Genomic DNA, 72,089 nt, shown 5'->3' on the forward strand with positions numbered 1-72,089 from the left:
TAATGCGCGGTCATGCCAAAGCTTGAAGCGTTCAGTGCATTGCAGAAACCAGCTGTGACCCATCACTAAAGCAGAAGCTTTGGCTCAGATGGCTGACGGCATGGAGCAAGTGCCTCGTTGCTTTTTCAGGTTTGTCAGGACAGTAAAAGGGGGGGGTTGTTTTTTAAATTCCTTTTTACTTTAAGTTAGACAGTTTTAAAAGCAGCTTCCTGGAAGCTGTCTAATCACACAGTCCTCAGTCTTCTTTACACAGTGGGAGGGTGATAATTTTTCCCACTTTCAGTCAGTGTTTGGTTTCTCTCTTTCCCTTCTTTGTAATGACTGAGGTCAAGAGGCCAGATGCCTTGTTCAGCGGTTAAAGCTCACCCTCTATAACAGGCTGATTTAAAAAAAAAAATGTTTGCCTTGAGTCACGGTCTCTGGCCAACTCCCCTTGGAGAGAATGCTTCAGGGATAAGTTTCTGTTTAATCTCCTAGGCCCAAATGCTCAACGGTATTTACATGCCCCATTGAAAGCAATGGGAGCTGGGTGCCTAAGTACTTTTGAGGATCTGGTCCCTGTCCCCGAAGCCATGCACCCCAGATGGGAAACTATTCCTTGCATTCCAACTACAGGTTTAGGCTCAATCTCCTGTGCTTTTTCTGGGGGTATTGTGACTTTGCATCAACACTTACCCCAAGCAGTGGCATGAATGCCTGGAACCAGCCCTAACCATGCTACCTTAATGTTCTTTGAAGGTACTTTTCTGTGAAATACATACATGGCATGAGTTCAGGATGGCCACGTTACACTTCTATAGCAGACCCAGGATTATAAAGCATATCTCAGATAGGTGCTAGCAAAATTCTGTCTGCCACATACTAAATACTCCCTGTGCATTCTAGACATAGAATCATAGGACTTGAAGGGACCTCGAGAGATCATCTAGTCCAGTCCCCTGCACTTATGGCAGAACTAAGTATTATCTAGACCATCCTTGACAGGTGTTTTTCTAACCTGCTCATAAAAATCTTCAATGATGGAGATTGCACAACCTCCCTAGGGAATGTATTCCAGTATTTAACCACCCTGACAGTTAGAAAGTTTTCCTAATGTCCAACCATAACTCCCTTTGCTGCAGTTTAAGCCCATTGCTTCTTGTCCTATCCTCAGAGGTTAAGGAGAACAATTTTCTCCCTCCATCTTGTAACAACATTTTTTTGTACTTGAAAACTATTATCATGTCCTCCCTCAGTCTTCTCTTCTCCAGACAAAACAAACCCAATTTACTCAATCTTCCCTCGTGTGTTCTAGACCTCTAATCGATTTTGTTGCTCTTCTCTGGACTCTTTCCAATTTGTCCACATCTTTCCTCAAATGTGGCACCCATAACTGGACACAATACTCTAGTTGAGGCCTCATCAGCATGGAGTAGAGCGGAAGGATTACTACCCGTGTCTTGCTTACAACATTTCTGCTAATACATCTCGGAATGATGGGTTGGGGTTTTTTTTAACAACAGTGTTACACAGTTTAACTTGTGTAATATTTAGCTTGTGATGCATTACGACCCCCATATCCCTTTCTGCAGTACTCCTGCTTAGACAGTCATTTCCCATTTTTTATATGCGCAATTGAGCATTCATAACTGCTGCACAGTTTAGGAAAAAGTCAATTTGGTGAGTTTATGCATATTTGGTGCCATTTGGTCTGCCTTCTTGGTCTGTTTGGTGGCATTTGGTCTCCTCCTGCTTTTCAGGGTATGTCTACACTGATGGTGGCAAAATTGCCACTGTCAGATCAACCTATCTGGATCGACCTATCTGGATCTGGATTGACTATCTGGATTGGTCAGTGAATACCTTCTCAGTCGATCCAGAATTCAATGCAATAAAACCACCCCCTCAAGTGGCGTAGTGCTGCGTCGACAGGAACGCAGTTCCCGTCAGCGCAGTACAGTGAAGATGCTGGGCAGAAGTGAAGCACAGCAGTTGACGGGAGTTATGCAAGCTACTCCCGTCAATTGCTCCCGAATCGCCCAGTAAGTGTAGACCAGGGCTAAAGCCAGACCATTGTAGGGACTGTGGATTTTCAAAAAGGGGCATTGAATTTAGGTGCTGCAGCTTTTGGGTGTCGAATGCGAGGCACCCAGATTGCCTAAAAACAGTGCCCCTTTTCGAAAGCTTGGCTGCAAAAGTTCAATTTGTCAGAACCCACCCAAAAATGATAGTTTTTGCACTTGCCCACTTGCTGGCCGTCTGATTCACAGTGCTTGGAGAGTGCTAAACTCTATGTATTGTAGGTCCTAAACTCTGCTGGGCTTCCAGCCTTGACCTGGATGGAAGGGTGCAAGCGGATGAGTTCTGAAGACACCACATTGTCCCCTCCTGCAGGCAGCCCTGCTGCTCTGGTGCATGCTTTATTTAACTATAGCCACTTGGAAAAAAAGATCTGTTTGCTAAAAACCCAGTACTGAGAGACTAATAGACCTTTCCATGGGACCAGGCATCAAAGTAAAGAAACACGGTGCATCTTCCTTGCTGTATCAGCTCCATCACAGTAGCAAAGCGGGGCCTGGTGTGCACTCTAAACCCACCTGAAGGAGCCCAGCACTACTGCTGCTGCAGAATAGAGTTTAGCAATGTCACTTTAAGGTAGCTGGAATGTCTGAGGCTTTAGTATCCTAGAGATTCGCTGCAGGATGCAGATTTCTTCATAAGTTAGATCTGACTTTAGCTGTTGTCAATGGCAAATTAGGAATGACAATTAGGAATGGAGGGTTTCTTTGGAATGGAGATTTCTTCAGTAGGAAGGACTTATATTGTCATAACCCCATTTTTCCTTCTCCCCCTAGACAACTGAAAATCAGTCTTGGCCGATCATCTCTGTAGGTGCATGCCAGTATGTAGCTGGATGATAAGAAAATCAACTGGGAATACAATGCAGCCATGATAATACACCCAGACAGTTTCTCAGTCTGGAGATTTTGCTGGTTTTGCCTATCAGATCCAACCAGGGCCCTCTTTTTTTGTTTTGTGTTTATCTATTGTATCATTGACAATAATAAACAATCTATGGCTAGAATTTAAGATTGAATTCAACTGACAACAAATGAGGCAGAATAGAATCCAGCTTGCTCTAACTTGATCTGTACCTCTTGTATAGTGCTGAGTCTGTGTCATCCGTAGAGTAAGGTGGGCCTGAATCCCCCTGTCCCTCTGCTGCCAAACCCACCTGAAGGTGAACGGCCTGTGTTTGTTACTGCTCTGCTTGAGGCCCAGAGCCCCATAGACTGCTTATAGCTCTGTTCTGCCTGAGGATCAGAGCCCCCCCCAGACTCGTTAGTGCTCTGTTCTGCCTGAGGTCCAGAACGGCCAAAAGGGTCAGGGCCCTAACCCTTTATTTGCTAATTTCCCAACTACCAGATGGTGATCATGGTGCTGTACTATTTGTGGTCTGGAAAGTGGGCGGGCGCAAGCCTGCCCACTGCTAAAGGCCCCACCCCCTTAAGGGGAGGAGTCTACTGGACCCAGGACACAACTAAGTTCATGGGACAACTAATGAATAAAGGAGCGGGTGTGGGGGTCACAGTTTTAAACGAAGGGAACCTCGTGAAGCAGAATGGCCTCCCTCTACGCCAGAGGGGAAAGGATGACTGCCAACCCACTACAGACAGGCAGGGACAGGCTCAAGAGGGGTTAATTTATCCCTGTACGGAGGAGTAAGCACCAAGCCTATGCACATATGATGACAAAGCAGGGTTTGAACTGGGGATCACCAGAATGAAAAAAACATAACACTATAAGGTAAACAACCAACCTTTGTTAGATGACAATAGAAACGAGGGCCTGTGTGATATTGACTTCCAGGGGAGCCATGCTGAGATAGCTTAAACAGGGTAAACTGCAAAAAATGGGGCAGGGAAAGCCTTAAATACTGGCGGTTTCTCTTCCATAAGATGTACCAAGCCAGCAACAAGTAGCTTCTGATGACCTCACTGGTCATTCAGTAGACAAAAACAAAGTTCCTTAAAACTATCCATCCCTTTGGCTAGCACCCAGACAGCCAAGTCAAATATGATGGGGATTACTGGAAATCTTTGTCCATCATATGTAAAAAAGTTCTACCAATCCCAAAGTATTGGACGCATTAGCAAACCGGTCAATGAATAGTTCAGATCTTACCCAAATACATGCTTAAAGCCAATGCTTCTTAACTAAACTAATATTTATTTTTTAAAAATGAAAGAGTAATGGTTAAAAGGTCAGTATACATACACAGATGAAAAATAAAGCTCTTAGGTCAGTTTCAAAGTAGAGATGTTAACTGAGTTGCAAAGTTCTTAAATTGTCAAGTCTCTGAAGTTACCCAAACAGCTTGGGGGTCATCAGAGCTTCTTTGTTAGAAATCCAGTCCAGAAAAATGAAGACTGAATAGTCCATGTGCAGAGTAAATTCAAATTCTCCCATGAGAATTAACAGGGTGATTCCAGCCTGGTGCTGGGATCCCAATCTTGCGATCCAAACTTTCCCTGATGAGCTTGGACAGATTTGACAAAAAAAGGATCAGTCTGCTAGAGTCTTTTATAGATCCGTACAGGCTGACCGGTATCTTTTTGACAGCATGTACCTCCTTGAACAATTAATAGATGATTGCTTGTGGCTTTGAAGTACCAGCTCTTATGTCCTCTGCACACTGGTAACTAGTTACATTAGCACTAGGTAATTGGCCATCTACAACCATTCACAGATATTTCCTACTTAAACTTCAAAGAGAAATAAAAACAATGGTATTGTTGCATTCAGGTTCCATCTAATGTGTATAGGTTCCTTCTGAACTCTTGATCAATATAACAGTGATAGACAGGAAAGCAGTTTATCTACATTGCTTACCTCTAACAAGATATATGTAAACAACATCAAATAACTAACCAACATAGACTTGCATAGTCTAGTCTACTTATAAGGAATGACCCTCACTACCATTGTAGTTTCCAACAATATGCCTCTAAAGGTCAGATTTGGGCTATGCACTTCCAAAGCTGCTTAGTTTTTTTCTGACCTAGCCTCACAGCCTGATTCTCATTTACTGTAAGGCTCCTTTACACTATTCTGGAAGGGGTTTCAAGTTGGTGTAACTTACTTAAGGCCAATTTCAGAGTATTGCAACTGTATAATTTACATTTCCAGAGCACTGCAAAAAGACTGTATTGTGAATGAGAGCGAGGTCCATGTCTGATATTTCTCTGTATGACAGCAACTATTTGCTGGTGTTAGCGTTAACATGACAAACTCTGATCTGTTAGAAAGCTGTTGTCACTTATAAAACACCTGGCACGTGGCCTGTTTTTGAGAAAAAAAAAAATGATTCTAAAGTAGCTGACTGACAGCTGTTTTCTGGAACTACTAATGATTTTGTCTATCTTTCCAAAAAGCACAGGTAGAACAATAGGCAACTTATTTACAAGTCATTTTGATTCACTATAAACAAACTGACAGAAGTGGGTCCTTAAGATCCTGAACCGGATCCTTAGCTAGTGTAAATCAGTGTAACTCCATTGAAACCAGCAAAGCTGCACTGAGTTATATCTACTGATGATCTAATCCCCTAAATAGATCCTCTTCTATTGCCTTAGATCCCTGGTAAAAAAAATCTCATGTAATATGGCTTATACCCCTAAAGCTTCTACTGGAAACCACCATAAGAGTGAGGAAAGAATTTCTCTTTTCTTTCCCACAATTACTTAGGTCCATTAGGGAAGAGTTCTGATCTATTCGGAAACATCAAGTATTGAACACTGCTGGGGCACAGGTGAAATGATCCCTGTTCCCTGCTTTGGTCCTTCTAGATGCTACTGTTTTATTAATAACCCTACCCCTATTGAGATCTTTGCAAAATCCCAGTCTAATTCATCATGACATTCATCTTATGTGCCCTAGAGCAGTGTTTTAGTTGGAATTCTCTTATTTACTCTGTGCAGGCTATTTTTCCTTTTGAATGAGATGTGGTCAGTGCATTGACTGGGATTCAGCTGTATTCCCAACAACTGTCTCCTAATATCACACTTTTAAAATGGCAAATGCCAACTGTCCATCTACCTTTCTATCTGTCCTGGAAAGTCTCTGAGTTGAAGGGCTCCCAAAGAATAAGCCACAAATGAAAAGGATACTTCTGAAGAGGGCTGCATTTACCTTATTTGCCATCAAACAGTCTCCAAAATCAGGATTCTCCTTGTTTTATCTCTAAGGGTTCTTTGTTTTTTTATCGAGGAAAACACTTGAATTTGACGGTTGGTGATTTACCTTCAACTAAGGTTTTCTTTAAACTTCCTTTAAACTCCAGTGAAGAGTTGGGGTGGGGTCAGAAAGATAAGAGACAAAAGACTCAGATATGGGTATTTCAAAGCCAGCATGGTTCTGTTCTGAAGTGACTTTTTAACAGCATGTTAGTTCATTCAGCAGTTTTTTAATGTATGCCATCACTCTGGTTTCTGTCAGACTTCACTGGGTAATGAAGAGCTGTATGTTTTAATATGCATAGGAAGTGTATCATTGCTTTGGGACATAGCAGGGTCATTTTTGTATTGTTGTTTGTAGCGAGGGGGCGTGGCCTCCCTCCAAAAATGACAAGGAGGGGCAACCACCCACCCCCTGGTGGGCGGAGCCATGAAATCCATGCCCACCATGCTGGCAGCAGAAGGATGGGACAGGAACAGGAGGTAGAAAGGGGAAGCCCTACAGCTCAGTTGAGAGAGAGCTGCCAGCAAAGAAGGACGTCTCCTGCCTTCTTAACCCTGCAGTCCCTCTCTTGGCTCTAATGAGTGATAAGTCTGGCAGGGTTAAGGAGTGGGAACCCAAAAAGGAGTTTGGCTGCATCAAAGACCTGCCCAATCCACCTGAGCTGCCTGACAACCCAGACGCTGAGGAGCTACTGGGACTACAGAGAAGGCAGATGACGATCCTTGGACTCAGGTATGCCCCAAGGGGAGGGGAGGAATATCTGACTACAGTCCAGCTCTGCTCCTGCCCAAGCACCATTGGCGCATTTTGGCCAGAGGTCTGCCAACCCAGTGGTAGAACGCTTCACCACTGTTAGGGACCTGGGGTCGGACTTGGCGGAGTAGGGTGGAGCCAGGTCCCTCTACCCCTTTACCAACCCACCCGTGGTGTGGCAGGCTCACCCCTGCCTGGGTGCACCTAGACTAGGTTTGGCACTCACCCCTTCCCTATCTGAGGGTCTGGGACCAAACACTACTTATTTTCCTAGCCCAACCCGAAGTCCTGGGACCCTAGACTGCTTAGGCGCCCAGCCCTCCATGAGGGCCCAAGCAGCCAAAAGAACTAATTCCCTACTTTGTGCCTTCCTACACAGGGCGACAGCAAAGGGGCATGGCCTCCCTCACAGACTGACAAGGAGGAATGACCCTGCACTTTCTCACCATTCCTTTTCATTGCTGTCCCTACCAATTCCAGGCAATAAATTTCATGTTCCTCAATGCATAGTGTTTTGTCTATAGTTTCTCATAGAAAGAAGTGTGTTGAAAACCAAAACTGTGCACCCCTTGAAAATTCACCTCCAGTTTTCCATGCAGAGACAGATTTTGATATAGTGACACATACAAAGTAGCACCTTCCTTCACAAGTACTGCCATTAATGCCAAGGAGGCCACTTATGGTCTAAGGTGCTATTGAATGTGAACAAGCGTAGGAGAAGCTGGCCCTAGTGTTTGTATGTTAAAACTGTCTGTTTTAGAATGGGACAAGAACCATGTCTTCCTCTGTGTTCTGTGCAGCTCTACCACTGGAAACAGCCTTTCTCACCGGACCAGATCCTTGGCTGGTATAAACTGGTCCTGCTCCACTGACCTGAATGGAGTTGTGCCCTTATACTCTAGCTGAGAACCTGCTCCATATTTTTAAATTTTAGGCCCTGGAATGTGGTGTACTCCCCACTTGGTCTGAAAGAGCTAACTGATATTGGAGAGGTCAATTATAGCACACGGTTGCACCTGGTGCGGGGGCCAGGCCCAATTAAAGATGAGTCCTGAGTGGGAGAGGAGCTTGGTGGTTACTGTAAATAGAGGAAAATCTGAGAGCAGAAGGAGACTTCAAGGAGAGTGGGAAATAACTCTACAGTCCCTCTCTTGGTACCAGCAAGTGATAATACTGGTGGGGTTAAGGAGGAAGCCCAGGATGAAAGTTGGTGTTAGCATCCACTCCTGGGAAGAGAAGTCCGGCAAGAGGCCAAGAGAGACATGGGAGCAACCATTAGGGGGAAGCAAGTTCTGGTGGTGAATCCTGATGAAAGGGAGGGAGCCCTGGAAGTCATTCAGCTGAGGAACAGAGCAGGGAACATTTAAGAGGGATGAAAGGCGAAAGCCCCAGGAGGGCAGAAGTTGGTTGAAGTTTGTACTTTAGGTTTGTGATTCCAAGGGAGAGCCCAGTAAGCCCTGGCCCTGAAAGAAGGATGAACCTTCAGAGGTTATGAGGAAAAAGCCTGAGAAAAGATTTACAGTAGGAAGAAGTCCAGGGAGGCACCTACAAGGAGTTGGACAGAGCTGACCTTGGCTGCTGATTTATAATATTCTGGGATTGGAACCCACTGTAGTGGGAAGGCCTGAGTTCCTTAATCAGGCTTGAAGCCTCCTGACATAGAATCATAGAAGATTAGGATTGGAAGGGACCTCGGGAGGTCATCTAGTTCAACCCTGGGCTCAAAGCAGGACTAAATCATCTCAGCCAGGGCTTTGTCAAGTCGGGCCTTAAAAATCTCTAAGGAAGGAGATTCCGCCACCTCCCTAGGTAATCCATTCCAGTGCTTTGCCACCCTCTTAGAGAAAAAATTTTTCCTAGTATCCAACCTGGACCATGCCCAGTGCACCTTGAGACCATTGCTCCTCGTTCTGTCATCTGCCACCACTGAGAACACCTTAGCTCCATCCTCCCTGGGACCCCTCTTCAGGTAGACAAAGGCCACTAGCAAATCCCTCTCACTCTTTTCTTCTGCAGACTAAACAAGTCTTGTTCCCTTCGCCTCTTCTCAGAAGTCATGTGCTCCAGCCCCTTAATCATTTTTTGTTGCCGTTCTCTGGATTCTCTCCAATTTGTCCACGTCCTTTCTGTAATGGTTGGCCCAAAACTGGACACAGTGCTCCAGATGTGGCCTCACCAATGCTGAATAGAAGGCATTAATTACTTCCCTCAATCTGCTAGTAATGCTCCTACTAATGCAGCCCAGTATGCCATTAACCTTCTTGGTAACAAGGGCATGCTGTTGACTCATATCCAGCTTCTTGTCCACTGTAACCCCCAGGTCCTTTTCTACAGAACTGTCGACTAGCCAGTCGATCCCCAGTCAGTAGAAGTGCATGGGATTCATCCGTCCTAGGTGCAGGACTCTGCACTTGTCCTTGTTGAACCTCATCAGATTTCTTTTGGCCCAATCCTCCAATTTGTCTAGGTCACGCTGTATCCTGTCCCTACCCTCCATCTCATCTACCACCATCCGACAGCTTAGTGTCATCTGCAAACATACTGAGAATGCCTTCCATGTAAGGTGGCTTGAAGCCCCTTTACAGAAGGGTGATTTAAAGACCTAGTAGAAGAGTGTAATGACTCAGAGTCGAGGGCCAAATATCAGATGTAAGGATTGGGACTTATTTGTTTCCACAGAAAGGGTGCAACTAAACCATGATCTGTCTGGAAAGCTGAGTTTTAAGAAGAAAGACCATCACAGGACTGGACCACAACCATCAGCATAGGGTGCTAGGGAGCAAAGAGCTGCTATGCCACTCTTAGCCAAGAGGGGGTGCACCAGCAGCGTGTCCATTCTTGTACAGGCCCAACCATGCATACATGGTGCAGAAGCAGGTATGGAAATTCAAAATAATAGCTTGCAAATAGTTACTTGAGCTTTTATAAACCTTCACAGAGGATTGTGTTAGCTTCAGTTCTTGAAATGAAGAAAGGATTGTCTGGATTTGGACAGGGCATCTTATTTTTTAAAGACACAAATGCCCTACCTTGATTCAGGCAAAACTCCCCATTGACACTCAGATTCTAGGGAGCTGAGGGCCATACAAGATGCAATAGATAGATAAATTGACTTCCTGGGGAGTCTTGCCTGCTTGGGGACTACAGAATCAGAACCTATATTTTAAGTTCAGATTCCCATTTATTGCTGAAATCTGTTTCCCTTCAGTATATCATCAGAGATTGGGAATGCATTGGGTAGTGCAGTTGACTACTTTTAATTGGCAAACAAATTAATAATTTACAGTTGCACAGCATTCTGATACACTGGGACATACTGTAAAAGCAGATAACCCAACGGTTCAAGTGGAATCTTGAAAATAATCAGAGTTGCTTACAAATGTGTGGTCGCTTTCCATATCCCTGGATGTCTGATGGGAAACTTGCTAAAAGATCTAATAGCATGAGTGTGCTTACGACTTCTTCAGCTTGAACATTATTATTTTTCCCCTTTAAATTGAATTTGTGAATTTCTCAGTGTTCAGCAACTATGATTGCGCATCAGAATGAGAAGTCTGACACTTCTTTTTCATGAAGTTCACATTGTACCTCATTATTTTAAAGTGTAGTTTCTTAATAGGAGAGATCTGCAGGGGATATAGTGGCCATTGCTTGTGTCTACTTGATTATTTAATTCACTTTTAACTTACCAAGATTAAATGTCTTCGCCAGATCAGAATGATTTTCAAAAGCAATACACTGGGGTCAAACAAGTCTAAATTTTACTAATCAACCTTTTGTCTTAAAATACTATTCCAAAGTGCTGCCAAACAGATAGACTCAGCCAAAGCTAAACATGGAATTCAAATCCACATCAGTTTCTGCTGTTGTTACTTGAATTCTTCCAAAGATCCAGGAGTATATTGACCGATGATTTTGCTTAAACTCATGATGGAGATGTGGGGACAGCTGCAAAATTCAGATGTCAACAAATACTAATTTTCCCAAAGTCTAGGAGAATTGAGAAACACAACTGAGTGTGTTTTCTTGTTTGAGAGAACATCTCAGGCTAAAATGTAACTTATTTAATGCGCGGTCTGCATAGGGGTCTCAGAAATGTCAATGACGATACCACAGAGTATGCTCCAAGGAGAAAGTCCAGGATATACACCTTAACTTACTTAAAACTACCTTCACCAAACAAGGACACTCCACCAGAGAAGTAACTGCATCACAGAATGGGCCACCCAAATACTTGAGAGAACCTACTTCAATACAGAAATAAAGCTTCCTCTGACTGCACAGCCCTAGATGTCACCTACCACCCCACAGTCGCACCTATAAGGGATATCATCAAACAACTACAACCCATGCTCAATGGAGACTCCTTCCTGCAATAAATTTTTCTCCCACTTCAGCCTTCAAACAACACCCAACCTCTCCAGGCTCATCATCTGAAGCAATTTCCCCATAGACCAGCAGACACCAACTCAAAGTAGCAACAGACCCTGCCAGAACAACAGACGCAAAACTTATAGTAATACCTTCACTGCTGCTATGATCAACAGTCCCCACAACACAGCATTCAAGATCCATGGATCCTACACATGCTTATCACAACATGTGGTGTACCTCATCTAGTGCACTAAATACCCCTATAACAACTATGTGGATGAAACCAGACATTCAGTACACTCTCAAAGGAACTGACACAGGAAAATGATACAAGACAGAAATGCCCTATCGTCTCTGGGTGAACACTTTTCACAAAGCAATCACTCTATATCTGACCTATCAGTCCTCATCCTCAAAGGAAACCTGCACAACATTTTTAAAAGATGAGCCTGGGAGTTTAAATTCATAACTCTGCTAGACACTAAAAATCATGAATTGAACAAAAACACTGGATTTGTGGCATATTATAGCAATCTGTGGAACACTAATCCCCACTTTTTGTCCTATGACTGAAGAGATCTTAACCAGCCTCTCTAATTTGAATGGTCTCTTAGAATATGTGTTAACTACTATTCTAAACAATTTGTTCCACCTTGCATATAGCTGTGACACTCGGAGAACCTTTCTCAGACTTGAAGAAGAGCTGTGTCTGGCTCGAAAGCTTGTCTCTCTCACCAAGAGAAGGTGGTCCAATAAAAGATATTACCTGGTTTGTCTAATATCCTGAGATTGATACTGCTACAACTTCACTGTGTGTGACAACGAGAATGAGACATTTCCATAACTGTGACTCAGCATCATGGGAAGTATGGTAAGGTGAGGGATTGGCTATTATTGTCAAGGAAATCCATGACCTATATTTATCATAGTGCATGCTTCCTTCTCTCTTAATTTGTAAAGATCCAAGGAAACAGACTGTTCCTCTTAGGTCCCTGTTATAAAAATGTTGTGTGAGCTAGGCTGTGCCAGTCTTACATCAGAGGAAGCATTACAACAGATATATTTAAGTAAGAGTTCACCGCATAATCAAACAGAAGTGGTTTATTGCTATTGCTATGAGTCTCCAAATCCTGACTCAGGAATTTGACTAATATAAGTCTGATTCCAATGGGGAAAATATAAAGCCCCTATTTCCTTTGCGGGGGTACAACTGAATTTCTGATCTGTGACTGGATTGCTAAGTGAAATTGATCTGTAAAATCAGATGTGACCTTTTGATTCTCCTTAAGCTACTTTTCAGCATAGGATAAAGGGGAAACCAATGAGAAGTGACATAGAAAGTGGGGGCTTGGTTGCATGCACTCACCACCCTTTTGATAAAAGCTAACATCGCCTTTTTATTTAAAGGGGTGGGGGAGTGAGTTGAGTCCTAATGAAAGACGCTATCCTCTCAGCCCGGGAGACTGAAGCGCTCTATATATTCACAGAACAGGTACAGCATGAAGAAGGGGTGTGCAAATTCCTTTACACACTGGCTGTTGCCATAATCTTTTAGAAACATTTGTTCACCAGCTATATGGCAGGTATAGCAGCCTGTGCAGTCTTTCTTAAGCTCTTATGTCTATCCAGAGGGACCTGTTCTAGAAATGAGAAGGGTGCATTGGTTTATTGATATTTTTACAATTTTTAAGCAAATTCAAAGCTACCAGTGCCATCAATCATGATAATACAATAAAATTAATAGAATTACAATTTGTATTTACAAATTAACAAATACTGACATATAACAAAGACTTCTATGTCTGACAGCAGGACCCCCATCACCCAGGGCGTGGGCTATCAGGCCTTGTTCGGTTAATACAGAGAGCTGGATAATGGAGGATCGGATAAACGGAGTTCTACTGTTTATGTTTTTATTTTTTCACACAATATAAAAATTAAAGTTTCCCTGTAAAAACACAAATTCTGTATTTTTCCATGGAAAATGAATTTCTAATAAATGTATTAATTTATTGCTAATAAAGCTTGTGGAGGTTTGGGACCAGGAGCTAGACTGAGACCAAAGTCTTTCAATGAATTTAGGATGAAAGGTTTTTGAAGTCCAGACAAATATTTAGAAACTGAATAGTTCCATTTTTTCATGTTGGCCTTAACCATGAATGTGTGGCATGGTAGAAATATTTATTGGAGGATCGTAGAATCATAGAATCATGGCGTTAGAAGGGACCACAAAGGTCATCCGGTCTAATCCTCTTCAAAGATGCAGGATTCTTTGTGTCTAAATCATCCAAGACAGATATCTGTCTAGTTTCTTTTTGATAACCTCCAATGAAGGAGCTTCCTAGGCTGTCTGTTCCAGTGTCCTATTGTCCTTACAGGTAGGAGGTTTTTTTCTGAGATTTAATCTAAATCTGCTATGCTGTAGTTTGAATCTTGCCCCGTGTCCTATTCTCCATGACAAGAGAGAACAACTTTTCTCCCTCTTTTTTTATGGCAGCCTTTCAAGTATTTGAAGACTGCTATCATGTCCCCCCTTAATCTCTTTTCAGTACTAATTGTACATAGTCCCTTCAGTCTTTACTCACATGGCTTGAATTCCATCTCTTTGGTCCTCTTTGTTGCTCACCTCTGGATCCTTTCCAGTTTCTCTACATCCTTTCTATACATTGGTGACCAAAATTGTACACAGTACTTCAGCTAAGGTATAACCAGTATCAAGTAGTGTGGTTCTATCACCTTTGGTGACTTGATAATATGTCTCTGTTAATGCAACATAAAATTGCATTTGTTTTTTTTGGCAACAGTATCACATTATTGACTCGCGTTGAGGTTGTGATCCTCTACAACTCCCAGATCCTTCTCAGCAGTACTGCTGCCTGGCCATTCTGTATTTGTGCAATGGTTTTTCTTCCTGAAGTGTAGCACTTTACATTTGTCTTGGCTGAATTTAATTTTGTTGTCTGCAGTCCAGTTCTCCAAATTATCAAGAACCCTTGAATTTTAGCTCTATCCTTCTAAGTGTTGGCAACCCCCTCCACCCCCCAGTTTTGCATCATCTAAAATGTGATCAGTATGCTCTCTATTCCTACATCTAGGTCATTAATAAAGATGTTCAATAACACCAGATCCAGAGCAGATTCCTATCTAATCTAATCTAAGACCTCCTTCCAATCTGACAGTCTGATTCCATTAATAGTTACTCTTTGTTTGCAGTTGTTTAACCAAGTATGTACCCACGTAGTTCTACCGAGCCCTCATTTCTCCATCTTACTTAGAATGTCATGTGGGACTGTGTCAAAATCCTTGTTGAAATCCAGGTATATTATGTCTATCACATTTCCCTTATCCACCAAACCAGTTATCCTTTCAAAGAAGGCAATCAAGCTGGTTTGGCATGTTTTGTTCTTATTAACTCCATCCTGACTGCTAGTGATTACTCCTTCATCCTCCAGGTACTTGCAAATTGAATGTTTAATACACTGGTCTCGTATCTTCCCAGGTATCGAAGTCAGGCTGACTGGTCTATAGTTCCCCAGCTCCTCCTTTCCCCCTTTTTAAAGATGGGCACTATGCTAGCCCTTCCCCAGACTTTCAGGACCTCTCTTGTCATCCATGAATTTGCAAATATTATTTTCAGTGGCTCTGAGTTTTCTTCAGCTAATTCTTTAAGTAGCCTAGGATGAATAGCATCCGGCCCCGCCGACTTGAATTCATTTAAATTGGTCTGAAGATCCCTGACTTGTTCTTCACTTATCTTAATCTGCATCCCTTCCCCTTTAAAGCAGGCATTGAGCAACTCTGCCTTCCTATCAACTCTTCTGTTACCAGCTCACCTTCTCTACTGAGCAATGGGCCCACACCATCCCTGATCTTTCTTTTTTGTTTGACATATTTGAAGAACCGTTTCTTGTTGTCATTAACAACCCTTGCCAACTGTAACTCATTCTATGCCATGGCTTTCCTGAGTTTGTCCTTACACACTTGCACTATTCTCATGTACGCTTCCTTGGCGACATGCCCCTCCTTCCATTCCCTATATGTATCCCCTTTGGTTTTTAAATAGCTAAAGAGCTCCTTGTGCAGCTGTATTGGCCTCCTGTGGTTCTTCTTATCTTTCCTCTGTATCAGAATAGCTTGATGTTTAGACTCTAGTATTACATCTTTTAAAAATTGCCAGTCCCCTTCAACTCCTTTTCTTCCTAATTGGTCTTTCCATGGGACCTTGTCTACTATTTCTCTAAATTGATTAATAGTAGCTCATATGTGTTAGCTAATCTTGTTACCTGCTTGTAGAATGACTCACCCGCTTCCTCTTTCTGATTTAGTGGTGTATAAGAGACTCCCAGTATAACATCACTACTATTCTTTTCCCTTTTATCCTCACCCAGAGACTCTCAGTAGGTCTGTCGCTCACTTCTTCTTGGATCTTGGAGCAAGTGTAAACATTCTGGACATTCAGCACAACCCCTCCTCCTTTTTTCCCCATACCTATCCACCGAGTCTTTATAACCCTGCTCTTCCTTGGTTACATGAAGAGTTAGCATGTGCTTCTCCTGATATTTTCTTATACATTCCTAGATTTTAAGGCCAGAAGGGACAATTGGGACATCTAGTTTGACCTTCTGTGTAACAGAGGCCAGAGAACTTCACACAGTGATTGTTGCATCAAACCCTTAAGTCCTGGGACTTCAATGTTGCAATTAATTATATAAAACAGATATAGTCTTTTTTTTTTAAAATGACCAAATAACACATTTAACGCTTGCCTCAATCTATACATACAAATATCACAGGTGTTTGTTTAGTTGCATCAGTATTGGGATGGAAGCATGTTTCATAGTCAAACAGGCCTGTACCAGCTGAGGTCAAGGGATATTTATTGTTGTTGTTTATTATTATTTATTTTTATTATTAATAATAATGTTTTATTGTTTTATTGATATTAATAATATGGAAACACCTAGACACTCTCATTGTGCTAGGCACTGTACATATAACTAGAAAGAGACAATCCCTTCCATGTAATGTTTAAAGTGTAAATAGGTAAGATAGGTATATAACATGAGAATGACCATACTGGGTCAGATCAATGGTACATCTAGCACATATCCTGTCTTCCACCAGAGGCCGGTGCTAGATGCTTTAGAGGGAATGAAAAGAACAGGGCAATTATTGAATGATCCATCCTGTCATCCTAAAACCTCCATAATCGAGGAAGAAGGCTGTATTGGTAAAACAAAACAAAAACAACTACGTAAAGAGCATGAAAAACAAATACTTTTCTTGTGCAACATATTTTTTGCACCAGCAAATATCTTTCAAAAATGAAAACAGATGAAATACATTGATGCCTAAATCAGCATGATGTGACCTGGACCAAGATTTCATTGAAGTATGTTGCAATTCTGCTCCAGACCAACACAACTTCTAATCAAGCAGAGCTTAAATCCTTCAGTGAGTTCTCAAAATGAATTTATGATTTAATTCTTGTGGATTTCTGGGGTTACTGATGTTGTTGTTGTGGGATTTTATTTGTTTTTGGTTTTCATTTGAATCCAAAGCTTGTCAGTGGGACAAATTCTGCTTCGACGTCTCCTACAATTAATCTGCGGAACTTTCATGTCAATTTAGAGTTTTGGCTCAGTAATTCTAGCCAATCATGCCTAATTATAAAAGATAACTTGGGGTATTCCACCTACTGATAGTGGTATGTGAAGGCACTCTGAAAGTCAGATTGAATTAAAAAGACAAAGGGCCCCATGTGGCGTTCAAGTACAGGAGGAAACAAACACTCACAGCTCCCTCTTTAGCACTTGCAGAAAGATGACGGCAATTCTGTGGCCCTGAGCACCTGGTACATGGAGCAGGCAGTTTTTAGATGGTCGATTATGTCAGAGAAATCAAGAAGTTCCGTGATGAATACTCTATTCTGCAATAGAATGGTCTAATGGATAGGGTACTAGCTGAGTAGGTCAGTAAACCTGGGTTCTCTTCCCAGTCTTACTGTTGACTTACCATGAGAAAATCACCTCTCTGGGCCCCTATCTGTCCTCTGTCTATCTTGTTGGTTCAGGCAGCAAGCTGTTTGAGGCAGGACCTGTATCTCATCATCTATCTGTAGTGTGCCTAGCACAATGTAGCCCTGATCAGAACCCTAATAATACCAATTTCTTCTCACCAATGAAAAGGGGTAAGGTGGAACAAGAAGGCCTCTATCTCTGAACCAGTCCCCCAGGGAGGAGCCATCATATCACTGGGCATCAAAGGAAGGCTAAAAGGGGCAGTACTCAACCTTCTGAAGGCCCAAAATCCATCCTATCTCCTTATCTCGCTCTCCATCATGAAGCGCAACATGAGTTCCCCACTGCCTGCGTGGTAAAGAAAATGGGAATTGGCAGGATCCCATGGAGACCCAGTTCCTCCAGCACTAATTTGCAATGAACCTCACAGCTTTGTTTGGATGTAACTTTTCTGCAGGTGTGGCTAGAATGGGGCTGGCAGGCCCCCCTCTGTCTTGTTTTTGGGTCAAAGCACCCAGAACCTGGCTTGCATATGGATGGTGGCTCATCAGCAGGATCTCAGTGGACTTTGTCTCAGGACCAAGTTCAGATCCTTTGTTTGTCCATGGGACACGTGATGGGACTCTCTGGCACAGTGCATCTACCTTCTGCAGTGACACCACTGCTGATGTCATCATCCCTCTCTCAAAAACAACAATCTGATCATGGATAAAGGCATTAAGATCCTCATCCAGGAGAGGCAGGAGTGGTTTGCAAATGTTCCCAGTAGCTAAGATAGGATAACCTAAGTTGCTGCTTTGACATGTTTAGAGAGGTGCTTTCAACCTAATGCTGGTGTATTAGGAAGGAAAGGCATTAACGAAGGGATGAAGACTTTCATGCAGTCTACCCTGGAATATCCACACGAAGCCTGTGGGCGTTGTCTATGACTGCCTTGGTCATTTTCACATCATGGACTTCAGAGACAATATTTTTTGACTGGGACACGCCATAATAGATTAAGGACTGGTTATTAAGTTTACTGGTGGGATAGAGCCACATCTGCAGTATTTGTCTTTAGATCAGGAGTCAGATCCTGGGGTTAGACATATGAAGGAGGGAGTTGGAAGGGGGGAGATAAATGTCCTTTCCCATTAATTAGCAATCACTCTGCATTCTGTACAAAAATGAATTGTATTTACAAGGCTGTCCAAGCAATAGGAGCAAATATGAGGCTTCTTTGCGCGGTAGCTTGATCAGTTTGCAATTCCTAGCTATGTGATTAAATTGAATAGGCCCGTCGGGGTGTTTGGTGGATGATGGCTTGTTAGATCTTTGGTTTGCTCATTGAAAAAAGGGACAAGATGGTGACGGTGGAGGTTGGCTCTTTCCTTTCCGTTTCATCGTTGCCAGAACAAGTGGTCCTTGGAGATCTCATTTTATTGTCTCAAGGTAAAGTAAATTTGTGGTGACTTGGCCATAAAGCTTATGCTCGTGTCTGTTCTACTGTCCCTTCCATTCATAGGCCCCAATTAAAGAAAACTTATCTTCTACTGACTTCAAGTGCTGCCCTGAGTCGGGATGCTTACTTGAATCAAGACCTTAAAGAGGAGCTACCAGTAGCCCACCATTGAGAAATGGCCAGTCAGTTAAATTATACATTCGTGTTACAGGAATGCTAGGAATGGACATCGGCTTCACCATGCTGTGTGGACGGAGGACAGCATCCCTGTCATCTGCAGTCTGCACAGTCTCAACGTATTTTGTCCGCTCTCGCCACGTCCCCTACACAGGTGACTCTACACACGCTGCCCTTACAGCCGTACATACTGAAAGGACACATGAGTTACAATATGAAGTGGCAAAGTTGCTGTGGTAAGTACTGTTTTTGTTTTGTTTTTTAATAAAAAATCCAACTGAATAGTTTTGCTCTTAACTACTGTACATGTATGTCTGGAGCTGTGGAGAGAGATGTTGCCTCTGGGCTGTTTTTACACATCAACTGTCTGGGGAATTATATTTTAGTTTTGTTCTCCCCCTCCCCTTTTTTTTATGAATTATTGTTGTTTTGTATGATCAAGCTTCAGGTTTTTTGCTTATTCAGCTTCTTTACCTTAGCTCATTCACCCCTTAGGAATGGAAGCAGAATAATGGCAGCCATTTGTGTGCAGAGAAAATAATCCTGGAGGACCCCAGAGAGGTCTGGGGGGTTTAATGAAATCATTAGAACATAGTTCTCAGATGTTTTACAGAACAGCTATTCAAGGAAAGAAAATCCACTCTGTCTACAGTGGGAATTTCTCAGAATCCAACACTAAACTAAAACGCAACAACAACAACAAAACATAACGGCTGCTAATTGAAAAAGTAGGATCTCATGAAAGAACACTTTTTGTTAACTGTGTTTTCACAGTGTATCAATGGTGTGTGCCTATTGTGTCCTTGACCTGTAAGTTAATAAACGTGGCTATGGGGATGCATAGGTACTGTAAGTCTTGCTCCTTTGTTTTAAAACCAAGACTTGCTTAATGCATCCTCTTTCTCTCTCTGCTTCCTGCTCTGATCATTCTATTGTTGTCTCTCGCTTTCTCTTGGTCTCCCCATCATCCTGCTACTTTTAGTACAAGACCTTTCTCCTCTGCAGCTCTTGCCATGTGGGGCAGCCCACCTATATCCCTGTGCTCTGTGCATTGTGCTGCTCTCTCCCAGAGTCCTCAGGTCACCTTCCAGACCATATCTCCTGTGTAGCCACCACATCTTCCCTGGCAGAGACCTTTCCTGTTGAAGATGACCGGCCTGGAAGAACATTGGCCAGCACCATATTGCCACAGCTATCACGGGTGGTTGGATCAGGAATCGGGAAGCACAATCCCCTAGCTAATGCATGCTACCCTCTGCATCATATGTGCTTGAAGGCTTGTCAATAAATCAGCTGATTTGGACTCTGGAACATCACTGGATGTGGTAGGAAATGTTCTTCTTAATGCGCTTGTGGCTGCCAAGAAGGCATCTTGCCCTTGCAGCGTAGGATGAAATAAAGGAGCAGAGATTGCACATTCTTATGCCGGCCACTCCTCAATGCATCCATCTAATCCATGGCATGAGTCAAGCCTAGGGCATATAGGCCCAGATTTCAAAAGAACTCAGCGCCCAGCAACTCCCCATGAAAGCAATGGGAGCTACTGGGAACGACGTGCTTGTGAAAATCTGGCCAGTAGCATGTATGGAACAGCAGCAAGAGCTGGCTGTGAAATAGACATGACTTCGTGGACCATATTAGCCTAGGAAGTATAGATGTCTGGAGAAGCTGTTAATGCCCCAAAATAAAACCTCACTCCAGCTTTCTTGTGGGAATGTTGACAATTTAAATGTGCATATATTACAGCCAAAAAGAATTTATTGATTTCTGCACAAATTAAGCCCTTTGCTAATTTGCACAGATACAACTGAAACAATAAACTCAATGAGAACAACAAACTGGCTAATTAGCTTAATGATCATTTAATTTTACATTTGGTAATGGATATTCTTTTCTTTTCTTTCCCCCCTCCCCCCCCAGAATAATAAAATCTAAATTATAATCAACTGGTTTTAAATCTTAGAAGTATCATGTTGTGGCTTTTAACTGCTAAGGAAAATTGTGACAAAATGTCCATCTCATATCTGTTGTATCTCTGAGGAGTGGCAGTGATTCAAACATGGAGAGGATCCTTTGCCGTTTGTTTTGTACATCTGATTGTGTGAATTATAGATGTGTGAGATAGAAAAAAATTCTAGGCCAGATTCTGTTCAGCCACCAAAATTTGCCCAGCACAGTGTGTCTACGGGAGCAGCAAACAGCTGGTTATGGCTCCCTGGTTTTGTAAGTCAGTCTATAGCAGCCCCAATATCATTTAGAGCAGCCTAAGGGCTGCTTTCACTTGGATCGGAAGTGCATTGGCTCCTATGGGATCTTATGCCCAGCTTAAGTTCTCCCTTCCTGACTTGCAGAAGGGCCATAACATAACATTTTGAAAAATTGATGGCTACATTCTGGCTTTTTAATTCAGATTCAGGAACCTAAATGGGTAGAATAACACTCCAGAGCTCCCATAGAGATTAATCTGTTTTTCCATTGATCATTTCACATACATTGCTTTCCACAAGTAGTCATGCTAGTGAAACTTCATTGCACAAACGTTGACAAAAAACAAATTAAAAAAAATAAGGAGCATGGGTGCAACTATGTGAAATCATTTAAATATTCAAGCAAATAGTCACAGCAAAGGTTTTCCTACTCTTCTGTATCTAGTCATTATTGACTCCTCCTAATCATCACTGCCCTGGGTTAATCAAGTCATCAGATAGTGGAAAAGGGAGAAGGACAGCCAATTACTCGGTATCATGAAAGCAAATCTCTTTTATGCTTAAGATCTCATGTATGGTCTTTTTTAAAAGATGGTTTATTTTATTATATTCTTATAGCATGTTCTTCCTCAACCATGGCATCTTCATGACCGTGTTCTTTATCGGGTTCGGTGAGTTGTTAAGAATGCTGAAGACACAGATGCAACATCTTTAAAAAAAAAATCGAGACTGTCTTTAAAATATGGAGACACTGACTGCCCACCAATATAAACCTTCGCGTAGTGAGCCTTGGAAGACTTTCTCTGGTAGACATTCAGGTAGAAAAGTGTTTTCTCAGCCTATTGCAACTGAGTTTGCCAAAGGATAGCTGCAGTACTTGGGGGTTTCTGTTGATCATGAACAAGAGATTGTCCCCAAAAAAACCCTGGATCCCATTTTCTCCAGACTTGTAGTATTTTGGATACATATACTCAGCCCAACTTTCCAGCTGCCTCCATCTCTAATGTATAGGCCTAATTTTTAGGCCAGACCAGAACTCTAGATCTAAGCAAATTCAGAGCTGAATTTTGCTGCCTGGGCTCACCCCTTTCAAGCATTTTAATACTGTAGACACAGTTGTACCAGTTGACTTCTTCCCTGGTTAATGGAATGTTGAAAATATGTTACTAGCAAGACAAAATCTGTACGGCCACCTACCACTTTCTGTCAAGACTTTAAAAAGAAATACCGACTGTGCTATAATAGGAAATCAGCTTGCCAAAACATTACAAGAAGCAGCAGCTTCTACTTCACTGAAACTCTACTTAAGTTATTATATGCTTGAATGGCCCCTGGAACAACAGATAGCTGTGCAATTAATGCAAACCTTGTCATCCTCCTCCACCTCCTTTGTCTCTGTGCAGGCCGGCAATGAGGCTCCTTCAGACACAGAATGTATGCCAAGCCCTGACAAACCACCTCGATATGTAAAAGAGGCTGAGGTAAACAGCAGGAAACATGACCCCAGTCACAAATGATGTTAGTCCTCCATCTCTGGATAGATGAATCATTTTAGCCTTGGAGTTAGAATAATATTTGCTGGAGGGATGTTAAATGTTTACATCCAAGGGAAAGTCCTTTTTTTAGCAAGTTACTCAAAATTCTGTGCTTCAGTTTGCCCACCTCTCGTAAGAGTTACTGACATGATGGATGTGTCTTGATGACTGATCTATTCATATTTGCAAAGTATTTAGAGAGCCTTCAATGAAAGATGCAAAATATTTATTACTATTAAAACTGCCCAATTTTCCCTTTCTGCTTATCGAAGCAATTTTCAGTAAGCATTTCTTGTATTTGCTTTCTGTGAATAGATCACAGAGCATGTAGAGTCACTTTTGTTGTTGTTGTTTTTACTTGCTTATCGCTCCTCATAGAATTACAGTACCTGCCTGCAATCAGGATCATCTGACTTCTGTAAGAGAGGACTAAAAATAAAGATGCTACTGCAGTTGTAACAAAGTGGTGCATTCTGAAGCTGTTTACCCTTGTTTCATGAAACTGCATTCAAAAGATTTTACAAATTATTAGTCAGGTTGTTATACAGCTTACTCACACTAAATATTATCCTACTCTATGAGCAGCCCAACTGGCATAATTGGGACTACATATGGAGTAAGATACTAATAATGAGTAAGAGTATCACAATCTTATCCTACATGCATAGAGATCACGTCATAAAATAGTCAATTCAGTCACTTCTGGGTTTGAATGGAGCAGATATTTAGCAGCACACAGCAACAATACACAAGAATGGCTTATCCAGTTGGAGATGTTAAGGGCAATAGGAAAAATATCACCTGGATTACATTTTTGCCTCTGTATTGGGGCTTCCACCTTCTACTCCTGAAAAAATTGCCTACCTGTAGCCAGAACTAGACCAGGTCAAAAACTGTGTCCAAATTTTTGAAAGTGTTCTTGAAAATTTCATTTTTATTGGAATGCCTAGTTCCACATTGTTCAGACCAGCTTGAGTCAAGACCTCACTTTTATGGCTCAGCTGAGACACCACAGGGGCACAGCCCCTTTGGCATCATTTTGGGGGATTGGTGATGAGGCGACACATCTTGGGTTTTCCCTTGGAGGATTCTTATCCAAGTCCAAGTGGAACTGGGGAAGCTAGCTCAGTCTCAGGTCTGCCTTTTCTAATCTGCTGGTAGCTTATTAGGTTCACTTCCATTCTATTCATTTCAGGGTGTTCCAGGTTGAAGCTTCACGTAATTAGTGACTGATTTGAGTATGGAAGATTTGTGTTTAGCAAGATGACATGCTGTAACAGATGAAATTCCTGATCTTAGGTTTCATGAAACAAGTGTAAACAGTGTGGTGGTAAGTGTGGTGTCTCAGCTGATTCATAAAAACGAGGTCTTGACTCAAGCTGGTCTGAACAATGTGGAACTAGGCATTCCAATAAAAATGAAATTTAGTGTGAGTAAGCTGTATCACAACCTGACTAATAATAGCACTCAACTCCCCTGATGAATTCTGCCCTCCTTTCTGTTCAAAATTTGTTTTTGACCAGCTCGGATTTTGGAGAATTTTGGTGTTAGTCCAAATCATTTGCCAGTTGTTTCACCTGAACAACTCCCAGCTATGAAACACTTCCAGAATGTGTTTGCTGCATGTGTTCTTTCTTGCCACCATGTGATTGGTCACTTTAGTCACATGGAATTATTTGTATTCACCGACTGGATGAGGGAAAATTGACTTGATCATGCCTTCCTCCTCTTTACTGCAGTCAGCTGTCAGCTCCCTCAGAGAGACATTTACAGAGTTAGAAAGAGAAAGGATTAGGAAAAATGTGGGACATTTGTATCCTTTTTCTCGTCTGGACTACGTTAGCCAGGCCTTGCCCGAGACACCATTGCTAGAAAATCTACACGGTTGTAATAAAGTCTTTGGGCAGATTTAAAATAATCTTCTGGGAGGAATATAGTAATTGCCAGACTGGATCCATCTCATCCAGTATCCTGTCTTTGACAGTGGCCAGTCTGAGATGCTTCAAAGAAAAAATTACAGGATTGTATGATGGGCTTGCCTGTGATAGCAAAGAACGGGACTCGATAACCACGGAGATACCTTCCTACTCTAAGTTCCCAAAAGATGCAAGGACACTGTATGGTGAGGTGCTAAGACACTACAGCAGTGGAGGCTGTAGAGGAGTTTTTATTCCAAATAGATTTTGTTTGATTGGATTTAGAGGGAGGGGATTGATATGGTTCCAAAACTCATTTTTTTCATGAATAACGACTAGAAAATAAATTGACTGTATATATGGTCACAATATCTAAATACAAAACGTGGTGAATCAAAGTTTGGTTTCCAGTGTCTTAAAACATCCCTAGAGACTTTTTGTCCTAGTTTTTGCTCATCTCTAGGCACTGTGCCCTATGAAAGGAACTAGACAAGTATCAGTCATTAGCATGCTTGAAGCTGAGAGAGATTATCAGGAGAGTTTTATTAAAGCTGCTCACCATTACACACAGATTTCCTTGGTGCTGTTGATGATGTGCTCAGAGGAGGTTATCTGCAAAGGCTCCAGAGAATAGATGTTGGGCAACCTGAGAATCTGTATTCAAAACACCAATTGGGTATGGCACATCAGGCCTGAATTAAGCACTCCAAACAATGATTTCCTGGAACAACGCTATAAAAGATGAGGATTCCGGTACCCTTATTTCCTGCGACACCCCTCACCTCCTGCAGCAGTGTCCACCTGAACATGTTCGATGATCCCTGATTAATGCTAGAGATGAAGATATTCCCTCCCGAAAGACTCTGTTAACATGGCCCGGAGGAAAATCCTTCCCAACACATAATTTGGCAATTAACCAAACATGAGCAAGAGAATCACAACTCTTAAGCATCTCATATCATTCATACCCCGTGAATTGACTTTCAGATAATAGCCAGTTTGCTTTTCCATCCCAGCCATGTGGATTATGCCAGTATCTGAGGGGCAGAAAGTTCCAAAGTTTGTTTACTCCCAGCAGAAGCGGGGGAGGAAGGGAAGTGTATTTATTTAAATCCAGGACAATTTTAATTTTCAAGATTGCCTACCTGTTGTATGAGTTTCTGCTCTGAAATTAGATCTCTCTCTTTAAATCTCATGCCCTGGTTGGCTTTGGATCTGTAATTCAAAAACTGGCAGCTTGGATGTGGCACAGCCAGATGAACATATTTCTAAGTGTCAGATCTAATACTAAAATATTTCAGTGTTGGAAAATAAATGTAATTTGCTTTGAGGACTGGACTTGTTATGGGGTAACATGCTTGCAATCCAAGCTTTTTCATTAAATCTCTCTCTCTCTTTCTCTCTCCCCCTCCCACACACACACACACACACACACACACACACACACATTTTTTCCAACCCCTTTATCCTCCATAAAAAAGAAGGGAGCCCTTTGTTTGTAGGGAAGTGGCATTTTGGTCTAGATGCAGCATTAAGAAGTGGAAGATGGTTGTTCTGATGTCCTCTAGATTCTCTAGGCCAGATTTTCCAAATTGATCAGCACACTTGTTTTTGGTGCCTAAACAGAAGCAGACTTGTTTGGAAAATTTAGCCATAGGGAGATCAGGGCAATATAAATGCAATTATCTACAGCTAGATTAGAAAACAAAGTATCGGTTAGTATGGATAGGTGCTTTTGCCCTGCAGTGGTTGGAATATCATATCTTTTCAAGTGTGTATGAGATTGTAGCCCCTGCTAGTAATTAGTCCATGGAAATTCTGAACACTAACAAGTCCATCTGGATGAATAGACAGGAAACATCTCCATGATCTATTTATAGCTCAAATGATACAGGACTATATTTTGAGATCAGTGGGCTCTGACATCTGTCCCTCTATAGCAATGTTTCTCAATTAAATTTGGCCGCGGAACCCTTTTTAATTTCTGCGAGGCCATGCGATACCCTCCGCTGAAAAATCCGGGACATCTTCCCCTTTTCGGCGGCGCGCACTGTCAGCTGTTTTCGGCAGCGCGATTTCAGCAGCTTTCGGTGGCGCGGTTTCAATTTTTCGGGAACCCTGAAATTCATCTCGTGGAACCCCAGGGTCCCACGGAACACCAATTGAGAAACTCTGCTCTATAGTAACATTTTAGGATCATTAACACCAAGGACAGAGAAAACCAGAGATGATTTCCTTCCTCCCTGATAATGTTACAAAATTTACAGTGGAGCGAGATTTCTCAAACACGACTACGTCAGCTATTGACAGACCAGCCATTCAGCTCCCAGTCCCCTTCCTGCTATCACTTCCTGTGTCTTCTTTCAGACTTCTGTTTGCTAAGCTCCAGGACCTCACATTACTGTTCAAGGGGGCTGAGGAACAAACAGCCTGAAGCTAGGGTTGTGCTTTCCAAGAGAGCTTGTAAGGACTTCCTGCACAGCTGAGTCCCATGTCAAGTCAATAGCTACAGTGTGAACCATATTCAGCTGTCCCATCTAACTATTCACATAGCTTCCTGTCCACATATATAATATGGGGAAACAGTCACTGTTCTAGCTATCAATGCATCTATGGCCACATTTTCAAAGGGGCTGAGCCCCTCAGCTTCCATTCATTTCAGTGACTCAGGAAACCAGACTGATTCTGTATCATATTTATTCACTATGGGGTATACTCCAGCCAGGCTGAGTTTCATTTCCCCTGTTTGCTTGCATTTCTTGCAGACACAAACGAACTCGGTGATCTAATGCCCCCTTAATCTATGCATTTTTCAGAGTTGCCTTCCCAGGTCACTGCAGGCGTTAAAGCTGTGGGCACAGTTTTTGAAGGTGCAGATTTCACTCACAAAAGAGAGTCAGGGGACCTGAAAAAGTGGCCCTCACATCATGATATCTATTAATTATCCTGGTAAGCAAAACATCTCCTTGTTAGCAGTGGCTGCCTTGGCAAAGTGTAATAATGAATAGTGTCCACAGATGCTGACACGTCCCAGTTTGTTAATGAGAGAAATCATTCCTATATCTCTCTGTACATTGAATTGGCATCTGGCATCTTCTTTTTTTAATCTATTTTTAATCCTGGTTATGAGGGGGAAACACAGTTGTCTTCCAAGGATATTAAAATTATCCTAGAAATCTGTGGGATATGGGCATGATGTAATTTTGATACCTTCTGCTGACTCTCTCTCACTCACATACACTCCCAGGTGTCTTTTGGTTCCGCAAGAGCACTCATCACAAGGGCACCCAGACATGTTTCAGATGGCACGCACAGCTAAACCACGCTCACTTTAGGGGTCGTTGTGTCACTCAGAATTGGCCTGCTGGCCCTCTGTCGCAATGGATCAGGCCAAATTTCAGTGACTGGCGTTGCGACCAGCCTGTGGGGATCACAGCCCCACTCGGAGTCAGCCTAGTGGCCTCTATGTCGAAGAGTCACCAAGCCAAACCTGAATGGCGCTGCGACCCCACTTCCCAGGTCATAACGCCACTCGCTTTAGAGACCCTCTCAAATTGGGGGCCCAGAGGAAACTGCCTCTGTCGCCCCTCCCTCTGCCCTGTGGGCAGCCTGCCCCTGCCAGTCGCATCTACCGGTGTAATGTGTGTATGGATGCAGACGCCGCACTGTTCAGAGTGAAGCCACCAAATCTTTTCATTCCTCTCTCTCATATGTATGTATATTTAAGCAGCAATCTGATTATACTTATCTTTGTTCACTCTGCTTACGGCTGAGTTGGATTGGTCCCAAAGCAAAAAGAGCAGTGACTAATCCAGTGAGCCACCCATAGCCTGGAGATTGTTAAACATCAATGGGATTAGCGTGAAAGGCATAAAAAAGGAAGATTTATTCTTTGGTTCCCATGAAGACTAGAGCGTGTTGTTTTCTGTTTGAATAAATGCCCCTAATTTTGCATTCCCTTCACTTTGCCCTTCCGATCCTGTCCACATTGTCGATACTGTGTGCTTAGCCTGCATTGCTATATAAATGACAAAGTCTGAGCCAAGTATGGCATGTAAACCTTTTCTGTCCTTCAGGGATACTTCATAATGAAAGCAGATCAAAGGGCCAGATTCCATGGCTCGTATAAATCAGAGTAACCTTTGATTTCAGGCTGGCTATGTCCATTTACACCAGTCAAGGATCTGGCCTTTATCCACATGTACAGTTGCTGTTCTGAGAGTAGCTTGGTATCAGGAATCATGGGAAACCACTTTGTATAAAGTGAGAACTAGAGACAGACCCAAGTTCCAAAATTCAGTTTTTGGATACAGATTGGGAAAAGCGATTTCAGAGGGGGTTTTATCCTGTCTCTGACAGTGGCTTTTGTCAGAAGAGTAGTCTAGGGGTCAGAGCAGAGGACTGGGAGTCAGGAGAGTGGAGATTTATTTCTGCCACTAACTCAGGTGATCTTGGGGTAGTTACCTAACCTCTGTATACTTCTGTTTCTCTTTATTTAAACCGGGTGTAATGCTTACCTACCGTACCAGCATGGTGTTATTTAACATTTACATTGCAGTAGCACTTAGGGTGTTTTATTATTATTATTATTTAATTTATTATTTTATTATTTCAAATGCTGAAAGTTTATTTCTGTTCACATGTGAGTTTGTAACTGGGCGCTTTATCTAAAAAGGGACAGTTGTGCACTTTCATTCTGGAACTAATCGTGGATTTAAGGGTTCAAGGGTGATTATCAACTGGATTGTGGATAGGCTCCATCTTTTATAAGGATTAATCCAAATTTTCACTCTACACTCAGACCAAACCCTTTCTGAGGGTTGGAAAAGTTTGATTGTTTAATTTAAAAAGTAGTTGTTTTCATATTTTGAGAGACAAAGATAAATATAAGAAAACTTGGGAAGCTGATTTTCACCCCTCCAAGCTGTAGACCCTTCATCACATCTTTACCACACTTAAGGTAGAGGCAACTCCATGGGCCTTCAATGGAGTGAGATCAGTTTAGGGCAGCCATGAACTTAGTTCTCTTGTGTTATCAGCTGTTTGTGTAGTATTTGTAGCGGGGGGGCAGTCTTACTGTTCACTGTCATTTGCTCTCTATTCCCTCATGCAGCAGCCATGTTGGCACAGAGCAAGGCTATAGAGTTATGTGCCTGGTTCATCTCATACCTGTGACGGTGGGAAAATGAACCTGTAAAATGATACACCAGCACTGGCCATTTTAGCCACAAATGTGGAATTGATTTTAATTAATGGAGTTCTTTGGGCAACGCTGGGTGGACGTTAGGACTTCATGGACTGGAACAGAAGCAAAGCTGGTTTTTGGTTTTCCATGGGGCCAACCTTTGATATGCCTTTGTAGTGGCAAAAAGTGTAATGGAAAATATGGCTGCTTTCACAAAGAGCTGTGATTGTGCACGTCTCTGTCTGATCAGAAGGTAAAACCGCCCCTAGTATTTGTTAGTTAGTTTGACCTATACGCTCCAAGCAGTTAGTATCTCTGCTGTAAAACCTAATGGAGAAACAAATAACAAATCAGGCAAACATCTTTGAAATACCCACTGATACACGCCCATCAGTGCATCAGAGCTTATCATGTACCTTAGGGCAATACACGACAGGCCAGATTATCAGCTGCCATAAATCTGCAAGGCTCCCCTGATTCCACGGCTGCTACACCAGTTTACACTTGCTGAAGACGGAGCGGCGGAGATGTTAAAGACATGGATGGCTCCACTTGCCAATGTATATGTATTTATAGAAATGATGGCTTCTGGTGAGTGCCAACTGGCAGCAAAGATCGCACTCATGTTGTGATCCTTGGGAAATAATAATGGGCCACTCTGTGCTGATTATAGCAATAATGATGATTTGCCGTCCAACGGCACCTTTTCATCTCAGGGCCTCAGAGCACCTGGAAATCTTTAATGAATTAACCTGCACAAAGCCCCTGTGAGGATGCATGTATAATAACAAACACATTTCATGATCTTTCACCTTTTTAACTCCTCTTTTTTGTCTCTTTCTATCCCTTGAAGTACATGTCTAATTAAGGGCCCAGATTTGCAGCCCTGACCCTTGTTTTGCAGTACTTCAGTATTCCTTTTAGGCTGAAAGAAATGGTGGCCTCCTAGTTAAGGCACTAGGTTTGGCTTAAGGAAATCTTGGTTCACTTCCTGTCTCAGCTGAAAACTTCTTGTATGACCTTGGGCAAGTCCTCAAGAGAACGTCTATGCAACAAGCCTCAGAGCCTGGGTTGAGAGTGCCTCACTAAAAATAGCTGTGTAGATAGTGCTATTAACTTGCGTCTTAGACTGGAGCTCATGCTGTGAAGTCCACCCCTCTCCTCATAGGCTTCCGTGCCACGCACCAGCTGAAGTTGCAATGTCTACATAACTATTTTTAGCACAAGCTCTGCCACCCCGAGTCTGTTGACTAGGGTCATAGGCTTGCTGCTGCAGGGCTGCGTAGACCTACCCTTCATCTCCTTATGCCTCAGAGCCCCATCAGTGAAATGGAGACAACAATAACTCTGTGTTGTATACTTAGCTTGTGACGTCTTCACAGCTGGGACTGTTGCTTATTGTGTTTCTAAAGTGCCTGATCCTGGTTGGAACTTGTAGATGCTACCCTAATACAGAGAAGAAGAAGAAGATGGGCAGGGTATTGATCTTGTCCTCTTTGATATGGGATTAAATCAAAGCACATTAATGAACCGTTAATGTGTATGAGCAGGATCCACACAGAGACAGTTCGTTTGTGAGAGGCTAATGCAGGGTGTATGCACACCTCAGCTTGCCACGACCTAAACATCCATGTAGACAAGCCTTAAATCACTGGCCAAATATTCCAGAAAGAGGCACTGGCAGATCCACATGCTATCTAACAGCTAGATGCCAGCCCTATTAACGATATAAACGACAACTCCCCGTCTTCTCTTTCAGTATTTACAAATTCCCAGTGACCAAGTTTTATTTTAGGAGCAAAAGGAATAGACACAGAAAGATGGGGCTATTATTGTGCGCTGTGAACAAAAGAAATCCTCTTCTTGACAAGGAAGCACTCAGATTAAACTTGTTTGGGACAAGAACTGTGATCCTTCAATACTAACACCTTGAAAGATGAATTTAAAAGGCAGGAAGCAAGGACTCCAAATAATCGCGTCTCTTGGCAGTGAACTTCCAGATTTTTGTGTGTAGGATATTGCACACAGTGGTGGATGATGGCACGTGAGAGAGAGAGACAGAGAGAGAGAGGTGCATTTTTAGAGAACTGGAAAAAGAAGGAAATTCAGTCTCTGTGGAAATAGGACAAATCTCTTTTGCCTTCTCTGGTATTATTTCTTGGGGAAAAGGGAGAGGAGAAGATAGCTGTGGAAATAAGCCAATGGCTTTTTCGGAAACCTGGCTTTATATCCTGTCTAAAGTCACACAAGTTAAATAGATTTGAGAGGTTGTCTTACACTTGCAACTAGTGGATGTTTCTTTACATTGCCGAAACAGCATTTGATTGGCAGGTTCTGCTCAGACAAAGTTCATGACTGAAATAGGAAGGTCAGGGTGAAGATACCTTGGCTGAGTGAAGATACCTATACCATAGCACTAGTTTTTGTCTGAATTATTATGCTCTGACTTTCATGAAGTCACACAAAAACTGAAGAAGAGGATGAAGGATCTTCACATACCTTTTGGACATCTGTCCATCTGTCTAGACAGATCTATAGTTATAGTTATAGCATCTATAGCTACATATATCTCTGTGTCTATAGTGGAAATAAAGACTATAAACTGACAAATATTCAGTCTTTGATTATGTAACGCTGAACCATTTCCTAATACCATATAGCCATTTTGGTATGGTGATGTGCAATGTTCTTTAAAAAAAATAATTAGTGTTCTCTTTTAAATGTCAGAAGGATTAAATAGATACTCAACAAGAGACAGGCAGTGTGGTCTAGTGAATAGAGCACAAGAGTAGGACTTAGGAGGGCTCTGTTACTGGGTTACCTTTGACAAGTCATGTCCACCTCTCTGCATTTCAGTTTCTCCATTTGTAAAATGGGGATAACGATGCTGACCTCCTTTCTAAAGCGTTTTGAGATATAGGGATGAAAAGTGCTATATCCAAACTATTTATTACTATATCAGGTGTTTTCCACAGAGACAATGTAGTCAAGCTGTTGGACTAAGGAAATAGAAATCAAGGCATTCTGATTGTATCCCCACTTCTGCCACTGATTGGCTGTGTGACCTTAGAGAGGTCTCTTTGTCAACGTGTGGTTCAATTTCCCAATCTGTAAAATGGTGGATAATATATAATACTTAAATAATTCACCAAAATGTTATTATGAAGCTTAATTAACACAATTGTGATACTCTGGGGTTAAAGGTGCCACAGTGTGGTATCTCAGATTGGCAACATTGGCAAATGTTGACTTCTGCCTGGTAGGAATAGTGTAAACACATTGATTATTAGAGCACTGATGGCATTAGTGTGCCTACCTTATAAGGGAACTGTAAGCATGAATTAGTTAGTGTTTGCAAAGCACATTGTGATGAAGAGTACTAGATAAGTGCTAAGTACCATATTATTACTATAAACTATGACATGCTTACATCAGTGAATTCTGATCGGATTAAATGCAATCAGACATCAGTCCTAAACTGCAGAAGTGCAACTACACTTTAAAGGGGACCCCAGCTGTAAACAGGGCATTGTATAATCATACCTCTTTAAGTATTTGCTGTGTTAACTGAGGTCATAGATGATAACAGCTGCTGCAAATAACTTTGTATAGTTTGGCACATCCATATAACCAAAGAGGATATTTCTTTTTTCCTTCCAGGATAGTTAACTTAGCACTTCATTAGTATGTGGACGACACAAAGTGTGTAGCACATTTGTCACTCCCCCCACGACGCATGCGTGCATTCACACACACACACACAATTCCAAAACACGCACAAATAAATAGACTTGCTTCTACCAAAAGTATTCAAGGAAAAGGCTGCACTTGCCTGAAGCAGAGGCCAGATGCTTTGACTTCCAGCTTTCTTCCATCAAAGCTGTGCAGTTTCGAAATTAAAATCTACGGCAATAATGAAACATATTAAAATGCATGCAAAGTCTTGAGGGCTTATAATATGCTAAAAACTGGCAATGCATGTTTACATCCATATATCAACTTGGATGTGCTGAAAAGATTTAAAGTGTAAAATATGCAAATATGTGTCATATTGTCACACTTGGTCTCCCTAATGGAACTCCCTTTCATCTCAACTCTACTTAATTTCATGAATATTACATGCCCCTCACACCTTTTACTCCTGCTGTTGCTAGGCTGAGAAGATTATGAAAATATGTTAATAGTAACTTTCATCAAATAAAAGTTGCAGTATTCTAAATAACAAAAAAAAAAAAGCGTCTCCTAAAATACAAATGGTCGAAGCTTTGTAAAATCAGACTTAATACCAGTTGGATATTTGACTTCCCAGCCTTGTTAAGCAGACTTAAGGGTTCTAAGACAGCTCTTCAAATTTCCTCATGCATAGCTGGGGCCAGATTTTTCAAACAAGCTCACCATCCAGCAGCTCCCACCGGCAGTGGGTGCTGTGTTCTTTTGAAAACCTGAACCTTGTTTCATATGGCCAGTCAGCCCAGGAGAGACACTATGGTTAACCTGTTCATTTCAATACACAGTTTTTTCTGACGGAAGGTGTTCTTTCAATGCTTTTGTTACTTTCGATGCTTGCTAATCACTTTCCCCCTTTCTTGGTTTCGAAGCAAAATGAAACTCTCGTTTCTAAATATTCCTTAATGCAAGTCAAAAAAAAAATCTGGCTCGTTCACCTCGCATGCACAATTGTTTTGTGTTTGTTTGGGCCCCGGTTCACCAATCATCCAAGGTCACTTTGTGCCGCCTAAGCATAAGTGGCACAAAGTGGTCTGAAAACGTATGGAAATTTCTTCTTGTGCAGAGGAGAACTCTGAGCCAATAAAAAGTGATTGGGACCACTTGACTGCTCCCCAGTCCTCAACTAAGGTGAGGGAGGAAGCAGTTCAGGCATCTTCCAGGGTGGGCTCAGAGCACGAGAGGATGTGGTGCAGTTCAGCTCCTCTGACACTGGCATAGGTCTGTTATGGACCTTGTGAATATGGAGAATTGGCCGCCTACTGACTGTAACTCTCACTGGGGCCAGACAGCCGAGGATCTGGAAGGCACAATGGGCTCCCATTTGACACAATATACATGCATGGATAAGATGACCTTATTGAGAATCTGGGCAACTGCCTTCAATAGAGTTACTCCAGATATGCACTGCAGCAGAGCGAGATGAGAATGACACCTTAAAAGTGTATATTTGGTTCCCTCTTACTGGTATACAGACAGACAACACATGGACAGATGAGGACATTTTAATGGATTTATGCGTACAAGGTCCCTCTCTCTCTGACACGCACAGACAGAGTAAATATACAAACACACTACCTGGCATTGACTAGAAATGAGCCAAAGCAAAATCGCAGATCTGACAATTCCCCAGAATATGCGGACTCCAAGCTCCTCCAGCAGGAACTGTCTTGGCAATGCCCTTGGTCATCTTCATGGAAATTCCAGTTGGAAATGTTCATCTGTTTCTTAATAGTGCCAGTCTGCAGCTATGTTCTGGAAGAGCAAAGTACCAATGAAGTCCTGGTCCACAGTTAGTGCCCCTAGCCACTACATTAATAATAATTACTGTTCTTTCAGCAGGACACTAGAAATCAACAGAAACCAGGTGAAGGATTCTAACAGCATCTACCAGAGTTTCCTGTAGAGCAGGAGCAACTCTGAGGCAAAGGGAACTTTTTCACAGGAAAGTTAAAGTTTGCACACCTCCAGTCTTTGCCTGTCTGGAAGAATGCTTGGAGGTCAGTGACATCAGTTGCAATGCATTTCCCTAACCTCGGGAATAGATCAGAGTGCAGTGGATCTCAGCACGGAATTCATTCTAATTCTGAATTTAGGAATCCATGCACATCCCTTGTTCCTGCAGTTGGGGAAAACTCTGAATAACCAAATACCTACATACTGCTGTATTAACAAACTGCCCTGTGTGTAATGTTCACATAACATGTGCATTGTAACCTGACCACAACCCATGCTGGGGTAAGTAAATATTTAACAATATCACATAGCTTTGAGAAGCACCTCATCATCCTCTCTCAGCAGAAACAGGCATTACAATGGTTATACAGACCTGTCAACAGATGGTCTGGTGAAACCTCTCTGTAATAACCATGTAATTTTCTAAAAGTGTTCCTTTTATTATCTGTCCTAAGCTCATCTATTTTTAACTACTGAGATTTATTATAAATGGAATAGCACAGCTTATAAGGTCAGGCAACCCTTGATTACAGCTACAGTAAATCAACCTAGATTCATTTTAATGAGACACATCGTTCTATTTTTTTTGTCATGAGAGTTCCTCAAAGAATAAACTTTTTCAAAGACTAACACAGGGTAATTTGTGGAAAGGTTCTTTGGTTTTATACCTCCCAACTTCTTTTTCCTTCCTGCTGCTTTTCAGATACACCACAAGAAGACTGGTTTTGGGTTGTTTTTTTTTCATGAACCGAAGCAGAAACATGAGGAAAAACTGGAAAATGAAATTGAACTGTAAACAGTGGGAGACAGTGGAATCTTCAACATAATTCCATGTTCTTTTCTCTGCTGTTAGCACAAGGACTTTGAAATGTAGAGAACAACTTACCCAATTATAGCCCCAGTTCGTCAAGGAATTTAGATATGTGTGTAACTTCAAGCATGTGAAGAGTCCCATTGAAGTCACCGGGTTTATTCCCATGATTAGGTACATGTGACTCAAGTAACTCGTTGGAAAGGGATCTAAGCAGATTATCCACATGTCATAGTTAGGAAAAACAAGCTGGTGAATAAAACAAGATTCAGTGGACGAGGGTGGTTTGATGACATCATTATATAGAAATCACCAGGCAATCACCATCCCTTAAGGCTCTGAAGTATACTTATTTTACTAAAGTTTTAATAATGTGCATTTTCCAGGCGGTGTCCCTTCCAGTGGAATATTTCACTACAGCAGACTGGATGAGGCTGAGAAAGCAAATGTATTGTAGGATCTTGGTGCCGGCACTAACGCTAGCTGCACAGTCCTATTGTGAAGTTAGTTACGGTCTAAAATATGTATTATGTGCTACACCTAGTCAGAGAATTTCAGTTGAAATGACAGTTAGAAAATAGAATAATATCGCAGAAGTGTTTTCTGACTAGGTCTACTGTATGTAAAAGGATTAATTCCAACTCATCTAACATCCATACAACCTTATTGACTTCAATAGAGCTGCATATATATAAGCCAGAGAAGAATTAAGTTCTCCTCCTCCAAACATGAGCATATTCCTATCCTGGGTTAGGACTCAGCCACTAAGAACCTGGACTGTTTGGTTCCTGAGAGGTTTCGCAAACAGAACTCTGCATTTCTAGAAATGAGAGCAATGATTAAGGCTAGACACAATCCACACCTGTAAATTCTCATGGTTTTTATTAATCTAAATTGTTGGGCTTGGTTTGTCTGAGTTCATAGCTCCTTAGTTTGGTTGAAGCTTTGAATCTGGACTAACCAGGGAAGCCCATATGAAACTTTATGAGAGCCCACAAAAAATTGCCAGTTTCATCAGTGAAACTAATGAATTTGCTTCCAATCTCCACAAACACCACCTTCCCCCAAAAGGACCCGCCTCCCCAATACACACTTAACTTTTATTGTCCTTTATTGGACAGGCAACGTACAGTTCCTAGCTTCTACCACTTCTACATCGGATATTTTTGTGGAGAACCCATTTGCGCCACTCCTTCCATCTATTGCCTTCTGGTGCAATGAGGAGATAAACATGAAAGGTGCAAGGTAAGCTTATGATATTATTATTATTATTTATTATTAATTTATTACAAAGAATCATTCATGCACTGTATGGTTTCGATCAGTTTCTACCCTTTAACCCAGCTCTAAATTATCCTTTGTTTATCTGCATGGATTGATCAGGCATTTGAGAATTTGGAGTATTATCGCATGACTAGATAGCATGCATATTCCTTTAAGAGACCAGATTTCTTAGCAAGGTTTCTGTAGAGTCTATATCTTTTAATTTTTCATAAAGTGTAGCTTATGAAAAATTTAAATGAAATCATTTAGTAGTGATTGCTCCATAAACACAACATGAACTCCTTTAAAATTCCAATTATATAGAAGCTCACCTTTTTAAGTGGCTTTTGAATGAGAATAGCTAAGCACAATGTTGAGTCTTTTGGATGGATGAGATGTAAAACCAGGGGCTTGGCCATTTATGGTCATTAGAGATCCTGCAGCACCTTTTGCAAGAATAGGGGAGTTAGCTCAGTGATCTGGCTAAAGTCCAAATTGAATAATTAAATTCTGCCTACTTAAAATTCTCCCTGTAGTTTCAGCAGCGTACAGTATTATTCACTTCCTCCCTTTAAATGATGTGCAGTGTTACTGCCCACTGTTAAACAGCTGCCACATTCCACCCTAAAGCTAGTGGTAGTTCAGTAGTTGTTGAAATAATAATAATAATAATAATAATAATAATAGATTATAATTAATACACTTTACTAGTATATCTTCCCACTACATAATAATGTCACAGTATTAAGGTGTGATGTCTCATGGTCCATCAGGGCAAGAAACAAAGGTGCAGATTCTCAGTTGGTGTAAATTGGCATTGCTTTAGCAATGCTAAATTACACCATCTAAAGATTTAGCCCAAATCCTTATATTGTTAGAAAGGGCAGAATCCCCAGGTTTTGGGTAGAATAACAGATTTAGGCCTCATCTTCATCTCACATAAGCGTAAATCAGGAATAACACCATCAAAGTCAATTGATTTAAAGATTGGTAAAAAAAGTCAGAATCAGGCCCCTTGATTGTAATCCTGACTACATTGACTTCAGTGAGATTATTCACATGCTTAAAGTTAGGCATGTGCTTAGGTACTTTGCTGAATTGGGACCTATGAAAGGATCAACCTGCTAGGAGAAATAGAATCTGATTGGAACCTTTGTCCAAAACTCAAACTTTTCTTTTCTTGATATTCTTATTCAAAACAATAAGCTCACTCATGAGTGAATTTAGAAACAAATTTAAACACAAATTTGTATCCAAATACACACAAAAGTTTCAGAATTTAAAGTATCTATCTATCTGATAGTTTCCTGTACCACACCCATTACCACACTATCTGAGTGCTTCATGTGAATAATAGCTCTTTTACTAACATGTATATAAACAAAACATGATTGTCAGGATGTTCACATTAAGCCAAACAAAAAGGGGATAAAAATGCCAGCTCTGATCTAGGAAACGTGCTTGCCAGTACATTTCCTTATTATTCAACCAGCTTCATATTTAACCTATATTTCCTTCTGTAGCTTAAACTTGGTATGTCTTGCTCTGTCCTCATGGATTAATGAGAATGATTCACACAATGTCCTCTTAATAACATCCCTTCACGTGTTTATAAGCAGATACTTTGTCTCCCCTCAATCTTCTTTTCACCGGAGTGAACATGCCCAGTTCTGCTAACCTTTCCTTATACTGGAATTCTGATTTTTTTTCCAGGTCTTTTATAGTTCTTGTTGCTGTTCTCTGAACCCACTCCAACTAATCTGTTTATTTTCTGAAACATAGTGCCCAGAATTGAATGCACTATTATAGGATGCCAACATTTAGATATTGTGGTTGTAGGCATCTTGGAAATATAATAGATAGATAGACCTACCTTCTGCCATTTGCATCAGAATTATTATTCCTATTAACACAACTTAAATCCCTAATCTTGGAAAGACTAATACAGTAGCTTTCTTCACTGTGAGTAGGTCTATTAACTTTACAGGGATATCTCACAGCATGCATAGTTAAGCATATGTGCAAGTCTTTGAAGGTTCAAGGCCCAACAGAACATTTTCTGCTTTCAAGACAGTATCATATAAATGACTGATATTCACTTGATTATGTTTTGTAGCATCCAGATCCTTCTTGGTTTTACTGCTGCCTAGCTAGTATTCTCTTAACTTAGGTTTGTGTACTGTAGCTATTCATTCCACTTTATATTGCCTTTTAATGAATCTCTCATGATTGATTCCAGCCCATTTCTCAAACATATTGAAATTGTATTGTATTTTCTTTGTAATTGTGATCCCTCCAGATATAAATTATCTTTGAAGGTAGGTAGCCTCTCTGTCACCCAAATTGTTAATTAAAATATAGAAACTCAAGAAGACCCCTGTGAAAGCCCATTCAATAACTTCTCCATGCTTGACAGCAGAAGCCTGATAAACAAGTTGGTTATGTAATTATATGCATAATGACTGAGTTTCAATGTACAAATTAGGAAATTGTGTGTGCAAATGACCAATTATAGTCATTTGTATGCATAATTACCCAATTTGTATATGTAATCACAGTCACCCTGCTTCCACATTATCCATACAACTGCATTTGAAAATTAGATGCATAAATTTGCACACCTAAATTGCTTTGAAATCAAACATTCAGCCATTAATAATTATTCTCTTGGACTGATTCTGCTCTCACTTGCAAAAGTGTAAACTGGACATAATACAGTTGAAGGTAACAGTTTAAGTAGCATAAAATCAGTTAAAGTGAAAGTAGAATCAGTCACTCTGACTTGTTTTCTTAATCAGCTGTTCATCCTGGTGTAGTTTCACTATGGGAATGGCATGTGGGACCTTGTCTAATGCATTGCAAGAATAAACATCTACTGTGCCCTCTGTTTTTCATTTATGCACCAGCTTGCTCACCTATGAAAGAAGAATATTAAAAGGGCAATTGATATACGTGTATACACCTGTTACTAGCACAAACATACATTATTACAACTGAAATATAAATATAAATCTAAGGGTATGTGTACCCTGCGGGTGCTGCATCAGGCTCCGCAGATCAATGCAGCGGGATCGATCGAGCAGGCAGTGGAGACCCGCACAATCGTTCCCGGATGTGCTCTCTGGCCAACGCAGTAAATCTAAAGAATAATGCTGTGTTGACCACCGGAGGGAGTTTCCTGTCGATGCAGTGCAGGGGAGACGCCGCGGTAAGGGGACATACGTAAGTCAATGGGGGATACGGAAGTTTCAGTACGTAGCTTGCGTATCTCTCGTCGACGATGCTGGCAGTGTAGGCCAGGCCAAAGTTACTTGTCACCATTTATATTCTTTCTTCACTTTTTCCAGTCTTCGCCAGCTGAGCAATGAAAACAGGACAATTGCAGCTTTTGTTTAAAGTCACAATGACTTCCTAGTTCTCATACACAGCGTAGGTTCATGGTTTGATCCAAAGTCCACTGAAGTAACTGGAAAGATTCTCACTGACATTAATGTGCTTTGGATCACACCATGATTTGTTTTAAATCCTATTTTGACTAATTTTTTTAATGATGAAAATATGTCTTTACAATTATATATGGGCCTATAACTAACTGATGCTATCGCTTTAGAACAGTTTGTGTTTGACAGAACCATGTGGCCTTCTCCAGGACTGATCCAACACCCATCAAAATCAGTCCTTACTAGTCAACTGGTATATAAATTGTTTTAGCAGCTTTGCAGACATGGAAGACCAAATTGCTTGGCTGTAATTTCCTGAATTCCTCTTCTCCGTCTTCTTTAAAACAGAGACTGTGACTGCCCTTTCCAGGTCCCTTTGGACCTCACCTGTCCTGTGTGAATTCTCAAAAATAATTACTAATGGTTCCAGTATATTTCTTGTGGCAGCTCCTTTAGCAGTCCAGAGTGAGTTTGATGGGGCCCTGCTAATTTGACTATATTCAGGTTATCTAGATATTCTTTAACCTGTTTCATACTAATTCTGCCTTGTGACCTCTTTCTTCCCTTGTTAACTATCAGTGCATTAAGATCCCGTTACTACCAGCCTTTTCAGTGAAAACTAAAGCAACATAGCTATTAAGTATTTCAGCCTTTTCCTTGTCATCTATTATTTTTTTCATCTCTCTCTCTCTACTAAGGAGCAGACCTAACACTTCCTTTTGTCAGCCTCTCGCTTCTTATATGCTTATAAAACTTTCCCTTGTTCATTTTACATCCTTTGCTAATAGTACCTCATTTTATGCCTTTGCCTTTCTGACTTCTGCTCCTACATGTCCTTTCTTTCCTCCGGCAAGGGATCCAGTGTCAGAGACTATGAACCAATTTCCAGTGTGCTCTTTAAGATTTGAATGGAATGTTAAATATTTAAACAGCAAAGTTCTTCTTCTGGTTGTTAAATCAGTATTAAGTGATAGCCAGAGCTAGCATGGGGGAATAAGGGTGTTGCTGTGGCTTAGACTCATTGGTAAATTGCATCGGGATTTAAAATTCTTTAAAATGGAATATATTGAACATAACTGCAGACTTTTTTAACTGCTGTTGCTATGCAGAGAGCTTTGACTCCAGCTTTTCTGTACCCTAGAAGAGAGAAATACAAACAAATACTGGTTTATTGTCCAGCAGACAAGTAGGGGAAAATAAAAGTTCAAAAGTAGAGCTGACAAGATGGGTGAGGTACTATCTTTTATTGGACCAACTACTGTTGGTGAAAGAGACAAACTTTCGAGCTACACAGAGCTCTTCTTCAGGTCTGGGGAAGGTACTCAATGTCACAGCTAAATACAAGGTTGAACAGATAGTTTAGCATACATAGTTAGCATACATTCTAAGGGTCCATTCAAGGGGAAGCAGTCTGTTAATACCCCTGTAGTTATAGGACAAAAAGGGGCCCAGTGGGTTACAAATTGTTGTAATAAGTTATAAATCCAGTGTCTTTATTAAGAGCATAATTTTTAATATCTAGCAAAGTTAGTCAACCTGGCTACAGCAACATTGCATTCAAAAGTAGACCTGGTCAGGAAATGTCTTTTATTTGCCACAAAAAAATTCAAAGAAAATTGAGATTTTTCATTTTCAGAGACATTGGTCTTTGGCCTTCATGCCTAGCTGCATCTTTAGGCACCAAACTACCTCTGAAAAATTTGGTCCGACCATAATATCAGCAATAATATATCGGCCTTACTTACCCTGCACAATGGGCAAGGACTATCTACCTCTTAGGAAGTTCAAGTAAGGAACATCCCGTCACAGGCGGCAAACAACATCAGAATGAGGTTCAAGTTGGTCTCTATCTACATTCCATGGATGCTTATCTTTCCGATGGAGCCGCATGGCACTTTTCAGCTAACATCTGCCACTTCAAACTCTTCAAAGTTTTTCTGCCAGCTACCCAGCTCGAGGAGCAAATGACATGTATGCTTTTTATATTGACTTCAAACAACACAATACGTTTGCTGGGATGTTCTGAGCAATGCTCTGCTTCAGGTTGCAATGGAACAACAATAAGAAAACAATGTCTGAGGGAAAAGAAATAATCTAGATGGCACGAGTTTGTTTTACAATGTGTTGCTTTCCCCCCCTCTCTTCTGCCAGATCTATTTTTACTTTATATCCCAGCTAGAAAAAGAATTGACCAAACTAAGATTTCCCCTTCGGCAATGACTGCAATTCCACTATGCTGGTCAAGTAGTATATGACCACTGATTACTGCCCAAGGGGAGTTGTTTCCTCTTTATTGGTAAGCTCTCTGTGGCAAGAGAAAGCTAATATTCTGCTTCATGGAGTGAAGCGGCCTGTTTCAAATGAAACATCCACAAGATTTTGTTTCTGTCAATTAAAGACAAGGTGGGGAGATGAAGGACTTTGGTTGCAGAGCAAAATAGCTGAGCTAGACTTCAGGAATAAGACCACAAAGATCATCATTGCAGGGACAGATCTTTGGTCTGTTTGACCTGGTGTCTTGTCCCTGTCAGTTACTTTTTCCTGATGCCTTTAGATGAAGGTAAAATAAAGGAGATGCATCATGCCTGTGTGAATTTGTACAATACTCAAGTATGGGTTGAATTTACAGGTTAAACTAGCAGCGGGTCCATGGGTAATTTGAGAAATGAAAATATTATAGAAGCCTAAATGGAGGCAGTGTGACCTAGTGTCCTGAGCACTAGACAGGCAGTCAGGAAACTTGAGTTTGATTCCTGGCTTTGGCACTGGCCTGCTGGATGAGGTTGGGCAAGTCAATTCCTCCTCCCTGTACCTCAGTTTCCCCACCTGTAAAATGGGGATACAATACTGACCTTCTTGGAAAAATGTTTTGAGCTCTACTTTCATCTACTTGAGTGATGAAAACCACTATGTAAGAGGAGGGTATTATTATAAATAGTGGCACTATTGTGGGCATCAGGACAGCTACGATCTTTTCTCTCTTTGTCAATGACCTGCTGAGTGATCTGGGGCGAGTCATCTCACCTCTCAGTGTCTGTTTCCCTTGCTGGATGTGAATGATTTCTAATCTCCATGTGAACATATTTTAAGATCAGTGGATGTAATGTACATGATAAAAGCCAAGTGTTATTGTTTGTTCCCTGCGTTGGGCAGAAGATATTTTGCTGGCTTTAGAATAGAATTTGCTTTTTCATAGCACTTCGCATACTCTGGTGTCTCAATGAGGCTGAGTTAAAGTTGTTAGAGTGAAACGACTGTTTAGATAAATGCAACAACTACTGAGCATTTAGCATTAGCTCATACACAGTCATTCCTACAGTGGCAAAAAGTCAAGGACCAAGCATGGATATGGAATTAGTTAGGATCAGTTATTGGAAGAAATCAGCCTAATGAAAGACACTTTTGCATATTCCATTCGTGCCCTTTGGTATTTTTACCAATGCAGACTGACATTGAGGACCAGATTTTCGAACACACTTAACACAGCCTCTAGTTTGTCACCCATAATCAATACTGGGTGCAATATTGGGAACAGGAATTACAGGATTTACACGTCAGATTACTCATTTATGGGCACAATTGGGTAGTCCTTGGCTCTAATCTTATACAGCACTTTCTTATAGATGCCAAAGCTCTACAAAGCAAATCGAGTATTGCTATCCCCATTTTACATAGATAGGGACTCTGAGGTGGGACTCACCCAAGCTAATTGGCAGAAAAGAGAGCAGAAACCAGGAATTTTAACTTCCCATTTGATTCCCTAGACACAGGAGAGTGATCTGTCTAAGGTATCTGTATATCCCCCATTACAATAGGATCTGAGTGGAGCGCCTCACAGTCTTTTAATATACTTGCCCTCAGAGCACCCCTGAGAAGTGGGACAGATAGGAAACTGAGGCACTGTGATGGGGGATACAAACCTCACACTGGGCAAAAAGGGGTTAAGGGATTATTTTGGGCTCAGACAGCCCCGCTCTGCCACACCTGCAGCAAATGCTCCATCTGCTGGAGCAATTAAAAGAGAGAGAAACAGTTAATTTGGGTGGCAGAGCTGGAGGAGAGCAGACCTGCATCCCACAGCTCCAGCAGCGGCAGTGGAAGACTAGAGCAGCGGTTCCCAGCCTCTGGTCTGCGGAGGCTACTACCGGGGGCCTGCAGAAAAGAAAAATAATAACATCCTCACCAAGGAAATGTACCATTTCCAATCAAATTAGTAGCATGGGGTGATCCGCGAAATGTTTGGAGGTTGAAAAGGGGTCCGCACACTCGAGAAGGTTGGGAACCTCTGGGCTGGAGTCTCTGACACAGCTGCCCTATAAGGGCCCTCCCTAGGAGAAGGGAGGACCTAGCCTAGAAATAATCAGAGAAGGGAAGTACCTGTGGATCCCCTCTGACTTATTTGACTTGGACTTTCCCCAACAGGGGAAGGCTCTGGACTAAGCTGACCCAGGGGTGTGAAGGGTGACATGCGGAGGGAGGGCAGCCTTAAGCTGCTATGGTTGCCAGGCCACTGGTAGCCTCAAAGGTCCCTGGGTTGGAACCCGGTGGAATGGGAGGACCTGGGATCCCCTCACCACAGCTCCCTGCCGGTCATAGGTTGTGGTCTTGACCACTAGGCAACACTCCCCTACCAAACCCCAAGGGAGGACCATTACCAGGTACCAAGAGATTAAGTGACTTGCACAAGGTCACACCAGAAGTCGGTGGCAGAGGGAATTGAACCCAAGTCACTTAAGTCCCACACTAACACTGTAACTACAGGACTATCATTCCTCTTGATGGCTGCCTACTCAACTACCTGCAGCTTATCATTCTCACCTGCAATGTTGTTCGCACCCCGAACAAATGTCGGGTGCAAAATGGCAGGTGCAGAATTAGAGGCTGCCTTTAAGAATTAGTTCCCTCCATTCCTGGTTTATTAAGTAATGGAACCTGAGTCATCAAACTGCAATTAGCCACTGCTCTTTCCAGGAAGTGCCTTGAGAACTTTAAAGTCCACCAGAAATGGGCAGGCAAGACCTCAGTTTGACATCTCATCTGCAGAGCAGCATCTCTACATGTGCAGTATTGCTTAGTACCGCACCTACGATGTCAGCACTGGATAGGAGCTGAATTTTTGGTATGGAGCAAGGCTGTATCATCCTGGAGTGGCCAAGCATGTCACCATCAGAACTACTTTATTTTCCATGGACCAAATCCACCTAGGTATAAATGGCCAAAAGTCAGTGGTATTAACAGAGTGGTCTCTCTTGTGTCAGTGGTGTATTTGGCTCAGTATTTTGGCTTGGGCTTGCCAAGTTCTGGGTGCCTCCTGCAAAGTGATGGGCTCCCTTCATCGCCATTTGACCCTGAGGGCACTTAGCATCCTTCAGGAGGCACTTAGACCCAGATCATCAAAGGTGTTGAGGAACCAGAATTGGGAGTTCTGCAGTTTGGGGGTCAGCCCACTGGCTTTAAAAACCAGGTGTCATGGGTTCAAATCTTACTGAGGCCTTTGTAGCAGACTCAGACTCTCCTCTTGTTGCTCATCTCTCCTTCCTTGCTCACTCATCACTTTTTTTACTTAACTTGGGAGTTAGGTGCCTAAACACCTGTACATTTAAACAAACAAAGCCTGAGTGGTTTCAGTTTGCAGAGACACATGCAAATAGTTTCTGTGTTTGGCCTCTCATGTGAGTTTTGCACTCCCCTAGTTTCACTCTGAGTTTCAGTTTCAAATTGACTGAGGGAAAACAAATCCTCCAATCAAAACTGCCGAGTTTCATATGATTTGTGTCAAAGCCAGGAGTCAGCTCGTGTTTACGGTTTTTAGGGAACCTGGAGTGTGTAACGAAACCTGAAAATAGGAGCGGTTTTACAAACATTTCTCTGAGTGCTTTAAAAATTGTGGGCCTTTCTTGTGGCTTCTGCTGCTATTAACAACCAGCTCTGAATGGTTTAGAGTTTTATTCCCCACTTTCTTCAGGGCCTTTCCTTATTCAATGTTTTTATAGCATGTGCCTGTTGGTGGTATTCTCCATGTATGTTATTTCTGTCATGTCTAGCTTCATTATCTATTTCCCCCTATATTAGGCTGCGTAAACCACACAAGTATCTGTGTTCAAATTCCTTCTTTCTTTTGTATTGACTGACTCTACTACCCCACGTACGGGTCATCAGCAAATTTCATCTCTTTACTGCACATTTTTCCCCTTCCAGTCACTGGTATATAAACTGGGTACAATTGGTTCATGGACTGATCTCATTATCACTAAGGACACTTGAAAACCTCAGGTGCGTCAAAATTGTGGATTCTGCAATTTTAGTGTCCTTCTGCAATTTTTGCTGTTTTTTGCAGAATGCCGAGTTTCCATTAAAAAAGAAAAAAAAATATCCTCTTGCATTTTCTTTTGTGAAGACGGCCTCACAGTGTTTAAGACTGTGCTGTTTCCCTGTTAAAGGTGAACTGCAAAGCTAAATGGAAATTGAGTTAAGCCTGATTTATGTGCTGACCATGCCTACTAACCAGGCAGTTGGGGGAATTCATCACAGAGAAAAGTTGCAGCTAAGCTCTTCAGAAGTGTACTCCGCTCTTCGTTAAACTCTCTCACGCTGCCTGTCACGCTGAAGATGACTCAGAATGCAACAGTGTGTTACAAGTCACAGATACCACTGGTAGCAGTGGTTGAAACACGGAGAGTAAATGAGGTGTCTTTTGCCACCTGGATTCTATCCTGCCCCTTCCACGGAGTTCTAACCAAATGTTGGGTATTTCATTTAAACCACAGTTTTTACAATTGGCTACTAATGATGTGTTCCCTATTTTCTGGCTACCCAACCTGAGATACCTGAGGTCTGATTTACACAGCTGCTTGCACTTATGGATGCCACTGAAGTCAACGGGAGCTGAGATCTAAACAGATATGGCAAAAGAAAATGCCAAGTACACTAATGTAACAGGCCCTACTCATATCGTGTTGGGCTCCCAAAATTAGTGGACCCTTGTCTATTCCTAATATGTAAAATAGGGATAATAATCCCACTGTGTACAGGGAGATTTTGATAGAGCAGTAAAAGGTCTAGGGGCCACTTGATAGTACAATATTGATAATCATATTTCGTGTTAACAGCAGCCAAATTGGTAGGCTTTTCTGCAGGCTTTTGCAGCCTTGGCATGACTAAGGGTATTTCCAGATTCGCCGCTACACTAGGTAGCTTGCGTAACTCCTGTTGACTGCCGCCGAATTTCCCGGTAAGTGGTACTGAGCCTAGGCTAGGAGGGTAGGGGAGCCTCTTGCTCAACCTTTGCCTGTCCCTGCACCCCTTTCCTGATGCTCTGGTAGATGTGCTGGGATCTGTGTTTCAGGAAAAGACCAAGAAGCTTATTTTTGCATGCCCTCTGGGAGGTGTTTGTCCGTGCCTCAAGATATGTAGCTTATCTAGGAACACATCTAATTAATTAAGTACTCTGATGACTTTAGGTCTAACTTGGAACTGTTGACACCGATTTTTTTTTCTTCTTGACACGTTATAGTTTATTAACAAGAATAAATGGGGAGGAGAGGATTGGACTCTTTGGGATCTCTTCATGGACACAGCTTCTGGATCCTTCAATGACAGCTGGAAGATCAGGCCAATCGGAAAGCCGTCACTGTTTCCACTCAAAAGTCACCCCAAAATTTGGTAATTATTGAGGGTTGAGGGTTGGGGTGTTTTACTAACCTGTTGCTGACGTGTGTGAGTGCTTGAGCCTAAGTAAAGTACAGCTTTAAAGTAAAAGCACTCTTGTGTTATACTGTTTCTACCTGTCCATTTATCACCTGGACAGCCAGGTCTCCTGAGGCCAGCTCGCACAACGTTAAGTTACCATGAGCTTTGGAATTACGGAGCCCTGGGTAACAACTGTATCTCACAGAGGTATTGTGAAGATAAATTCATTGTTTGTGAAGCACTCAGATACTCTAGTGATGAGGACCACAGTAAAGCCCATGTGCAAACTGATTTTAAGAGGCTTATAACTTGGCATAATTTGAGAAATTTTCATGGGTAAATCAAAAAGCACATCTCTGAAATCCAGGCTACTCCCCCTGGCAAATTTCAAGCCCTTTCTCCAAATCATGGAAGTGCTATTGCATCTCAAAAAAAAAGTAAGATTTTTTTAACAACATATTTTCTCCTAATTTCATTCTCAGAAACAGCTGAACCATTTTAGCTGAAACTTTCCAAAATAACTCTGCCTGAGGCAGACATCTGGAGTAGAATATTTGAGGCTGGATGGTTAGAGTTTGGCAAAGTTATAAGCAACTGAAAACAGGGTCTTATAATGGAAAGTGTCAGGCAACCTCAACTATGGGCTCTGTCTATAATATGTATAGTAAATACCTATGACACATATATGAATTTCAGTCTAAGGGCATCTTCCTTCATAAGAGTGGACACCTTAAGCATTTGCAGAATTTGAGTTTTTCATGTTATATATTTCTATATTAATGAGAAAGAAAAAAATGACCTGAAACCAATACTCAGATTGTTTTTTTTTTTTTTTTTTAATGTTTCCTCCCATGTGTTAAAAATATCCAATTGGTGCATGAATAATAAAAAATAATAATAAAAACAATACATCCATCCAGCAGCAACAACAAAATTTAGACTGTTTTGTGCCAAATTAAAGCCTGATAGGATATTTTCCTCTTCTTGGCAGAATTACTAATTAATCACTGCAAAAAAGTGTTTATAATGAAAACTAGATTTGCAATTTAAAGGCGCATTTTCGTGCAGAGCAAAAATGAAGTGAGATTGCTGTGTAAAAAATGCTTTGGCCAATAATTCTCTTTGCTATTATTTCCGAAATTATAGGCCAAATCCCTCACACCACATTCACACAGTCAATAGGTCAAATTCAGATGCGGTATAAATGGGAGGTAAAATTGACATATTGCAGAGTAAATAGCTGTGATTTACATAGTGAATAGTAAGAGCTGGGTGAAAGAGCTACATAGAAGAAGACATTTGTAGCACTCAACAAATTGGACTAGTCCTAGAAAATCCAGAAACTATGCAACATAGTCTTGAGAGACATCTATTGGCACTATGTGTAGTAACTAACCATTCACTTCTACATAGACATAGTCCACTCTCGTAACACTTAGGGGATGGGAGGATGAGGTGGTAAAAGTCAACCCAATAGAACCCAATAGGAAGGGAACCCAATAGAAAAGTGACCCAATAGGAAGGAGTAAGGTAAAAAAAGGCTTCACTGCAGAATTTAGCCTTCTAAACTTTCTAATCTCTAAAGTGGAGAGAATAATACTTAACTTCCTACTTACATGTGATTGTGATGTTTTCAGTCCTTTATATTTTGTATTTCCTGTATATCGTGGGTCCATTTGGTATTTCCTGAATATTCTGTATGTTTTGGATTTTGCATACGATAAGAACAGAGGAAAAGAAGCCTAAAACTGTGTGGGATTTTCACAAAGTCAGACGTTGTGTTTAGACCAAGGGAGTCTACAAAACACTGTTCTATAAGCCAGTAGTCTAAACCATTAAACCACGTTGCTTCCAAGGCAAGTGAAGCCAAAAACAGGTCACTGATTTTTGTCTGTCTTGTTTTTTGGCTTCCCAACTCCAAACCCTTTGGGCCTGACTTTCAGAAATGCTGAGTAGCCACAATTCCAACTAGAAGTCTTGAGTTGGACACCCAAAAAATGTGTAAATCATCAGCCACTTTTGAAAATATTGGTCTCAACCTAGCTGACCCTCGATCTCCTTTTCTGAAAATGAGTGCAATGATACATCCCTTGGGAAAATCCAAAAGTGTACACAGCATTTGAGATGTCTGAAGTAGCAAGGATGAAGGCAAAGATTATTTTCATTTTGCAGATTTGGCAATTGAACCTTAAAACAATGAACGATTTGCCTGATAAACAGATATTGTAGGTCTCAGGGCATATCTACATTGCCCTGCAGATTGGACTAAAGGGGTCGGAATAGCAGTGCCTGTCAAAGTGCTGTGCTATAATTCCCCCATGTGGATAGTATTGGCACAGATTTACAGGTCCCAAGTTCTTCTGACAGTGTAGAGATGCTGTCAGACACCAAAGCATTATCTTCAGAAACAAAAGAGCTGGATGCTAATTCTGATACTGGCTTGTCACTATGACCAAGTTATGCTGAGACAGTTTTTGATACCCGTCTTTTGATACCGTGCTTGGGGTTCCAATCGTACAGACATGTGAGTAAGGCAATGGTACTACTGAAACTGCTCACATGCATGTGTTTGCAGCATTAGGCTATTGCTCCACCGCTCCACAGTGGCAGTAGACGACAGAACAAGGAGCAATGGTCTCAAGTTGTAGTTCGGGAGGTCTAGGTTGGATATTAGGAAAAGATTTTTTACTAGGAGGGAGGTGAAGCACTGGAAAGGGTTACTTAGGGAGGTGATGGAATCTCCATCCTTACAGGTTTTTAAGGTGTGGCTTGACAAAGCCCTGGCTGGGATGGTTTAATGGGGTTGGTCCTGCTTTGAGCAGTGGGTTGGACTAGATCAGTGGCTCTGAACCTTTCCAGACTACTGTACCCCTTTCAGGAGTCTGATTTGTCTTGCGTACCTCAAGTTTCACCTCACTTAAAAACTACTTGCTTACTAAATCAGACATTAAAATACAGAAGTGTCACAGCATGCTAGTACTGAGAAATTGTTTATTTTCTCATTTTTACAATGTCATTATCAAATAAATTGATTGGAATATAAATATTGTACTTACATTTCAGTGTGATATTTAAGCCTAATTTTTACTTGTGAACCGTGTCTGAAGCCTGAGCTGCCAGCAGCGGGGCTGAAGCATGTAACTTAGCTTTGTGGGACCCCCTGTGGCGTGAGGCCCTGGGTAGTTGCTCTGCCTGCCATCCCCTAATGCTGACTCTGCCCCCTAAATCCATCCTGTAATCCCACTGGGGGCTGCAACCCCCAGGTTGAGAAACGCTGATCTAGATGAGTTGATGTACCCCTGAAAGACCTCTGAGTACCCCCAGGGGTACATGTCCCCCTGGATAACAACCACTAGACTAGATGACCTACTGAGATCCCTTCCAACCCTCATCTTCTATGATTTTATGAATGAGCCCAATTGATTTTGGTGGGACTATTTGCAGATTAAAGAGCAGGATGCCAGAACTGGATTGTGCCCAAGTATAATTAAAAACAAGCAGTTGCAGAGGTGGGAATACAATTCAGGATCCCTAAGTGAAGTAGACTATGTACCTTTTACTCGAGTATTTCTCTGCCTCTATCTTTCGTAAGCATACAATATGGTTTTTATTTTTTAAAGCAAAAGCAGAATTTTAGAAACATCCAGATAGTGAAACATATTTTCTATGAAAAATCGTTAAATATTTTGAAAAAATTAGTGTAATTTCATGAGGTCAGATTGCACTAACATTACACATACTGAGCAGAGCTTGCAGACTATTAAGTCAGCATCAGTGAGCATGACATTATCTAGTCCATGAATGCCACAAAAAATACATTTTGACTCCCAAAGTAGTCATTAGGAATTTTTTGCTCAGCTCTAATCTTCATTTTATAGTCAATTTTAATCCACCACTTTACAGGGGGGTAAACTGAGGTTCACAGATAGATTATGTAACTTGCCTGAGTTCATGTTCATGCAGGAAGTCAGTCACAGAGTGGTATAGAACCCAGGAGTTCTGACATCCCTCCATCTCTAAATGTAAATGACTGCTTCTCACGTTGTTGTAATACTGGCAGACTTTAGCGCTCCACACAGTCTGTTATTGTTTCCAAGGAGATTTTAAATATATCTGCTAAAAGGTTCCTTTCTCTGTATTTTTGCCACTTCTATCAGCATTAAGGCATGGAGCCCATCTGGCCCTAGAATTTTTTCAGGCTGAGGATTATTCTAAAGACAATTGTCCAAAAGAAGAGTAAAAGATGGCTGCTATTTTTCTTTGATTTTTTCATTGGCTGGTATGTCTATCTTCTACTGAAAATTGACTTAAATTCCTTCCATCTGCTGCTGGGAACCTAATCTAAATGTAAATTAAAATAAATACATTTCTTGGGGAAAAAAAGACTTTAAACACTCAGAACCTTGGCATACTTTGTAGTGTCCTAATGATTTTTTGTGTCATCCCTCTCTTGCTTCCGAAGGGATTTCTAATGATATCAAACGTGAGTTCCTTGGAGACATCAGAGGAGCTCTCTGGCTGCTATATTTTTGCAAGTGATTGGTTTGGGATATTTCAGGCATCTCAAAATTTTTCCACAGGCACATGGACATGAGGCTGTTAGCCAGCTTTAAACACAGGCAGTAAATGGAAGGAAGCCAAGTAGAAGAGTTGGAGTGATGTTGACAGAGACTTGAATTTGAGAGGAGAATATTGAGATGCAGGTGTGATGTTTTCTGCATTAATAATGTTCTTTAGGATGTGTGGCTGTGCATTTTTAAATAACTATTGATTTTTTAATATTAATATGGATACAAAATTTTCAACATTGGCACAAAATGGAGGTATAGTAAATGTGTACATTGAAATCTATATGCAATAGCTAATGGGACGTTACATATAGTAGGCCTCTGTGCTTCTTATTTTTGTGATGGGAGGTTACCTGTCCTTCTCTGTTTTCCTGGAATGCACCTAAAGAAGCTGTAGCAGATTATTGGATCAGGGGAAAAAATAGAGAGATAGGTTGAAACTGACTCCCTCAATCTGAACACAGCCAATCTTTGGAAAAGGGAGAAGTTTTTATCTGCCTCTGCATCGGAAATTGAACTTTTGTAACTCGAGCTCCGTTCACCTGAAACATAAATTGAACCATTTTTGGGGGGTGTTTTTAGATGTAAAAGAAGAGGTTCCATCAACTGCTATTGAAAATGGGGAAAATAGCTAGATCTGCATGTTGATAACAGGATGCAAAGCCTTTCCGCTCAAGGTCATCTCTTCAGATGCAGCTCTGACTGGTAAGTGGCCAAAAGCTGTTATGTTGGGATGGCTGTTTCGCTGCCAGTTTGAAATAAGTTTGTGGGATTAATTTCCGAGTGAATAGGTATTCCAATCAAGCCAACTGTCACGTGTTTTTTCACAGTTTTACACTCATGCCGCCAACTTCAGCAGGGAGGTCAAGTAGTGAATGGACCACATTGACTGTATTGGCTTATATCTTTAGGTCACAACTGAGGCATACTTGAAGGGCAGCATGGGAGAAGTTTCTGTTAATACTGCAGATGATCCTCTACAGTGATTCTTTGGATAAATTCATAGATCTACATATTTTAAGTCCAGAAGGGACCAATGGTAATTTACTCCAACATCCTGCATAACACACACCTTAGAATTTCACCAAGTTACCCCTTCAGAGAGCCCAATAACTTGTATTTGAAAATAACATACTTTACAGAAAGGCGTCCAATCTTGATTTGAGGAGATATAAAGATAAAGAATCCATCATTTCCCATGGAAATTATTTGAACAGTTAATCCTTCCTGACTGTTAAAAATGTGTGTCTTATTTCTAATTTGAATTTATCTAGCATTAACTGCCATCCGTAAGTTCTCATTATAGTTTTCTCCTCTAAGTTAAAGAGCCCTTTAGTACCCGGTAAATGGAGGACCGCTATTCAAATTAAAAAACATAGTAAGAAGACCGAAAAAGTGCCACCATGGTTAAACAACAAACTGAAAGAAGCAATTAGAGGCAAAAAGTCACACGTTCTATTGAGGAAAATAGAAAGGAGCATAAACTCTGGCAAGTGAAGTGTAAAAATATAATTAGGAAGGCCAAAAAAGATTTGAAGAACAGCTAGACAAAGAATCAAAGTAAAAGCACATTTTTTCAGAAGCAGAAAGCACTAAGCAACCGTTGGGGCCACTGGACAATCGAGATGCTAAAGGAGCACTCAAAGAAGATAGTGCTATTGCAGAGAAACTAAATGAATTCTTTGCATCAGTCTTCACAGCTGAGGATGCAAGGGAGATTCCCCAACATAAACAATTCTTTTTAGGTGACATATCTGAGGAACTGTCCCAGATTGAGATGTTATTAGAGGAGGTTTTGGAACAAATTGATAAATTAAACACTAATAAATCACCAGGACCAGATGGTATTCACCCAAGAATTCTGAAGGAACTCAAATGTGAAACTGCAGAACTACTAATTGTGGTATGTAATCTATCATTTAAATCATCTTCTGTACCAGATGATTGGAGGATAGCCAATGTAATGCCAATTATAAAAAAGACTCCAGAGATAATTCGGGCAATTGCAGACTGGTATGCCTAACTTTAATACTAGGCAAACTGGTTGAAAGTATAGTAAAGAATAGAATTATCAGACACATATATAAACACGATTTGTTGGGGAAGAATCAACATGGTTTGTGTAAAAGGAAATCATGCCTCACCAATCTACTAGAATTCTTTGAGGGGATCAACAAAAATGTGGACAAGGGTGATCCAGTGGATATACTGTACTTAGATTTTCAGAAAGCCTTTGACAAGATCCCTCAACAAAGGCTCTACGCAAAGTAAACTGTCATGGGAGAAGAGGAAAGGTCAGTAACTGGTTAAAATATAGAAAAGAAAGGGTAGAAATAAATGGTCAGTTTTCGGAATGGAGAGAGGTGTCCCCCAGCGTCTGTACTGGGACCAGTGCTGCTCAACATATTCATATTCATAAATGATCTGGAAAAAGTGGTAAATAGTAAGTTGGCAAAATTTGCAGATGATACCAAACTACTCAAGACAGTTAAGTCTGAAGCAGACAGTGAGGAATTACAAAGGGATCTCACAAAAGTGGGTGACAGGGCAACAAAAGGATAGATGAAATTAAATGTTGATAAATGCAGAGTAATACACATTGGAAAACATATTCCCAACTATACATATAAAATGATGGGGTCTAAATTAGCTGTTATCACTCAAAAGAGAGATGTTGGAGTCATCGTGGATGGCTCTCTGAAAACATCCACTCAAAACGTGCAGTTGCCGTCAAAAAAGCTAACAGAATGTTGGGAATCATTAGGAAAGGAATAGATAATACAACAGAACATATTATATTGACTCTTTATGAATCCATGGCATGAATACTGCATGCAGATCTGGTCACCCTTGACAAACCTACATTAATCCATTTGTTTTACTAAACAAATTTAGAACGGCAAATTTGCCTTCATCTTGGTTCCAAGTGGGTTTGGAAGAGAAAATGCTGAAATACCTTGGGGAAAAAAACAACAACTATTCTTCCATTTTAAATCAATGTGGAAATAACTATCAATTTCAAATGAAATCCCTTTTTCCTGTTTACAGTCTGGTCTCTAGACCAAAATTTAGATAACCTTCATATATGCCTACAGATATTTGGGTGCTTATCTGAATTGAACCTATGGACCACTGAAGAATATCCAGTCACTAAACTGAAGCCAAGTTATTTTAAAAGTTAGAAAAGGGACAGATGAGGAAAATTCTGGAATTCCATCGCCCTTGGACTTCTGTTTCAATGAAGCAACTCTGGGCTGAATTGAGAAGCATTTCCCCTACATAAAGAAAACTTACTACAGATAGTGGAGAAGTACAACCAATCAAATTATGCATGTACTTTAGGTACAGCAGAAGCATCTTCCATGTCCAAAAATCAGGAGATAGTATACATGCACGCTGAGACAAAGCCACAAAGGGCTGATAGCTGTCATGATAAGTGCTGGAGACCCAGAAATGTAATAGTTTATCCTCTTGCCCCTGCTAAGAACAATCAGTCCATTCTTAGAAACACAGAATCATGGAAGATTAGGGTTGGAAAGGACTGTGACCCGTCCGTGCCTAGGGTAGCCACCTGAAAATGCTAAGGTCAGGGCAGGTTGTAAAAGATTTTTTCAACACTGGTGGGTGACACTGAAGTCAGACTTCCCAATCAGCCACAAACAGTGCTTTTGATTCCCCACACTGGTTATGAAAAAGCCAAAATAAAAATATACACAGTCCCCTTGACTGCATTTTAGTCTTTGCCTCCCAATTGGCCACTAGGTTCAATATAGAGATCAGTTACTTAAAACTTCATGCTCTTTACCAAAAATATTTCTCCTGACCCCAAAGGGTTAGCCCAGTACCAGATCAATATAAGTTTAGATTTTACCCAAAATACCTAACTGCCAGCTAACCCTTTAGTAAATAAAACTAAAGGTTTATTATAAAAAGAAAGAAACAAACTATAAAAGAAATGTTAAAGGATTAAAGGAATTAGACAAACACAATTGATTTGAAAGTCCATATATATTAGGTTTTTAATAGAATTGTGGAGGTTGCAGGCTTGTATAGTTCCTTTGGTGTACATCCAGCACTTAGATGGGTGTTAGTCCTTTGTTTTACATCTTAAGTTCAGTTTAGTTGTAGATGAGTTGATTCAGAGATAGGTGAAGACTGACTGAAGACAGAAGACAAAATGGATGTAGTACAGCTGCCTTTTATGTCCTTTGCCATGCTGCTTGTGGAAATTTACAGGAATAAGACGGAGTCCAGAGTCACATGAGTAAGTCCTGGTGACTCATTAGGTATATCCCTGGCTTCTCCCCCTGGGCCCCTTGTACCTGTAAATTTCTTAATGGGCCATTAAGCAGGCTAGTGCTGCAGACATCCTGTCTGGGGTGTCGCCCAGACACAGCACAATTTGAAATACAGATATATCAACCATATCCATAATTTCCATTACACATATAACAAAGGAACATAAACATTATTATCTTACTTAGCACATTATAGCCTTTCTAACAGTACCTGACACAACATATCTTATATGAATTATTATGATTTTGACACACTGATGTTAAATAATATAATAAATGCTCCTCCCCAATCCAGCCAGCATGACAGGGACCTCAGGAGGTCATCTAATCCAACACCTTGCTCAGGACCAACCACCCAAATAAATCATCCGAGGCAGGGCTTTAAAAACTGGGCCTTAAAAACCTCTAAGGATGGAGATTCCACCACCTCCCTAGGTAACCCATTCCAGTGCTTCACCACCCTCCTAGTGAAAAACGTTTTCCTAATATCCAGCTTAGACCTCCCAATTGAAACTTGAGACCATTTCTCCTTGTTCTGTCATCTGCCACCACTGAGAACAGCCTAGGTCCGTCCTCCCTGAAACCCCCTTTCAGGTAGTTCAAGGCCATTATCAAATCCCCCCTCACTCTTCTCTTCTGCAGACTAAATAAGCCCAGTTCCTTGAGCCTCTCCTTCTCTCCTCATAAGTCATGTGCTCCAGCCCCCCAATCATTTTCTTTACCCTCTTCTGGACTCTTTCCCATTTGTCCACATCCTTCCTGTAGTGCAGGGCCGTAAGTTGGACAGAATACTCAAAGTGTGGCCTCACCAATGCCAAATAGAGGGGAATAATCACTTCTCTCGATCTGCTGGCAATGCTCCTACTAATGCAGCCCAATATGCCATTAGTCTTCTTGGAAACAAGGGCACATTGTTAAGTCATATCCAGCTTCTTGGTCATTGTACCCCTTTTCTGCAGAACTGCTGCTTAGCCAGTCGGTCCCCAGTCTGTAGCAGTGCATGCAATTCTTCCGTCCTAAGTGCAGTATGGACTCTGCACTTGTCCTTGTTGACCCTCATCAGATTTCTTTTGGCCCAACCCTCCAATTTGCCCAGGTCATTCTGTATCCTATCCCTACTCTCCATCGTATCTACCACTCCCTCCAGTTTAGTGTCATCTGCAAACTTGCTGAGGGTGCCATCCACCACATCCTCCAGATCGTTAAGAAGATGTTGAACAAAATTGGCCCCAGGACTGACCCCTCGGGCACTCCATTTGATACTGGCTGCCAACTAGACATCGAGTCATTGACCACTACCCGTTGAGCCCAATGATCTAGCGAGATGGCAGCTCTTCCTCTCCCTGCTCTGGTTGGAAATGGAGGGGGTTTCTTTCTCTATCCTTCACTGCCTGTCTAGATCTGTCACTGGGTATTTCCTTTCCTGTGAAATGCTTTGAACAACATAGGCTTGCTGGTTGCATGCCAAAGAGAAAACATTTCCTATTCATAAATATCTTTATGAGCCCTGGAAATAGAGTGCCAGAATGGGAGATAAAATTCACCAGAGGCAAGGCCAGCTACCTCCGTGTCTCTTTGTTTGGAAACCCTCGCCCATTACTCCATGGAACTACTTTTGTCCCTATACATAGTTCAACTATCTTCTGAGTTGGGCTGCATATTCACTGTGATGAATAACATCTACCAAAATGACAGACAGAATATTCAAATATCCTGAGGGTGGGGAAAGAATAGAGTTGTGAATCTCAGGGCTGTAATTAAGATCTGAGAGTTACAACAATAACCAGATCTGACAACGCTGGGGAGAGCCAATGCTGTCATTGGAACCAACCAACATCCCTTTCCTTCTACCTGTTTTCCTGCGCTGACTCCCAGGGTCTAGAAGAAGGATGCTACATTCACTGCATTCAGATACAATAACAAAGGGGTATGACGGATCCAAAACCAACAAAGGACATCCTGCAGTCAGGCTCACACATGACCCTCACCCCACCCCAGGCAAACGTAGGGAAGTCTCCAAAGTTTGCTTTCTGTCTGGAATGAATAAGAAAAAAGGATGTGACTTTCCAAATGCAGCAGCACTTTTTTTTTTTCTAAAGAAATCTTCTCTCCCTTGATGACAGACCTACTGAATATTTCTTTCCTTTAGCAAAATTCTGATGAACTGACATTTCAGGTTCTTGCAAACAAATTCCCCATAGGATGAATTTATTATTTGTATCATTATTAATATTACACTTGGACCTGGAATTCCTGCTTTCAAAAGATTTCACCTCTTTTGTGTGTGTGCGTGTGGATGGGTGTTCACAAACAGCGCACAACTCCCCCTAACTTTTTTTTTTTGGTAAGATGGTGCAGTTAAAATAATTATACTAAAATCTATTAACTGCTTGTTACTGCAGGGGGAAATGGCATTGCATCCAGGATCACATCTGCAACCATTGATTCTGAAGTGGTGACTGACAGTTCCCAACTGCCTAAGTAGGTTATAACAAGTTAGCTCCAGGCTGGAACAGCCAGTGGAGTGCAGAGGAGAAAAAGACTGGCCTCCAAACTTGTCTTAACCCTCAAGAAAAAAAACAACCACCTCCTGCCAATAACTGCAGTTCCCGTTCTCTCATTCAACAGTAGCAGCTTTGTAATTGCCAGCTTTCTTTAATTCACATTCACACCTTGGGGGGACAAAAAAAAAGTTCTTTCTAACAGATAGCAATAAAACTATTATTTTTCTAGTCATTCACAAACATATGGGTTCCTTTTTAAAATCCGTGCCTTCCTATATTCACAGTAAAACACTCACACACACACACTGATGCAGACAAATGCAGCCACGGTGGGGACTGGGGGTGTAATCCAAATGCATTCTTGTTCACGATCAAACAAACACACCATAGTGTACATGACAGTGCGATCTGAATGGGTTCTACTCAGCTGGCTGGGTCCACACCCACATTCAAATGCAAAGCCAACTGAGTATCACAAAGTAATCCCTATAGGAACTGTGCTCATCTACATCCACCCCTGCAACACATATACACCCAGTGCACTTTCACTTCTCACAAACATTGTGCTCTCTCACCCTCCTCTCTAAATTGCACATGCACACACTCATCTTCTCACAATCTTGCACCCATGCATGCAGATGTGTAAGATGTCATTTCTGCTTGAAAGGCCTGGTGACACACACCAATTTCTGCTATTGTACTGCTGCACTGCAGTGAATATGATTTTACAACAGGTCAGTCTGCAGGAGAACTACAGACGTAGCAAACCTATTCATACAGATTCATTTCCAAGCATGTTGGCAGGTGCCATCAAGATGAAAAGATCCAAAGGTCTCTACACAGGAGATTATTTTCGGGTAAAATCACATGCAGTGGCATATCCACATTGTTTTAACTCCTGATGTTATTATCTGTAGTATAGCCTCTTACTTTCTGGCTAACCAGGCACTTCAGAGGGAATGAACAGAATGGGTAATTATCCACTGTTGCCCATTTCCCAGCTTCTGGAAAACAGAGGCTAGGGACACTGCAGAGCATGGTTTTGTATCCTACTTCCTCATCAGTTAGACTTTATCAGACTTTGACTCTTTTCCAGGTGGAGCGATGAGGTGAACTGTCCTTTTTTAACTTGCTCAGGCTTTGTGTGCGGGGGATACTCCATCACAAACCCCAAAATGTAATATTAAAAAAAAAAATCTCATGATTTTTAAGCCAGTCTCAGAATTTTAGGGGACTGGGCGTGATTTTTGAATGCTGGGTGTTGGCAATATTTCCCTTATCTTTCTTCATCCTATGACCACTCTTTGTTCGCTCTCAGTCACCTTATTGTAAGATCTTCGGGGCAGGGACCATGTGTTTGCATTTTCTCTGTAAAGCACATGGCATGCTTTAGGGAGACTGAGGGAAAGGGAGCATTTTGAGAAACATGAGCCTTAGCGACACGTCGTGGCTCTTCTAGATGTACCTGAATTGAATTGTCAAATGATAAATAATGTCTGTGGGAAATGCACTAACTGAGTGGCAAAGAAGCCCTGGAGATCGATAAATAATAAGTACCAGCCCTCCTTTCCTTGTTACCGGCATGTCCTCACTCACCGACACTCATGCTGGGCAGCTGGTGAGCACTAGGGTGAAATCCTATAGCTGGATGGAAGGGATGGCTTTACATGGAGAGACGGATCTGAGTCAGGTTTAGTCCTTGGGTCACTTTGGGGTACGTTTTCAGAAGTGGGTGCTGTTTGCAATGCTTTGGCATCTGCAAACTGAAAAGCCAGGGTGTGTGCCCCCACTACCTGGGCCTGCACCCACAAGCACATTTGGCAGAAGCAAAAACGTGGGAGCAAAATCTGGGAACAGGGGGCTGCCTGCATCCTCTTTGTGTCTCACTTGGCTCCTTTGAAAAACGGAGGGGTAACCCACTGGTCAGCGTATTATGGGCCCCCCTTGGAGCATGATCCACAGAGGATATGAGTCTGTTGCAGGTCTCCCAAGAGATCTGTAACTCAAACTATATTAGGTCATGCTTTTAGCTCTGGAGTGTCCCCACTCAGTTCCCAGTGTGTCAGCCAAGATGGCTGCCCCATAGAGGTGTGGTTCCTCTAGGGCAGTGTTTCTCAATTGGTGTTCCGCGGAACCCTGGGGTTCCGCAGGAACAACATTAGAGTTCTGCGAGCAGCTGTTCTCCGCGCCGCCGATCAGCTGTTCTCCGCCGCAGAGAGCAGCTGTTCTCCGTGCGGCTGAAAAAGGGATGATGTCCCGGATTTTTCGGCGGAGAGTATCGAGTGGAAAGAAAATGTAAGTGAGAAATGCTGACCCAGTTGTTTGAAATGTGTTATATAATTTGCTTATTTTGACTTTTTTTTGGCCCCATATGTAAAAATCCTGTTAAGAGTTTGGGGGGGGGTTCCGCAATTATTTATCGAGTTCAAAAGGGTTCCGTGGCCAAATTTAATTGAGAAACACTGCTCTAGGGTGACCAAGTAGCAAGTATGAAAAATCGGGAAAGGGGATGAGGGGTAATAGGCGCCTATATAAGACAAAGCCCCAAATTTTGAGACCGTCCCTATAAAATCAAGACATCTGGTCTGCCTAGATTCCCCAGCTGGGTCTTTGACAAACTCATATCCTCTGTGTATTGTTCACAGATCTAATGCACACTCGCTTGTAGTCTACTTACTTGCACTGAACAAAGGACGCTTGTCCTGATTATCCAAGGCTCAGAGCACATCCGGCTGAGCCTCCATTTATAAAACACGCACACTCATCCATGGCTTGTAGAGGATCTAACGTCCCACAAGAACTGATCTGCATTTTTTTACAAAACTCCACAACATTGTTAATTGAACTTTTGAAATTGGATCAAACAAAAGGTGGGGAGAGAGGAATGTTCACGAACTTAACATGACATTCTCACCCCCTCCCCATTTTTCAGCCATTTAATTTCCTATTTCATAGCATTGCTGCTCGTATCCATCCATTAATGTCTACGCTTTGAACTCCTGAATTGAAAGGCACTTGATAAGTGCATATCAATAGTTATTACAGAGAAACCCCTACCAGGGACAGCAGTCACTAATTAGCGAGTCAGCTGGGTGATTTATTTTTTTCATAAAAGTTACAGTCAGACTTTATTAATAAGAAGGCTTGTGATTGGCTGAAGTGCAGACTAAAAGCAGATGGCCTTGAGGTTAACATACTGGGACTTAGGAGACCTAAATTCAATTCCCTGCTCTGCCACAGACTTCCTGCATGACCTTGTGCAAGTCACGTAGGCCCAGATTCTCAAAGGTATTTAGGTGTATAACTTCCATTCATTTTAATGGAACTTAGGAACCTAAATATCTTGGAAACTCTGGGCCTTAATTGCTGTGTGCCTCAGTTTCCCACTGCACAATGGGCATGATAATATTTTCCTCGTAGGGATGTTGGGAGGAGTTCAGAAATTATAGCCTTGAAGGGCATATAAGTAGATAGTGAAAACTCAGCCCAAGTGTCCATCAAATGCAGGATCTTCCATTGATGTGTTGGGTCCCTCTCATTTATTTTATTTGCTTGCTCTTTCTTTTGCAATGTGTTGTGGTGTTGTTGTAATGGCATTAATGAAAAAGAAATTGAATGTTGTGATTGAAAAATGGTCTCCAGCTTGGAAAATAAATGTGTCCACTTCTCCTGAACACTTATTTTCTCTGTCTGTAGGGGACCATTATCCAGTCACAACATTCAATTCCACTGACATTATGGGGTAAATTCTTGTCTTCGTTTCCAGTGACATACATTTGTACTAAAGTTGTTCTGAACAAAGACAAGCTTGTGAAAGGCAGGGACCAATGAGGGGAAAGCATTAGAATTAGCCACAGCTTTAGAATAACTTAGACAACCAACAAGGCATCAACAGTGATTACCTGGGAGAATCTACAATTCCTAGAGCAGATCTTTTAGAAAAAGTCCAATCTTGATTTTGAAATGGTCATTGATGGAAAATCTACCATGACCCATGGTAAATTCTTCCAGTAGTTAATTACGCTCACTGTTAAACATTTGCATCTTATTTCCAGTCTGAATTTTTCTAGTTTGAACTTCTAGCCATTGGATCGTGTTTTACCTTTCCCTGCTAGGTTAAAGAGCCTATTATTAAATATTTGTTCTCCATGTAAATATTTATAGATTGTAATCAAGTCACTTCTTAAACTTCTCTTTGTTACACTAAATAGATTGAGCTCCTTGAGTCTATCATGTGTTTTTTAATCCCTAGATTAAAGACAGGGTAAGGCACTGAAGTCCCCCTATGAATCCAACCCTTAGTCTCTGTGCCTTAGTTCTCATTAGTAAAATGGGGATACCAGTATTGCCGTATCTGACAGGAAAAAATGTCTGAGGAAAAAATACATTGAAGTTTTGAGATGCTCAGATACTATGACAATGGTGGCCATCTAAGTATGTAAGAGAGATAAATAGCCATGGGACCTTGGTAAAGTCAATTCATCTCTATTTGCCTTCCCACCCTTTGTCTGACTTGTTTATTTAGACTGCGAGCTTTACAGGGGAGGGACTGTCTTTTACTATGGGTTTGTGCAGTACATGTGGGCTCTCGATCTTGGTTTGAGGCTCTTAGTTGTACTCTAATAAATAATACCGGGCAGTAACGTAATGTCGTGATGGTTTTCTTGTAAATTGGCCCATTTCGACATTTAACAGAAAAGCAATTTTCTAAGCAGTTTTTCTGTTTGTTGTGAATACTTCCCAGTGCTAGTCATCGTACAGACTAGAACCCGGCCAACTCATTGGGCCTAATATCCCCTCTCTTGTGGGGGAAATACCATGGGCACTTAAATGATGGCAAGTGGTCAGATCTCTGTTTGATGTCTCAGCTGAAACATATTTTGTCATTGTCATTCTGTTTCACAGCAGCTTTCAACATCTACAGAGAAACCCTTCCCGTTTCCTGCTCCCACTCAGAGGAATATGTTGCACCTGGGATTTCCAAATGGGCCTCTGAGAGTTACACACCTGGCTCCCTTTGGAATTTACTGAGGCACTGGGATGAAATAATTTCACACGTGTGCAGAGGGCCAGAACAAGTCCCATGCACTACTGAAGGATCAGCCTGGCTTTCAAAATAGAACTTAATTGGGACTTAATATGGAATAAAGACCTCTGCAGGGGGTGAATTTCACCCTTAGAGAATTTTCAAGTCATGATAAATAATAACTAACAAATGCTTCCCATTTTTCCTACCGAATGAATAGATCATTCATCTCTGGGAGCTTGTGCATATGGACTATTTAAATTGTCTTCACTCAGTATTATAAAAATATCATTCTTAATTCATTTGGCATTTCATTATTTTAGTTCTCCTAAATAAATGAATTCTGAAAGGTTACAGTAGAGATTCCTATCAAACATCTTATCTGGCAGTGAACAGAAGAAGGAAAAAACCAGGCTATGTACATTGCAAACTCTAATCTAAATGTGTCATTAGATTGTGAACAAGTTGTTAATGTCGTCCTTGAAGGCAACCTTGCACTGAAGATATCTAGAAGGTGGTATTGCAGCTTTTCATCTGAGCTGGCTTCCTTGCTCATTCTTCATCTGCTTATGTGGAAATGTATCATTTACAGTGGTTCAAATTCAAATAAAGCTGAGGATATGAAAATGTTTTAAAGCAACATTGGTTGAGAGCTGTGAGGGCTTCAAAACAAGGGAAAAGTCCTTTTTCAAGAGGATGACAGTAAATGTTCAGTGAAAGTTACCTCCAGGAGAGAGGGCTTCAAGGAATCTGATTCTGAACAAGTCCAGGATGGTACAGGCTGGACCCATAAAAGTGTGCAACTTGCTTCCCTTGGCTACCTAGGGCCTATTGACAATCGAGCCCTTAATCTCTCTATGCTTCGATTTGTTATCTGTAAAATGGGGATGATAACACTGCCGAACCTCACACCGCAGTGTTGTGAGGATGAGTCCACCACTCTTGGAGAGGCATTCGGTGACTGTGGGGATGAGGCTGATAGAAGTAGATAGAACTTTTTGTGAGGTGCTCAGATACTGTGGGGATGGGCAAATGTGAATACCTGGACATCAATGGTTTTGAATGGGGTATAGATCATGGAGTATAGATCATGGCAGAATTTGTCCTGTTATTTAAAATATCTACACTCCCAAGGATGCAGTTAGTTTGTTTTCATGGAAGAATTAAAAAAGAGAGCACACCAGTACTTCTGCTGTTGGGTACTTCCTAGGAGTGAAATGAATTTATGAGCAGTGGGGTAGCACAATGCCTATTCACCACTTAAATTCCCACGTAAGTCAAGAAAATGCACTTATGCTGCCCCTTAATGCAGGGGTGCATCTCCCCATTCATAACTGGAAAGCGGCTAGATCAGTCTGTGATTTGGTTACTTCCTGAGCTTGCTTTTCAGTATCGATTTGTGTGAGCAACTGATAGAACAGAATAGATTACAACACACACACAATACCAAGAGTAGATGAATAAGGAAAAAAATATTCCTGAAAAGAAAGTGATTTCTTTCTTTCTTTCTTTCTTTCTTTTTCTTTTTCTTTCTTTCTTTCTTTCTTTCTTTCTTCGTTTAATGCAAATGAGGGGAAAGCATTTCCTTCTCCCCCCGACATTCTGACAGTCAGGGCCAAAGCTTTTGGAAATCAAACATGAACTCATTTTGAAATACCAGCAGCGTTTGAATTTTAAATTAACCTATTTACAATGAAACTATGCCTGCTGATTGCCATCATCTTCAGGAAAATTAACAGTAACGATCATTGGTGTCATAATGCAATTTCCCTGCAAAAATCACATAGGCTTCATTACTGTTTACATAAATTGTCATAAATACCAATTATGGCTGAACATAAAATGTAATGCTCTTTTTTTTAATCATAATCACACAATTGTTCTTCTAATTCATATGCTGGGGGAACAGAGTTTTGATTCAACCTTTGTTGTGAAGGAAATGTTTTGCTGGTAGTTTTGCTCTAAGTGCTTGTTGGCTTATTTTCAAATCCATCTCTCTCTCTCCATTCGGATCACTTAGTCCTTGTCCCTTGTTCGCTTTGCCCTCTAATACTTTGAGAGGAACATGTAGGCGTGATAATAGCAGATGGGGGAGATGGGCGTCTCGTGTCCTCTAGACATGGGCTGCTGGGGCTGGAGAAGAAGAAACCTTTCCGGTGGGGATTTATAACATCATTTTGTGCAATTACATCATAGATCCCCTGAAAGAAATAATGCAATAATAAACCTGTTAAAGGAGCAAATTTGTTATACCAATTTCAGATTCCCCCATAAGTCAGCAGAACAAATAGCTGATAATAGGAAATAACGTGGTAAATGACTAATTTTAAAAACAAAGCCAGGGGTTTGGCTTCATTTCAACCATGCTGTTTTGCCACATATATTTTGGGGTAATGATATTGTAACTACTGGCTATGTACAATGTATATGGTACAAGGTAACTGCCGTATAATCACGGGGTAATTATCGGGTTATTTCTGTCTTACAGCTAGAAGCCTGAGTAGTTGTGTGATTAGCTGGGGCCCGATTCTGCTTCAGATCAGAGCCAGCTGAAGGTTTCTGGGCACTCTGACTCCCCCTAAGCGTATGTGTCTTCGCTGGGAGTTGAGGCTGCTTGTTAGCCCAGAGAGGACACTTGGCCTTGCTCAGGGTGTGTTATGTGTCCCCCTCTGTGTCTGGAAATGTGTCTCCTACAGCTGCCTCCTGGGAAAGTCAGTGATTTATCTCAGATTGCATCAGATCATGTTGTAGCTCTGGCAGTCCTGGGCTTGATCTCTGGCGGTTACTGAGATGATGGTCTTTGCACTAGGTTACTGAGGGATTGATTCTGACTTGATCTTGCAATTGTGTGCCTCTGCCTGCATTCTGGGGACAGTGAGAGGACTGACCTGGCCTGTAGAGTTCCAAAATGGAGCTGGCAACCAGGAAAGGTGGTGGGGAGGTGGGGTCCATGAGGCCAACAGATCTCCCTACCAGGAACTCCAGGGCAGGATGAGGGGACACAGCAAACGGTCCCAGAAACATATACACACACCAGCTAACATCTTTATGGCAGCTTCCACTGAGCCCTTTCATCCTAATCTCCTCTGCCTTCCCGCCCAGCAGGCTGCTCTGTGATAGGCGGTGGGTTGAATGATTTGGACCTGCAGCTCTCTCCCTTCTGTGTACCCTGTCCCAGTTAAGCTCTCCTTTGCTCTCTCACACTGGCAAAAGCAGAGGGGAGCGTCGGACCCTATGTCAGGAATCTGGAGCCAAATGATACCAAACAAGCCATAGCCAAGTGCCCCAGGAATGCATGCACTGAGCAAGTTTAAGGTGCTGCATTGCTAATCTTATTCAGCCTCTCTGCTGTGGCATAAATTCTTGGGATAATCTCGATCTGTGTTTCTTTACAGGAATTCGATGAAGAGCAGTGAAGCATGTATCTCCAAATTATGGACAATCCATTGTCAGATGCAGTAGATTCATCTGCAGGTCTCTTTGCCAATACTGCTTAGGAGCATTATTTTTCTTTTGATATAATGAATGGATCCCCCTGTAATTTCTGGATGAAAGACCTTTTGCCCGCAGAATTTATATCATCCTGAGTGTTTTGCGGGTTTTTTTTGTTTTTGTTTTTGGCCTGTGTTTCCTAGTCTCTGTGCAAGCTGTGTTATTCTTAAATGGTTCATCACAGTGAACTGAATTTGAAGATATCGAAAGAAATAGCGTATTGCTTGCCTCCTAACTGTAGATTTTTCAAAGAAAAAGCCAGTTGTGGAAAAACTGTAATGCTCTACCAAGGTTGAATTACATTTTTGGCACAATTGTTGGAGGAGCTGATCATGCATCACTGATGTCAAATGGAAGCCTTTCCATTGACTCCAATGGATTGTGTCCAAAGTGCAGTTATCTATGAGTACAAAAGTCAAAGCAGGGTATCACATTTCCTGCAATGTTTATTCCAGACTGATATGACCCGAACGTGCAAACCTTCCCTAATGTCAGTGGAACATCTGTGCACAGAGGGTGTGTGGCTTTGGGCTCTGATTGACCCTTGTAAACAAGTGTCTACATAGGTCACGCCGTGTCTACAGTCGGACTGTGTAGACCCGAGTAGGCTGATCGTGGCTCAGCACTGCTCAAGGAAGTGATTTTACTGCATTGCCATAATGGGATGCTTACATCAACTGGAGACAAATTTGAATATAGACAAATGCATAAGTAGGTCGATGCAAGGCGACTTACGTTGACCTCACTTCAGTGTAGAGCAGTCCTTAGTCTTTGTATCAGAAGGATGTGAAGTTTCCAGGGTTGGCTTGTTCATGCAAGCCACGCCTGTGAACATCCTATGCTGGTGACATAGGAGAAGTATGTACACAACATCCGATTGAGCTGAGTTCAACCATTCAATAATTGTTTCTATCCATTTGTATTATAATAGCGTCTTGGAGCCCCAACCAAGGACAGGGTGCCCTGATGTTATATCTGGTATATATATACATAAGAATGGACACACTGGGTCAGACCAATGGTCCATCTAGCCCAGTGTCCTGTTTTCCAACAGTGGCCAATGCCAGGTGCGTCAGAGGGAATGAATAGAAGAGGTAATCATCAAGCAATCCATATATACTAAGAGACAGTCCTTGCCTCAGAAGATTAAACAGAGAACACAGACACAGGAAATATTGTCGTTATCCCCATTTGACAGAGAGGGGAATTGAGGCACTGAGAAATTAAGTGACCTGATTAAAATCATAAAAGAGGTCTATGGCAGAATCAAGAATTGAACCCCAATATCCTGAGTCCCTGTCCAGTGCCTTAACTACAACTCATCCTTCCTACAAGCTCCTATTAAGGAAAGCTAATACACCCAGTTGGTGAGAATTAATCATTGTGACCCATTACATATGAGAATTTTTGCTAGACCAAAGGAAAACATTATTTAAATGTCTTGAAGATCTGATTGTAAAGAGAAATCTGGGCAAGATTATTATCTGAATGTGGTTAATATAGCCCAACCTACTAATAAAAGATTAAAATAACCATTTTAAGTCTTGATATAAATAGCTAATTAGTAGACCCCGTCAAATTATTCTTTGCAAATGAATTATCCAAGGGATTTGGCCCTTTTTTATCTGTTTGCAAATTGTTCATGAACTGATTCTGATCTCAGCAAATATATTTGTAAATCATAAATATTCACTAAACTGGTTGCTGGTAGAGCCTTTATATGTATGTTTTTAAAAGCCATACACTTGACTTGAGCATTGTACCTGCAACTAATTTATGTAACTGCATGTTCCTATTGCTGTTACCTTCTTGCATTCCCTTTACTTGTTTATTATACCTTATTACTGTGTCCTGTCTACATTAGAAAGTAAACTCTTAAGGACAAGGACTGTAACTCACTCTATATATGTACTGTGCCTTGCCCAATGATCGTCCATCCCAACTAAGCACTTGGGGTGCTATCATAAAACAAATAATGAATTATAGCCACCTGTATTGGAACTGAATGATGTTTTTAATCACAAAATAGATCAAAATTTTGAAGTTGTTTCTGCTTAGCAATGTTCAAAATTGACCTATTTTTCTTTAAAATATTAATGATCTTTTGAACAGTTTTATTTAAATGTTTATCAAAAAACATTATCAAAAGCGTTATTGACATTTTTTCATTTACTTCCTCCAGGTGAGAGGTGAACTGCTACAGGCCTGTACTGGGTTGTAATGCAAACCAGTTTTGGCAATGGTTTTCATACAAAAATTGATAAACTAAAATCAAATAAAAAATCAATCAGTCAATACAAACAGACTAGACAAGTTTGAAAAAAAAATTAAAAATTGGAAAAAAAATCAAGTTTTTCATGTAATTTTTCAATCTTGAGAAAAGGATATTTTCCAGTGAAAAAATTATTCATTTGAAAAAGTTTGACTGGCCCTCGCTGGGATGCCTTTTAGTCTTTGGATTGTTCAAAGACTACATTTCAACCACTTGCTACTCACAGTTTTTTATTCATAGCGGGGTGGCAGATCATCTGAGTCAGATGGAATGGTTTCTGCTGCCTGATTGGAGTAGAATAACATAATGAATGACAAAAATTGAAAAGTGAATAACAAATAATGTATTATCTGCTTGCGTGGGAATATATGGGCTGATCCAAAACCCACTGAAATCAATGGGAAGTCTCCCACTGACTTCAAAGAGCTTTGGTTTAGGTTGGTAGCTATTTGTATAATAAATATTAAACATTAATTTCCTTAAAGATTAGTATAATTAAAACCCATATGCACAAAAGCAAATAAAACGGAAACAAAAAGAAGAGGGAACTGCACACTGACTAGCCAGAGTATGAATATTTGAATGGATGTTTGCAAGCACTGCTTTTGAAGGATTCTCCCCCCTCTACCCCAGTATCCAAATAGCTCTGCAAATTATTGTTATTCAATTGGCTTCAATAAATTTGCCTGTGGTAGGACTAAGGGCAATGCTTCAAAACTTAGCATTGTACTCATTTGTCACAGAAAGAGGTCAGGAAGGTTTTTCTTTTTTTTTTTTTTTCCCCAGTTGGGATTTTGCAAAGAGCATTGCAGAGGATTTCTGAATATTAATTTTAAAGTCACATAGTCAGCGGGCATGGATTAGTCCCTACGGAGATTTCCTTTTCGTTTAAACATTCCCCAGCATGGTAATCATTTCTGCACATACCAGTTTTGCTCTTACATTTGAATATCTCAGATTTCTTTACATATCATCGTTAATTAGGTCTCACAATGCTCCTGTGCATTTGGTGAGTATTATTTTAACCATTTTACAGATAAGCAAACTGAAGCAAAGAAATGTTGGTGTCTTGTATCAAGTAACACAGAAGCTACAGGTCAAAGACAAGAACCTATGTATGCGCTACTTATATGGCCCCATTGCCAGAGAATCATAGAAATGTGGGACTGGAAGGCACCTTGATAGGTCATCTCATCCAGTACCCTGCACTGAGGCAG

Source organism: Emydura macquarii, unplaced genomic scaffold (genome assembly GCF_026122565.2).
Source record: "Emydura macquarii macquarii isolate MOO-44397 ecotype Brisbane River unplaced genomic scaffold, CSIRO-AGI_Emac_v2 contig_3114, whole genome shotgun sequence".
In the NCBI taxonomy this organism is placed as follows: Eukaryota; Metazoa; Chordata; order Testudines; family Chelidae; genus Emydura; species Emydura macquarii.